The sequence below is a fragment of the Capricornis sumatraensis genome, chromosome 4, assembly GCF_032405125.1.
Source record: "Capricornis sumatraensis isolate serow.1 chromosome 4, serow.2, whole genome shotgun sequence".
Lineage (NCBI taxonomy): Eukaryota > Metazoa > Chordata > Mammalia > Artiodactyla > Bovidae > Capricornis > Capricornis sumatraensis.
The window spans coordinates 145,364,479-145,429,785 of NC_091072.1; the positions used below are offsets into that span (position 1 = coordinate 145,364,479).

The window sequence follows — 65,307 nt, forward strand, 5'->3', positions numbered from 1 at the left end:
AGAAAAACATTTATCTTGAACTTCAAGGGGGTTATGGGGCAGAAAATGGACCATCCTTTTTCCAGCTCAACCCCCCTGAGACGCTGACATCTGCCTTCAGGGTTGTCTGGTGAGCTTTTCTTACCGCTCACTTCCTCCATCCTGATAACCTAGATTGTCTGCTTCTAGCTGCCTCAGCTCCGTTCAGCTTCCATGTTGCCACCAGAACACCAGGGCTGAAACCAAGCTCTGCTCGTGCCCCTTCCTTCCCTACTCATTGATTGCCTTTAACGATTTTCCTTCACTTCCAGATTAATGTCCAAAGTACCACTTCATCCTCAGCTCTCAGGTTTCCCTTGCACTCAGTTGACTTCAGCACACTGATTCTTCATATGCTATCAGCACCATGGGCATTGCATGCTTACAGTTCCCTCTGCCCAGAATTACTTCCCATCTCCACCTGCTTGGTGAAACACCCTTCCTGTACTGGAAGGATGGCTCAAGTGCTGCTCATGGAATGTTACTTATCCTCTCAGTCAAAGATGATCTTCCTTATTATGGGGAGTTGCTATTGAAATTCTCTTAACTAGTTTGTAAGCTCTTGGGTATAAGGATTATGTCTTCATTTTTATCTACTCAGTACTTTGCATATGCCTTTCAAGGTAGTAGATACTCATTAAATACTCAATGGTGATTTTAGAGAAGTGTGACTAGAAATCAGTAAGTTGGGCTTTTTTTATGATTCACTCTCACTTTGGCTGTTACTAGCTACATGCCCTTAAGTGTTCCTTGAATGCTTTGTCATAGTTGCAGAAAGTCTCATTTGTATGCTCCAGAGTCAATTAATGTTAGGGCCCAAGAAAGTAGTGTTGAAGATGAATATTCCTTTAGTGCATAGACTCCATGGCCTGGGAAGAGGAAATCTGGATATCATGTAGCCCAGGGCTGTTGAATTTGGTGGCTTACTGTCTCAGTTATCACAGCTGGCTAAGATTACATTGCACTTCAGTTATGTTTGTCTCAGTTATCACAATTGGCTAAGGTTACTTTGTATTTCAGTTATGTTTAGCTTTTTCTCTAGCTTTTAAGAAAAATCATTTCTGTTATTGCTTTTTAACCATACATAAGGAAAATACATATGGCTTGTGACTAAAACTCATGAGCTCCCCATCAATTGCATATTCTCTTGAGAAAAAGGAAATAGAAAGGACTTCTCTGGTGATCCAGTGGTTAAGAATCTGCCTGCCAATGCAGGGGACGTGGGTTAAATCCTTGGTCTGGGAAGACCCGCACATGTCACTGGGCTACTAAGTCCATGCACCACAACTACTGAGCCCATGCTCTGCAACAAAGAAGCCACCACAATGAGAAGTCTGTTCACCCCAACTGGAGAGTATCCCCTACTCAGCTGCGACCAGAGAAAGCCTGTGTGCAGGAATGAAAACCCAGCATAGCCAAAAATAAGTAAATAACACATATATATAAAAGAAACAGGAAGAGAGTTACATTTACTTGCAAGTCCCTCAAGTCTGGTAGAGTTTTCATAGCAACCATGGTTGAAATCATGTGGAGTGGCACTTATTCCAGAATGAGAATTGTTATTTTCAGTCCCTTTTTGAAAATTATCAAGATATGGGGGTGATACGTCCTTTTTTAAAAAGCCCTAGTATACTAAAGACTACATCTGAGTCAGGATTAAAATAATTGTCCCTTGAGACAATGGTCTTCCCTAGGATCAGTGTCACCCCCTCTGTTAAATACAATAGTGCATTAAGACCCATTGTGAATGCTTTTGTTTGCTCCTTACACTAAAAATTTTAAAGTTTTTATTGAAATATAGTTGATTCCCCATATTGTGTTAGTTTCAGGTGTATGACAAAGAGAATCAGTTATACATATACATATATCTACTCTTAGATTCTTTCCCCATGTAGGTCATTACAGAGTATTGAGTCAAGTTCCCTGTGCTCTACGGTAGGTCCTTATTATCTATTTTATATTTAGTAGTGTGTATATGTTTATCCCTCCCTACCTTCCCCCGCTTATCGTAAGTTTTGTTTGCTTTTTAATTTTTTTTCTTACGTGTGTTCTTCCATGGCAACTCTTATAGGAAAAAAAGTCATTGAAGCGATTTCTGTAAATGCTTTATCTGGCTGCATAGCAGCATGGGACCACTAGAGGGCAGGGCTCTTCTAGGAACTGCTGCTCAGATTTCCCAGTAGCCAGCTGCTGCTACTGCTAAGTTGCTTCAGTCGTGTCTGTGAGACCCCATGGACGGCCGCCCACCAGGCTCCCCCGTCCCTGGGATTCTCCAGGCAAGAATACTAGAGTGGGTTGCCATTGCCTTCTCCGCCTAGGAGCCAGAGAGGCACTTAAAAGACATAAATGAAGACAATCAAGGGACATTTTAGTTAAAGAGTATAAACATATACCCAATACAAAGATTTTTGGGATTGTAGGAAAATAGCTGTTTGGGTAGGCAGAAAATGAAGAACAGAGTAATACTTTCTTCAAATTTTAATACTTAAATAAATCTTTTTTGTGCTTAGTTGCTCAGTTGTGTCCGACTCTTTGCGACCCCAGGGACTGTAGCCCACCAGGCTCCTCTGTCCGTGGGATTCTCCAGGCAAGAATACTGGAATATTCCCAACCTAGGAATCAAACCCAGGTCTCCTGCATTGCAGATGGATTCTTTACCATTTAAGACACCGGGCAAGTCCAAATAAGTCTTTGAATGGGGGATATATGTATTAATTTGGATGACCCTGCCCCCACCTTCGGCAGATGGAGTAGCCTGGCGGGGGCTACAGTCCATGGGGTTGCCAAGAGTCAGACACGACTGAGCAGCTAACACGTTTCTTTTCCCCCTCCTCAATCCCACCAAAATAGGTGAATAATGGGTAGTAAACAGTACTGGTAACAAATACGAACTTGAGACAGATTGCCTTGGCACAAAATTTTGTCTGCCACTTACTGGCTTTTTGACCTTCGACAAGTTAACTCTTGTTTGCCTCAGTTTTCTCATATGCAAAATGAGGATAATCATTCATACTTTATACAGTTGTCAGAATCTGTTCAGTTCAGTTCAGTCGCTCAGTTGTGTCCGACTCTTTGTGACCCTATGGACTGCAGCACGCCAGGGTTCCCTGTCCATTACCAACTCACGGAGCTTGCTCAAACTCATGTCTATCGTCGGTGATGCCATCCAACCATCTCATCCTCTGTGGTCCCCTTCTTCTCCTGCCTTCAATCTTTCCCAGCATCAGCGTCTCTTCTAATGAGTTGGCTCTTGGCATCAGGTGGCCAAAACATTGGAGAATCAGCTTCAGCATTAGTCCTTCCAATGTATATTCAGGACTGATTTCCTTTAGGACTGACTGGTTTGATCTGCTTGCAGACCAAGGGACTCTTAAGTGTCTTCTCCAACACCACGGTTCAAAAGAGTAAGTTAAAAACTTAAAGTACTTAGAACAAGGCCTGGTGTATGGTAAACTCTGTTACTGCTTCTGCTACTGCTACTTGGCTGGCTGCCGGGAGCCAGCACGGGAGATCCCACCCATGACAAGGTCATGCGGAGAGGCCTGATGGGCAAGGCGAGTTAGGCCTCAGGGGTTCCCCCTGAGTTTCCCTGAGCAACTGCCCGCCACCCCCCCCCCCAAAAAAAAAAAAAGAAAAACACCAGAATCTGCCTGCCTTATTGTACTGTGCTTTTCCACTCTTCTGACACTCTCTGGAAAAAGTTAACACAGGGCTTCAGTCTTCTGCATTTGAAAGGAATGTTTCAGTTCAAACCCCCTCTGATAACTCTCTAACTTGCCTAAGAGGTTCCTCCGGACTTTTACAGCTTGTGAATTGTTTACAGCCCCCCAACTGCGAGAGGCACAAAGCTTAAAACATCTTAAAGATACAGAGCCTTTTCTAAAGAGCTAAAAATCATATTGGTGACAGATTTCACTGTTGACTCAATGACTGCTGCCCGGCCTCCATATTCTTTATCTTTTAGGCACCTGGGAGGATATTAATCAATGTAATCGGGATGTGGAAAAAGGTATATAGTAGTTTTGATGTTAGCAACACTAGACTTTTTAGTTAATTACTTTTCTTTTGTTATAAATCACTGTACTCCTTTTACTTGTTATAAATTGCTGTATCTTTACTATGTAACTTTATTTAGTGCTTTCTGAGAGTGGCACCAGACTTTGAGAAGAACAACACAAATAAGTCTTCTGGTTGACAAAGCCTTATCAGAAAAGGGCCGTAAAATGTTAATTGGCCCTCTGGCCGGAAGATGATGTAAATCACCTAAGACTTGTGTATACAACTAGGTATGCAGAGAGAAAAGCCTGGTTTTGATAAGAGTCTGGGCTGCTAACGCTGCATAACTTTGTGTTACCCATTGATCACCATGTACTATCAACTGAACAATAAAGGATGGACCAGTTTCTCGGACTAGTCTCTCAACCTAGTTTCTTGGAAATCTGGCACCGCCCCCCCCCTCCCCCCGCCCCCGTGTCTGTTTCTCATTCTCCCTCCCTCTCCTTTTCTGGCTGAATTCCCATCTGGAACGAGGAGGCTCACCAAGTCTACTTACTTGTCCCGGCTTTTAAGTTCTGTGAGAGAGAGCCCAAGGTGGGGCACTCTCTGATATTCAAATGGACGCTGGTGGCCCAACGTAGATGGTGCAAATCTCTTGTTCTGAGATTTTATTGGCTTTCCCCTTAAACCAAGTTATTCCGCCTCTTTTCTCCACTAAATTTTCCTACTATACTATTTCTTCCTAATCTCTTTTTATATTTCTATATAAATAAGTTTTTCCTCGCCTATCCATCTCCCCTTCGAATCACCCTGGATCCACCAGGGCTGGGTCCCGGCAGCTGGCTCTTCTTTTAATTTATTTTTTATTGGAGTAGAGTTGCTTTATACTGTTGTGTCAATTTCTGCTGCACAGCAAAGTGAATCAACCATGCTGCTGCTGCTGCTGCTAAGTCGCTTCACTCATGTCCGACTCTGTGCGACCCCATAGACAACAGCCCACCAGGCTCCCCCGTCCCTGGGATTCTCCAGGCAAGAACACTGGAGTGGGTTGCCATTTCCTTCTCCAATGCATAAAAGTGAAAAGTGAAAGTGAAGTTGCTCAGTCGTGTCTGACTCCTATACATATACATATATTCCCTCTTTTCAGTTGGCTGGGTATTCTAATCCTGGCTATCAACATGTGCAATAAGATAGTAAGTATAAGGGCAAAATGATGAGAATTCCTTTCTTTTAAAAAAATTAATTAAAAATAGAACTGCCATACAACCTAGCAATCCCATTCCTGGGCATACACCCCAAGGAAACCAGAATTGAAAGAGACACGTGTACCCCAGTGTTCACTGCAACACTGTTTACAACAGTTAGGACATGGAAGCAACTTAGATGTCCATTGGCAGATGAATGGAAAAGAAAGTCATGGTACATATACACAATGGAATATTACTCAGCTATTAAAAAGAATGCATTTGAGTCAGTTCTAATGAGGTAGATGAAACTGGAGCCTATTATACAGGGTGAAATAAGCCAGAAAGAAAAACACCAATACAGTATATTAACATGTATATATGGAATTTAGAAAGATGGTAATGACAACCTTGTATGTGAGACAGCGAAAGAGACACAGATGTAAAGAACAGACTTTTGGACTCTGTGGGAGAAGGCAAGGGTGGGGTGATTTGAAAGAATAGCAATGAAATATGTGTATTACTATATGTGAAATAGATGACCAGTCCAAGTTCAATGCATGAATCAGGGCACTCAAAGCTGGTGCACTGGGACAAGCCAGAGGGATGGGATAGGGAGGGAGGTGGGAGGGGGGGTTCGGGATGGGGGACACGTACAACCATGCCTGAGTCATGTCAATGTATGGCAAAAGCCACCACAATATTGTAAAATAATTAGCCACCAATTAAAATAAATAAATTAATAAAAATTAATTTTATTGGCATTTATTTGACAGTTAATTAACTGTAAAGGTTTAGATGTAAAAAATGTTGATTTGATACATTTTTTTGCACTAGCTAGTGTTAGCTAATACTTCTATCATGTCATGTAGTTGTCATTTTTTTTTTTTTGTGGTGAGAACAATTAAGACCTAATCTGTTAGCAACTGTGAAGTTTATAATATTGTCTATACAGGCGTACCTCCTTTTATCACACTTGCAGATACTATGATTTTTATGAATTGAAGATTTATAGCATCCATTCATCTAGGAAGTCTATCAGTGCCATTTTTCAACCGCACTGTGATGATTTGCTCACTTGGTGTCTCTGTGTCATGTTTTGGTAATATTCACAATATTTTAAACTTTTTTGTCATTATTGTATTTGTTATAGCATCTGTGTGATATTACTGCTGTGACTCACTGTAGGCTCAGATGATAGTTAATATTTTTTTTAGCAATGAAGTATTCTAAAATTAAGGTGTGTATATTGTTTTTCAAGGTGTTTTTCACTAGAGTACAGTATAGTGTAGACATTGGGCTTCCCTGGTGGCTCAGTGGTAAAGAACCTGCCTACCAATGCAGAAAACATAAGAGACACAGTTTGATCCCTGGGTTGGGAAGATCCTTTGGAAGAGGGCATGGCAACCCACTCCAGTATTCTTGCCTGGAGAATCCCATGGATAGAGGAGCCTGGAGGGCTACAATCCATGGAGTTGCAAAGAGTCAGACATGACTGAAGTGACTTAGTACACATGTATAGTGTACATATAACTTCTATATGTATTGGGAAACCAAAAATTTTTGTAACTTTGTTGCAATATTCATTTATTCTGGTTATCTGGAACTGAAACTGGTTTCTGAAACTGGAACTGATTTCTCCAAGATATGCCCTTAATGATTGTGCTGGGCATTAGATTTCCAGAACTTAATTTATCTACTGATTGAAACTTTACACCTTTATTTATTTATTATTTTTTAATTTAATTTATTTTATTTTTTTAATTTTATTTTTACTTTATTTTAGTTTACAATACTGTATTGGTTTTGTCATACATTGACATGAATCCACCATGGGTGTACACGAGCTCCCAATCCTGAATCCCCCTCCCACCTCCCACCCCATATCATCTCTCTGGATCATCCCCGTGCACCAGCCCCAAGCATCCTGTATCCTGTATCGAACATAGACTGGCACTTCATTTCTTACATGATAGTATACATATTTCAATGCCATTCTCCCAAATCATCCCACCCTCTCCCTCTCCCTCAGAGTCCAAAAGTCCATTCTATACATCTGTGTCTCTTTGGCTATCTCGCATACAGGGTCATCATTACCATCTTTCTAAATTCCATATATATGTGTCAGTATACTGTATTGGTGTTTTTCTTTCTGGCTTACTTCACTCTGTATAATCGGCTCCAGTTTACACCTTTAAACTGCATCTCCCCAGTTCCTCCACCTGCTAGCTTCTGGTAACCACCAGTCTATTCTCTGTTTCTACAAGTTTGGCTTTTTTAGATTACATGTATAAGTGGTATCATGAAATACAGTATTACTCTTTCTCAAACTTTTCTCACCTAGCATAACGATTTCAAGTTCTATCCATGTTGTTACAAATGGCAGAATTTCCTTCTTTCTCATGGCCAAATAATATTATTTTGCATATGTATACCACATCTTCTTTATCTATTCACTGCAAATGGACTCTATGGTTGTTCCATATCTTGCTATTGTGAATAATGCTGCAATAAACAAGGGAGGGCAAATATCTATTCAACATCCTGTTTTCATTTCCTTTGGGTATATACCCAGAAGTAGAATTCCTGACTCATATGGTAGTTCTATTTTTAATCTTTTAAGGAACTTCCATACTGTTTTCCATAGTGACTATACCAATTTGCATTTCCACCAAGAGTGTGCAAGGAGTTCCCCTTGATCCACATCTCCCCAACATTTGTTATCTTTTATCTTTTGGATTTTGGCTATTCTAACAGATGTGCAGTGATATCTCCTTGTGGCTTTAATTTGCATTTCCCTGGTGATTAGTGATGTTGAACATTATTTCATGTATGTCTTAAGCATCACCCTTGCAGTCTGGGCCCCAACCCTAGGTATCAGAACAGCATGAAATGGAAGTGGTTTCTTTGTGGTTTTGAGTCATACTGAGTTAGTCAGTTGCTTGTGACTCTAAAAAAAAAAATCTGTTGGCCATCTGTATGTCTTTTTAGAAAAATGTCTATTTAGTGCTTCTATCCATTTTAACAAATCAAATTGTTTTTAGTGTTTTTGTGTGTTGTTTTTGTTATTGAGTTGTATGAATTCTTTAAATGTTTTGGATATTAACTTCTTGTCAGGTATATGGTTTGCAAATATTTTCTGCTCATCTGTAGGTTGTCTTTTCTTTTGTAGATTGTGTCTTTTGCTGTGCAGAAGCTTTTTAATTTGATATAGTCCCAACTTATTGATCTTTACTTCTGTTTCTTGTACTTTTGGTGTGATATCTGAAAAACAGTGGTCAAAACCAATGTTCAGAAACTTCCTCCCTGTGGTTTCTTCAAGGAGTTTCGTGATATCACATCTTATGTTTAAGTCTTTAATCTATTTCAAGTTAATTTTAGGGAGTGGTGTCAGAGGTCCAGTTTCATTTTCTGCATGTGATTATCGGTTTTCCTACTAAAGAGTTTTGTTGAAAAGACTGTCCTTTCCCATTTAGTGTTCTTGGCTCCCTTGTTAAATACAGGTTGACTGTAAATGCAGAAGTTTATTTCTGGAATCTCTACTTAGTTCCATTGTTCTATGTGTCTCTTTTTATGCCAGTACTATACTCTTTTAATTATGATAGCTTTGTAGTATAACTTGAAATTAGGAAATGTGATACCACTGGCTTTGTTTTTTTCCTCATGGTTGCTTTGGCTATTACTTTTTTGTGGTGTTTTGTAATTTTACACAAATATTCAGTTCAGTTCAGTCGCTCAGTCGTGTCTGACTCTTTGTGACCCCATGAATTGCAGCATGCCAGGCCTCCTTGTCCATCACCAACTCCCGGAGTTCACTCAGACTCACGTCCATCGAGTCAGTGATGCCATCCAGCCATCTCATCCTCTGTCGTCCCCTTCTCCTCCTGCCCCCAATCCCTCCCAGCATCAGAGTCTTTTCCAATGAGTTAACTCTTTGCATGAGGTAGCCAAAGTACTGGAGTTTCAGCTTTAGCATCATTCCTTCCAAAGAAATCCCAGGGCTGATCTCCTTCAGAATGGACAGATTGGATCTCCTTGCAGTCCAAGGGACTCTCAAGAGTCTTCTCCAACACCACAGCTCAAAAGTGTCAATTCTTCAGCACTCAGCCTTCTTCACAGTCCAACTCTCACATCCATAGATGACCACAGGCAAAACCATAGCCTTGACTAGACGGACCTTAGTCGGCAAAGTAATGTCTCTGCTTTTAAATATGCTATCTCGGTTGGTCATAACTTTCCTTCCGAGGAGTAAGCGTCTTTTAATTTCATGGCTGCAGTCACCATCTGCAGGGATTTTGGAGCCCCCCAAAATAGAGTCTGACACTGTTTCCACTGTTTCCCCATCTATTTCCCATGAAATGATGGGACCAGATGCCATGATCTTAGTTTTCTGAATGTTGAGCTTTAAGCCAACTTTTTCACTCTCCTCTTTCACTTTCATCAAGAGGCTTTTTAGTTCCTCTTCACTTTCTGCCATAAGGGTGGTGTCATCTGCATATCTGAGGTTATTGATATTTCTCCTGGCAATCTTGATTCCAGCTTGTACTTCTTCCAGCCCAGTGTTTCTCATGAGGTACTCTGCATATAAGTTTTTCTATTTCTGTGAAGAATGCCATTGGGATTTTGATAGAGGTTGTGTTGAATCTATAATTGGCTTGGGTAGTATGGATGTCTTAACGATATTAATTCTTCCAATCCATGAACACAAGATAGCTTTCAATTTTTGTGTGTGTCTTCAGTTTCTTTAATCAAAGTTGTAGTTTTTGGTATGTAGAAATTTCACCCCCTTAGTTGAATTTATTCCTAAGTATTTTATTGTTTTTGGAGTTATTGTGAATGGGATTTTTTATTTCTTTTTTGGTTGTTTTTATTGTTATATGGAAAGGAAACTGATTTTTATATGTTTATTTTATATCTTGCAACTTTACTGAAATAATTTATTAGTTCTAACAGTTTTTTTGGGTGGAGTTCTTAGGATTTTCCATATATAAGATCATATCGTCTGCAGAGAAAATTTTGCTTCTTCTTTTCTGATTTGAATGACTTTTATTTTCTTTTCTTGCCCAATTGCTCTGTCTAGGACTTCTAGTACTCTGTTGAGTAGAAATGGTGAGAGTGGGCCCCCTTGTCTTGTTCCTGATCTTAGAGGAAAAGCTTTCAACCTTTAATCATTGAGTAAGATGTTAGCTGTGGTCCTGTCATACATGACCTTTATCATGTTTAGGTATGTTCCTTCATACCCAATGTGTTGAGAGTTTTTATCCTGAAAGGATGTTGTAATTAGTCAAATGCTTTTCCTGTATCCATTGAGATAATCCTGGATTTTCACCTTTTATTTGATTAATGCAGTTTGTCACAGATAATAATTTGTATATGTTGAACCATCTTTTACCCTAGGGTTGAATCACACTTGATCATGGTGTTCAGACCTTTAAATGTGTTATTGAATTTGGCTTGCTAGTATTTTGTTGAGAATTTTGTATCTACATACATCAGTGACACTGGCATTTCCTTGTAGCGTCTCTATATACATCAGTGACGCTGGCATTTTCTTGTAGCATCCTCATCTTTGGTATCAAAGTAATGCTGGCCTTATAAAATGGGTTCTAGAGTGTTGCCTCCTCTTGAATTTTTGGGAAGAGTTTGAGAAGGATTGCTGCTAATTAAAAAAAAATGTTGGGTGGATATTTGGGAAACCATCTGGTTCGAGCCTTTTCTTTTTGGTAAGTTTATGATTACTGATTCAGTCTACTTATTTGTTACTGGTCTCTTCAGGTTTCCTGTTACTTCCTGTTTCAGTCATGGTAGGCTATGTGTTTCTAGGAATTTTTCTATTTTTCCAGGTTATTCAGTTTGTTGGTGTGCAGTTGTTTATAGTAGTCTCTCATGATCCTTTGCATTTCTGTATGATCAGTTGTAATGTCCCAAATTTCATTACTGATTTTATTTATTTGAGTCTTCCCTCTTCTTTTCTTAGTCAATTTTGTTTATGTTTTTGAAATACCGCCTCTTAGTTTTGTTGATCTTTCCTATGGTTTCTTTTTTTCACTCTGACTTTAGATATTTCATTTGTTCTACTAACTTTGGGCCTAATTTGTTTTTCTTTTTCCAGTTCCTTGAGGTATAAAGTGAGGTTGTTTATTTGAGATATTTCTTTTTACTTAATGTAGGCTTTTATCTATCACTATAAGCTTCCATTTTAGAACTGCTTTAGCAGCCTTGCATAGGTTTTGGTATGTTGTATTCCATTTTTTTTTTGTTTTGTTTGTTTGTTTCAAGATATTTTAAAAATTTCCTCTTAATTTCCTTGAGCTGTTGGCTGTTCAGGATTGTGTTGTTTAATTTCCATATATTTGTAAACTTTCTAGCTTTCCTTCTGGTCTTAATTTCTAGTTTCACTCTACTGTGGTTGGAGAAGATACTTGGCACAAGTTTAGTGTTCTTAAGTTTACTAAGATTGTGTTTTGATCTAACATTTGGCCTATTCTGAAGAATATTCTGTGCTTAAGAAGAACATGTATTCTGCTTTTTGGAAGACTGTTCTGTAGATGTCTGTTTTAGGTCCACTTGGTCTATAGTATGGTTGAAGTCAAACATATCCTTGTTGATTTTCATCTGGATAATTGATTCATTGTTGAAAATAAAGTATTGAAGTATCCTGCTGTTATTTATTGTCTATTTCTCCCTTCCAATCTGTCAGTATTTGCTTAATATATTTAGGTGCTCTGACATTGAATTGCGTATATATTTATGATTGTTATCTTTCTGATCATTATATAATGACCTTCTTTGCTTTTCACTACCATATTTGTCTCAACATCTTATTTTGCTGACATATGTATAGTTATCCCTACTATCTTTTGGTTTCCACTTGTATGGAGTATCTTTTTCCATCCCTTCACTTTTAACCTATGTGTGTTCTTGAAGCTGAGCTGAGTTTCTTGTAGAATATATATAGTTGAGTCTTGCTTTTTTTCAGCCACTCTGTCTTTTCACTGGAGAATTCAATCCATTTACATTTAAGGTAATTATTGACAGATAAGGATTTACTATGTCATCTTTCTAATTGTTTTTTGTGTTTTGTTGTTCCGTTGTTCCTTTCTTGCTGTCTTCCTTTGTGAATTGATGATTTTCTGTAGTGGTATATTTTGATTCCCTTCTCTTAATCTTTTGTGACTCTACCATAGGTTTATGCTTCAGGATTTTTACCCTGAAGCTTCTATAAAACATCATATCTTTCTCTTTCCTTCCTTCCTTCATTCCTTCTATCATGGTACTGTGGGCTGATAACAATTTAACTTTGATTGGATGCAAAAATTTCACCCTTTTATTCCCCCTTGTGTGTTCTTTCATGTCACTATTTACCTCTTTTTTGTGTGTACTGAGCTGCAGGTACCTGTGAAGTGGCTGGGGTCAGTTGCAGACACACATGTAGTGATGAGGACAGTGAACCTTGTGGTCTGAGGCCACAAGGGCAGCTGGTGAACTGCACCTGAATCCAGAAACCAGCTTAGATGGTTAAGGTCCAGTAGTGCTTATTAGGTCCGGAAGTTATTTGCTGGAGAAATTTATGAAAATTAGCTCTTTTTCTTCCTTTACTGTCTTTTGTACCCCCTTTCCTGTCTTTACTAAATGATTCAGTCTTAAATGAAGCATTAGGTGGGTAGAGCAGGGAGGGTGTTTGTTGAATGGTGGGATGGGGGAGGATAAAGTGGTCTGGTGCAGGCAGTCAGAGCTCACACAGGGTGAGCAGGGTGACTGTGCAGGGGGCTGGCTTGGCAGTGGTGTTGGAGCCCAAGATGGGTGAAGAGACCATCTCTGTAGGGGTGGGGAAACCGTTCTGACATCAGCCTGTGCAGGCTGAGGAGCGTGTCCACATGTGTCTGTGGCCTGGTATGGGGTGCCATAAGCAGCCTGGTCTGGGTACTAATGCCTGAGAGGTGAACAGGGCATCTGTGTAGCAGAGTGGGGGTTGGTGCAGGGGGCTCATGCAGTGACCAGGGCATCCTTGCGGGGAGGTGTCTGAGCCCAAGCAGAGGGAGGAAGGCGTCCATGCAAGTGTGGGTTTCAGAGGCTGTCCACATGATGGGAGCACAGCGTGGAGACTCAGAGCCCAGGCGGGGTGAGGAGAGCTTTCACACAGGAGGGTGACCTTGGACAGGGTGTCAGAGCCTGAGTGGGATGAGAACGGATTCCACGTTAGGGTCAGGGCACTGGTTTCAGGAATCAGAGTCCAGGCAGAGTAAGGAGGACTGTGCTGTGGAAGGCGGCAGACCTGGGCAGGGTGAGGAGAAACGGCTGTGGGGATTGGCTGCCTCAGTGCAGGACTCCCGTGCAGAACGGAGGTGGTGTCTGCAGTAGGGCCTGGATGGAGAAAGGAGCCCAGTGGAGGAGAGAAGGGCATCTTAGTTAAGGAAGGAGGGGCAGCCAAGGTAGAAAATGGGTTAAATCTAGGAAATTAATGCCTTTGAACTGTGGTGTTGGAGAAAACTCTTGAGACTCCCTTGGATGGCAAGGAGATCAAACCAGTCAATTGTAATGGAAATCAACCCTGAATATTCATTGGAAGGACTGATGCTGAAGCTGAAGCTCCAATACTTTGGCCACCTTATACATAGAGCCGACTCACTGGAGAAGACCCCGATGCTGGGAAAAGATTGAAGGCAGGAGGAGAAGGAGGTGACAGAAAATGAAATGGTTGGATGGCATCACTGAATTAATGGACATGAATTTGAGCACATTCCAAGAGATGGTGAAGGATGGGGAAGCCTGGCATGTTGCAGTCTATGGGGTCGCAAAGAGTTGGACAAGACTTAGTGACTGAACAACAACATTGATCAAATAAGTAAGTAAGGAGAATGGAAGCAGTTTTCTTACTGTCACAGAGGGAGTTAGAGATGCAGAAAGAGGAAAAGATAGAATGAACTCTGTGTAAGATTGGGATTAGAGACGTTAGTGTGAACTCATGGTTTTCAATATATTTAGACATAAAATAAATACAGAGGTAAATGCTTGTGGTGTGTGTGTGTAGGTGTGTGTGTGTTATGCAGGGGAGAGAGGGATTAGGTGGGGAGACTAAAAGAAGGTGAATCAGTGGAGTTCCCTGGTAGTCCAGTGGTTAAGAGTCTGTACTTCACTGCTGGGCCCTTGTGGGGGAACTAAAATCCTGTAAGCTGGGTGGGTCACCAAAAACTGGAAAAAGAAAAAAAATAAAATGGAGACTCATTTGGGGAGAGCTGAATCTTGGGTGTGAGCTGGGAGCATGTCTGCAAAAAGATTCTGCATGAAGGATTTAATTTTGGGGGTGCTTTCCTCTTGGCTTATATGTAGTGCTTAGTTCCTCCTCTAAACTGTGAATCCATTAAACTATCCTAATTTGTTAGAGGCTCGTGTATACCTATAAGCCTTTTGTTGTGGTGTACTGGGGATGAAAGAGAGAAGGACATCCTTCTCTAGCATCCAGTAGAGAGCTGCTCTCAGGAGCTGCTGGGGGCACTTGAGCAGAATGCATGCGGAGGCATGATGGACTTAATCAAGAACAGGGTTGAGCAGAGAACACAGGAGAGCAACTTCTGAAGGCACATAGTCTACACTTTGACTTCCCACTGCATTAGAGGACTCTGACTTTTGGAAGTGGAGAGTCTGGCAAGAAAGTTGTTCTGTCAATTAGAATGTAGTCCCCAGAGTTGCCTGATTAACCCCAGAAGATGAGGAGAATGCAAACATGAATGAGTTTATACTCAGGTTGGTGGGTCTATAAATGATTTTGTTTGCAGGTAGATGCTCACAAATGCTTTAATTTCATCCTTTCTGGTAAGTTCACTGTTCTCAGGGAGAATGTCTCTGCTTTGTTCCCCTTTTCCTTTCCTTCCTATTTCTCTCCCCTACCCTTTGACTTCCTACTTCTATCGCTATTTGCTAGCGTGATGTTTAAAGGTATGATTAACATTGCGCCTGTTTTGGGGTTTGGGCCCCTGAGGTTTTTAATTTTCATGAAATTCCTCTCAAGGTTTTTGTTTGTTTGTTTGTCTAGAGTCTCTGTTCTCAGCTAGTTGTGTGACAGGATGTATGAGAAGTTACCACCATGCTTGAGTTTCATTTTAAGTGGTTTTAAGGAAGAGACGGACAGGATTCTTTGACAAGAACAGAAGATCTCAGCATGACTTCAGAGGTCACTTACGCTGAAGTGAAGTTTAATAAACCCAAGTCCTCAGGCACCAAATCAGAGCCTCCTGCAGGTAAGACTCGCTTTCCAGTGGTCAGAGTGAATGATGGGATGAAGGGTGAAGAGAAAATACTATAAATAAAGCCTAGGGAATGTTGGTTGCTGGTTCTCTGGCCATGGTTGGGAAATACAGGATTCTCAGATCAAGTTGCCTGAAAAGCATTAAGGGATGGTACAGGTATGCCATGATAAAACTGAGGTGTGAGAAATCCACTATGGACCTGAGTTAAGGAGAATGGTAATGAAGCTGAGAAGTTCTTGTGTGCTTTCTGAGGTGAACTAAGACTGCAGTGTAGACAGTGGGTTCAGGTCTTGAAATCATCAGTCCAGATGCAGGGGCTAATGATGAATTGGTGGGTTTTGTTTCTCGATTAGTCACAGGAGAAGAGTTTGAGTGCAGAGTGTTGGAGTGTGTTGGTTTGTATCAGACTAACATGGAACAAACCACTGCAGACGAAAGCCTAGAAAGTCTTATACAGAAACTCTCATGTTTTGAGGGCGGTTGCTCTGCGATCAGAAAATCCATTGCACACTGTATCTGAGATGGATTCAGTGAGGTTTGGAAGTAAATAAAAGGTAATTTCAGTAGCATGTATGATATCTCAGATACAGAAGAAAAGAGGAAAAAAACCGTGGAGACTATGAGAAGCTGTGAGAGGGAAGTTATGATTGCTTATGTTTTCCAAAATTCTGTGGAAACATGGAAATGCTCAGGAAACTGTTTTTCTCCCCTTAGAAAATTTATAGAGACTTCCCTGGTGGTCCAGGAGTTAAGTCTCTGTACTCCCAATGCGCAAGTTCAATCCCTGGTCAGGGAACTAAGATTCCTCATGCTGCCAGGCACAGCCAAAATAAATAAATACTTGATAACCTTTAAAAAATAAATACAAATTAAAAAATTTGTATAACTTTGTTATTATATGCTGCAATGTTTATTATAGAAAAAATTAAAAACCAGAGATACACACAAATTTATTTATTTTTAAAATTTTTATTAGTTTAGTTGTTTTACAGTGTTCTGTTTCTGCTGTACAGCAAAGTGAATCAGTTACACATGTACATATATCCATTCTTTTAGATTCTTTTCCCATATAGATCATTACAGAGTATTGAGCAGAGTTCCCTGTGCTGCACAATGTGTTCTCATTAGTTATCTATTTTATACCTAGTAGAGTGTATATGTCAATTCCAATCTCTGAATTCATTCCACCTCCCTTTTCCCCTGCCTTGGTGTCTGTCTGTACATCTGTTCTCTACATCAGTGTGTCTATTTCTGCTTTGCAAATAGATTCATCTGTACCATTCTTCTAGATTTCACATATATGCATTAATATATGATACTCGTTTTTCTCTTTCTGACTTATTTCACTCTGTTTGACAGTCTCTAGGTCCACACACAAATTTAAATTGCTGTATTTATTCTTACTATCTAGAGATAACTATAATTTACATTTTGTGTACACCCTTCCAAATATAAATATGCATCAATGTGCATATGTGTTTTTCCAAAATCACTGCAGATGGTGACTGCAGCCATGAAATTAAAAGACGCTTACTCCTTGGAAGAAAAGTTATGATCAACCTAGATAGCATATTCAAAAGCAGAGACATTACTTCACCGACTAAGGTCCGTCTAGTCAAGGCTATGGTTTTTCCAGTGGTCATGTATGGATGTGAGAGCTGGACTGTGAAGAAGGCTGAGTGCCAAAGAATTGATGCTTTTGAACTGTGGTGTTGGAGAAGACTCTTGAGAGTCCCTTGGACAGCAAGGAGATCCAACCAGTCCATTCTGAAGGAGATCAGCCCTGCGTGTTCTTTGGAAGGAATGATGCTAAAGCTGAAACTCCAGTACTTTGGCCACCTCATGTGAAGAGTTGACTCATTGGAAAAGACTTTGATGCTGGGAGGGATTGGGGGCAGGAGGAGAAGGGGACAACCGAGGATGAGATGGCTGGATGGCATCACCGACTCGATGGACGTGAATCTGAGTGAACTCTGGGAGTTGGTGATGGACAGGGAGGCCTGGTGTGCTGTGATTCATGGGGTCGCAAAGAGTCGGACATGACTGAGCAACTGAACTGAACTGAACTGAACTGCTACATTATTGCAGGTTTTACCCCCACTTAGCAATATATTATAACTTTGAGAAAATAATTCTTTTTTTCAATTGAGAGATGACTGACAAAATTATATTAGTTTCAGATATATAAGCACAATGGTTTGATTTTTATGTATTTTGCAAAATGATCACCACAATGTCTAATTAACATCTGTCACCATACATAGTTTCACAGTTTTTTTCCTTGTGATGAAGCCTTTTTAAGATGTACTCTTTAGTTCAGTTCAGTTCAGTCGCTCAGTCGTGTCTGACTCTTTGTGACCCCATGAATCACAGAACACCAGGCCTCCCTGTCCATCACCAACTCCCGGAGTTTACTCAAACTCATGTCCATCGAGTTGGTGGTGCCATCCAGCCTTCTCATCCTCTGTCGTTACCTTCTCCTCCTGCCCCCAATCCCTCCCAGCACCAGAGTCTTTTCCAATGAGTCAACTCTTCTCATGAGGTGGCCAAAGTATTAGAGTTTCAGCTTTAGCATCAGTCCTTCCAATGAACACGCAGGGCTAATCTCCTTTAGGATGAACTGGTTGGATCTCCTTGCAGTCCAAGGGACTCTCAAGAGCCTTCTCCAACACCACAGCTCAAAAGCATCAATTCTTTGCCACTCAGCTTTCTTCACAGTCCAACTTTCACATCCATACATGACCACTGGAAAAACCATAGCCTTGACTAGACGGACCTATGTTGGCAAACTAATGTCTCTGCTTTTGATTATGCTATCTAGGTTGGTCATAATTTTCCTTCCAAGGAGTAAGCGTCTTTTAATTTCACAGCTGCAATCACCATCTGCAGTGATTTTGGAGCTCCCCAAAATAAAGTCTGACACTGTTTCCACTGTTTCCCCATCTATTTGCCATGAAGTGATGGGACCAGATGCCATGATCTTAGTTTTCTGAATGTTGAGCTTTAAGCCAACTTTTTCACTTAGCAACCTTCAAATATGCAGTATTTTATATATGTGTATTATAATCTATAGTATTTTTAATTATAGTCATTATACTGTACCTTATGACCCAGGGCTTATTTATTTTGTAACTGGAAGTTTGTACCTCTTGACCCCCTTCACCCATTTTGCTGACCTCATCATCCCTCACCTCCGGCAACCACCATTCTGTTCTCTGTATCTATGAGTTATTATTATCTTTTAAAGATTATACACATAAGTGAGATCATATGGTATTTGTCTTTCTCTTTCTTACTTATTTCACTTAGGATAATGCCCTCAAGGTCCATCCTGAAGACAAGATTTCCTTATTTTTTCTAGGTGAATACCCATTCCATACAGTTGTCACATTTTCTTTATCCATTCACCCATCAATGGACACCTGATAAACTAATTCTCAACTATGAAATGATGACTAAAAATGTCTCATTTTTTAACACAACATTGTAACTCAACTATACCTCCATAAAAAATAAAGTTAAAGAGCAGTCTGGCTGAGTAATATTCCACTGTGTATATGTACCACAACTTCTCCATCCATTCATGGACATCTGGATTGCTTCCATGTCCTAGCTATTGTCAATAGTGCCGTGATGAACAATGTTTACACTGTGTTTACAACACAGTGTTGTAAAGCAATCATTCTACAATTAAAAATAAATTAATAAATTTAATAAAACAGTGTGATTTTATTTTAAGGATGTGACGAGGGACAGTTATAAAGAGTTATCTGCTATGGCATTATGTAAAGTAGTTAAAGTTAGAAATAATCTGGAAGATTATTTAAATATATAATGAAATACTATGCAACCACAATACAGTGGGTAAAAGAAGAAAATATGGTGATATAGTGTACAAGAGAATAGTAGGTCAGAACCCAATATGTATGGTATGTCAGTCATGTGGCAAAATGTGCATGCATGTATATACACTAAAGAAATTGCCGGAAGAATGTATACCAAAATATTACCAGTTATCCCCAATGGGTTTCCCTGGTGGCTCAGACAGTAAAGAATCTGCCTTCAGTGCAGGAGACCCAGGTTTTATCCTGGGTCAGGAAGATCTCTTGGAGAAGGGAATGGCTACCCACTCCAGTATTTTTGCCTGGAGAATTCCATGGACAGAGAAGCCTGGCAGGATACAGCCCATGGGGTTGCAAAGAGTTGGACACGACTGAGTGACTAACACTTTCACTTTCATCCTCAATGGTAGGAATTCGTGCTTTTATGTATTTTCTAGCGTTTCTACAATTAATATTACTATTTCCTTTGTAGCTTCATATTTGAAATAATGTCATGTAATAGTAATAGTGTATTATATAAGAAAAGGGAGAGGAGGAAGAGAAGGGGCAAGAGGAAGTCAAGGTCAGACTTTATTATTCATGATAATAATAATTTGATTAATTTGATTCCTTCTTCAGCTCCCAAAGAGACCAACCTTCACCAAAGTGGCCATAGTTTTTCCAAGCTACTTCTTACATCATTGCTGATACTTCTGCTACTATTGGCAATCTCATTTTTGATTGCTTTTATCTGTAAGTATCCAGATGGATCTATAAGAAATGTCTGCCTGACATGAAGAGATGGCATCAAATAAACGGATAAACTATGAGTTTATTCAGAAATCTGGGAAAGAAGTCTTCTCTGGGGGAAGACATATATAGTGGGAATTCATTGTGAGCTTGGTTCTTTATTTGCATTGTCACTCTTTTATAGAAATAGTGGCATTCCCTCTCTTTAGAGAAGTTGAAAGAAGAGTATATGTGTGTACACATTTCTGTTTTGCAGAATGAAATCTATAGGGCACCATTTCTACACTAGACAGTTGTTTACATGAGACCAAATCTGTATTTTCTTAATAGTGTTTATAAGGCTATGCCTGTTGAGGACATAGACACATATTTTGGGATGAGCAGATGGACAGGAAGGAAATGGGAAGAAATCTCCCAGGAAAATATTCTACTGAATTTTCATCTTAATTATTTTTGTCTTTCTCAAGACTGCATGAGCTCTTAAAATCCAGTTGACAAATAGGTAGATATCTGCCTATCAAGAATTCATCAAGTTTTTAAAAATCATAAAACTAGTATAAGTTTGGGTAGATACTTTGTTCATTCATCTGGTCATCCAATAAGCAACAGTGGCCATCTAGTTTATGTCAGGCACTGTGCCAGATAGAGACAGCAGAGTTGTAGCCCTTGGTTTTGAGAAGTTCAGAGGATGATGGCAACTGGTTGAATGAACCAGTGTTTATAACAATGTCTGGTAAATGTTCTGTGAGTAAGAAGCACAGGAAGCTGAGATAGGCTTCCTGGAGAAGATGACATCTATACCTGTGTGGACCAAGTATGACAGATGTGGGAGAGCTTGAAAAAATTTGGAAAAATGTGTTAAATGACTGTGACATATGGTGCTAAGTGAACTTGTGAGGTTGCAGATGGGAGAAACAAGCAGGGTTCAGATCATGAAAAGTGTCCTGTACAATTCTAAACAGCAGATTTCCTCCTGCCCCCTTGCAGATTATTTTATCAATTATCTTCTGTTATTTAATAAATCAGTCTAAAACTTGGTAGATTAAAACAAACTGTTTTCAGCTCATGATTCTGTGGTTTGTCAATTTGAACTGGGCTCAGCTAAGCCGTTTCATTGGTCCTGGCTAAAGTTATTCATGCATACATAGTCAAGTACCAGCTGCAGGTAACTCAGTTTCTGAGGAAGAGGATGTAAACTGGAATGATGTGGACAAATTGGTTCCACTTCTTTATAATTCATCAGGCGAGCTTGAGCTTGTTGATATGGCAACATGTAGGCTGGCAGAGTGAGAGCAGCTGTGAGCAAAGCCTCTTGAAGCCTTAGCTTGAAACAATCCTAAAGGAAATCAGCCCTGAATATTCACTGGAAGGACTCATGCTGAACCTGAAGCTCCAATACTTTGCCCATGATGCGAAGAACTGGCTCATTGGAAAAGACTCTGATGCTGGGAAAGATTGAAGGCAAAAGGAGAAGATGGCAGAGGATAATATGGTTAGGTAGCATCACTGACTCAATGGACATAAATTTGAGCAAACTCCAGGAGACAGTGAAGGACAGGGGAGCCTGGCGTGCTGCAGTCCATGGGATCACAAAGGGTCAGACATGACTTAGCAACTAAACAACAACAGACAGAGTTGCTTTTGTACATTTTGTTGGCTGAAGGAAGTCTTAGAGTCAGTCCAGTTTCAAGTGGTGAATAAATAGACCCCACTTGTTGACTGGAAAAACTACGAAGTTATATTGCAAAGGGACGTGTGGGTACAGGGAGAGTTGAAAACTGTGGGCCATTTTTGCAATGTGTCACAGTCATGGAGAACCATTACGGAATTTTAAGCAAGGAAGTGATATAACTAAATTTGATTTATAGGAATACGCTTTTGGTGGAGATGTGTAAAATGGATATATGAGGAGAGAATAGAAAGCAAAGAGAATAATCAGAAAGACAGTTCATTGTCCAATTGAGAAATAGTGAGAATCTGATTTAAGGTAGTGAAGAAGGAGAAGGGGAATACCTTTGAATGATAATGAGGAGATAGAATCAAGGAGGTGGGGGCTTGATGAATATTTAGATCTGTGTGTTGGCCTGCTGAGGAATAAGGACCAATTGGGAAGTTATTCTATTTAACATGGATAACCAACAGGGACAGTACTGTAGAGGACAGGAACTCTGCTTAATATTCTGTAATAAACTAAATGAGAAAAGAATTTGAAAAAGAATAGATATGTGCCTGTATAACTGAGTCACTGTATCTCTGAAAGTAGCATAACATTGTTAAGCAACTCTACACCAATATAAAATAAAAATCTTAAAAAAATTGCATTTTATCTAGACATCTGTTTTATCTGACAGTATAGCTACTCTAGCCTCCTTTACTTTCATTTGGTGTTTAAGTTTGAAGTTAATTTCTTATAAGCATAGAATTGAGCATATATTTGAGTCTTGTTTCTCTATTTAGACAACTTCTTTCTTTTAATTAAAATGTTCATACTATTAGAAAAAAGAATGAAGCTATAATGCTACCAGGAAAACAAATGATTTTATTCTCTTTTTCAGTTTTTTTTCAAAAATGTTCTTATGTTCATAAAGAAGAAAAGGCTGCACGAGAACTCACTCACACAGAATTGGGATGTGTGAAAGAAAATTCGACCCCAGAAGGTAAAAATCAATGTGCCTATGATTCAGTTATTGACAGTATTGTGTTCTAGGTCAGTATTTCCAATAAGTGAATTATACTAAGAAGTTGAGTCTTATGAACATTTTAAGTTTTGAGTATACAAATATTTAGGGCCTAAAATTTTTATAATATGCACATCTTTAATTCATTTGTGCAAGGAAATAGTCTTAATTATGAAAAAGATTACATTGCTTTTCGGTTTCTTGTCTTTGCTTCTTTCTGAACTTTCTGTGCATACTTGTTCTTTTACTCACATACCAGTTAAAAACTTATTCGGTCAAGAGAGATTTAATTCATATATGTTTTAAGAAATCATATTGTATGTACATAAAACATTTTTGGGAGAATACATAAAATACTCTGCTTAAAAAATTTCCTTTTTTTTTAAAATCCCAAATCTAAACTCTGTTAGCAGTTCTATGGTTTTGCTTCACTTTTTAATGGCCTGTTGTTAGATACATACAGTTTAAGGATTGTTTTGGTTTCTTGGGGGGTTTCCCTGCTAGTTCAGTGGTACAGAGTTTGCCTGCCAGTACAAGAGATTTGGGCTTGATCCCTGGTTCAGGAAGATCCCCTGGAGAGGGAAATGGCAAACCCATTCCAGTATTCTTGCCTGGAGAACCCCATGGATGGAGGAGCCTGGCGTGCTACAGTCCACGCTGCTGCAAAGAGCCACGACTTCGTGACTGAACAACAACCACAGCAATAACATGGCTTCTTGGAGAACTGAACAAGAAAAAATTCCCTTTCTCCTTATTCTATATCCATCTTAACTCTGAAATCTTTCCTTGCTCTGAAGTATATATACTGATATATACTATATTTATCTGCTGATATATATATGTAGTTACTTCCTGCTTTGTGTGGTCTAGTGTTAGTATGGTACACTTTTATCCATTTTTTAAAAGATGAAATATTAGTATGTTTCATGGTCTTTTTTTTTTCATTTGAGATATCTTTCCACTTATCAAATTATTTCTAATTGAAAAACTGGTTCTGCCTGGTAATGGGGAGGGGATGGATCTGGCTGTTCTCCTGATACAACCCAGAGATACAGCCCATCTCAAGTTTGTGTTCATAACAAGCTCCTGGTAGATGGCACTGCTCTCTGGAAATTATGAATGGAAGCAACAAATCATGATAGCATGTGTTTCACCAACAGAAATCACAGTCATTTACAGATTACGTTGCAGTTGCAGGCATCTTGTAATTTTTTTTTTTTTAAACTAATTTTTATTGCATTATAGTTGCTTTAAAATGTTAGTTAGCTTCTACTGCTTAGCAAAATGAATCAGCCATACATACATAAATACTCCACCTTCTTGGGTTTCTCTCTCATTTATAACACCAGAGTACATTAAGTAGAGTCCCCTGTGCTGTGCAGTAGGTTCTTATTAGGTATCTATTTTATACATAGGTCAATAGTGTTGGGGCTTTCCTGGTGGCTCAGTGGTAAAGCGTCCGCCTGCCACTGCAGGAGCCTGTAGAACAGCAGTTCAATCAATGACAACAACAACCTTGTGGAACTCCAGGGTGTGAAACTCAAGGAAGTGTTGGCGCCTCTACATTGCCTGGCTCACCCTGGACTTTTGCTCTCTTAGAGTTGTCCACACTGTGCTTCCAGCAATTCCACAATTACAGTTCTGGTTTCTCTACCCTGGGACTGGCTCCCAAAGAGGTTTCTGCTCCAATATGCTGCGATTTTCCATATTGCCTTTGTGTCTCTCCAGATCTGGGAGTGATGGTTTGCTCTGTGTATGAAAAGTTGCTGGTTTCCAGTTTGTTCAGCTTTTCACTTGTTAGAATAACTTGCTCAGTTGAGTAATTCCCATTATTCTATATTTTAATTCATTGATTTCTCTGTCTTCTTTATTCTGCTGTTGAGCCCATCTACTGTGCTTTTAATTTGATTATTATGTTTTCCAACTGTTGCACTTGATTCTCTTTTATATCTTTAATTTGTTTGCTGAATTATCTATTTCTTTGCTGAGGCCTCCTATTTTTTCGTATTGTTCAAACATTTGTACTTACTTGTTGAAGCATCTTTCCATGGCTTTTAAAAAATCTTTGCTGGATAACTTCAGTATTTCTTTTATCTTGGTATTGGCATATATATATATATATATATATATATATATGTATTTTTAAAGCTAATTTTTGAGAACTTTGTGGTTCTTGGTATGATAAGTAATTTTCCATTGAAACCTGGGTATTTCTGTGTTATGTTCCGAGGATTTTCTTTAAACTTCTGTTTTAGCTGATTTTTCCGGATACCACGCAGGCAAAAGAAAGGGGGTCCTACCTTTTTACTGTCTGATGTAGGCAGACTTGACCTCCTTGACACCTGACAAGAGTCCTGTTTTCCATGTAGTCTCCTCTGGTCCTTAATTTTTTATAATTTATACACTTTAAAAATTACTTTTATTATATTGCACTAATATAGCCTTCTTCTCAATACAGGGAAAGACTGGAGCTGCTGCCCAAAGAGTTGGGGGCCATTTAGTTCTAACTGCTATTTTATTTCTAATGGAGCTAATTTTTGGAATGATAGTGAGAAGGAATGCTTAAGAATGAACGCTCACCTGCTGGTGATCAACACCAAAGCTGAGCAGGTATTACTAATTTCTAATTGATAATAGAGTCAAGAGTGTTGCCTGGTTTTTTAACATCGCTCTTAGTTCAGAAGGAGATTTTTATTGTCTTAGAATATTGATGCTGTGTCTAAAGGCTTAAGAAAATAAATAGAAAAGGCTAAGATTTTACATTCCATGCCTTTTTCCTTCTTCTATAAAACTAACCTCTGCCCCAAATAAATTGTGGCATTGAAAATATACTACATAGGGGTTAAGTGGAAGGCTGAAAATATTTCAGCTTGAAATATGATTTCTTTTATTTCAAATAATAAATATTATTACTTATCATTGTTGAAATATAAAACACATAAATGTTTTATAAATTATTAACTATATAACAGGGAAGGGGAATTAAGTCCAACTGGGAAATGAAGTTCAATCATGAAGAGTCACAATCAATGATCAGAAATGACCGCTAACCATCTGGCGTTGCTAAAAGGAAAATTGTTTAATTTGCAAAATTTTTCTCATGTACAACTTTGAAGAATACCCTTTTTTAGAGAAGAAATGAAGGGAAGTGAGTCTGAGATGAGAATTCATTATGATTGTGAATAGAAATTGCCTCCATATGTATCAAACATGGCTATGTTCTGAATGTTTGTGTTCTGTTGCCCCAATCTGTATGTTGAAATTCTAACCTCCAGAGATGATCGTATTAGGAAGTATGGATTTGGGGAGCTGCATAGGTCATGAGGGTGAAGCCTCTGTGGATGGGATTAATGTTTTTAAAAAAGAGATCCTACAGAGCAACTCCTCCTCCTACATGCGTGAATGCACACAATGAGAAAACAGGAATCATTATCTTACCATGTGGTACGCTGACCTGGAATTTCTAGCTTTCAGAACTGTGAGAAACAAATTTCTGTCACTTATAAGCAATTCAGCCTGAACAGACTAAGACCAGCCTCAGGCTCACAAGTGATATCTTTGATTCTATTCTGCTCTGCCAGAAAAAAACCAAGGCTCCTCTGCAGGGCCCCCATGTGCTTCATTATGAATTTACTTTTTCTTTTCTCTGTAAAGCCTATGGAACTCAATTCAATCTGACTGTTCTAAAGGCTATAACTCCTTTCTTTTATTCCTTTAGGATTTCATCACCCAGAAACTGGAAACTCGCTATGCTTATTATATGGGCCTGTCAGACAAGACATTGCCAATGGGAGAAAGACACTGGCAATGGGTTGATCAGACACCATACAACGAAAATGCCACGTGAGTACAGAATTCAATAAAGAAACCCAGGTTCTCCATTCTACAGGAATTTTAGGGTGTTCCATTGATCAGCTATTAAAATATAAAATAGCTCATGCTATAAACTTGAAACTTACACAACATTGTAAATCAACTATGCTTTGAAAAAAGAAAATACTCACATTCTTTTAATTCTTAGGCACTAGGTTAAATAATTTTCCTTATTACCTCACTCATCAAATAATGCTGAGGCATACATTATTATTATTCTCACTATAGAGATGAAGAAACTGAGTTTAAAGAGATTAGATAACTCAGTGGTTATCTAGCAGTGGTTACAATGGTCCTCAAGCCCAGGTCTGTTTGACATCAGAACTTGTGCTTTCAACCGCTACTATTTTTACCTCTAAATATAACAGAAATGTATGTCAATTAAGATCGTGACCAATTATCAAGTATTTAATATCTCTCATACAGAAAATAAGTTAAATTCTGATAGTCTTATATCTATGCAGTTCTTTTGAAACTCTTAAGTATTTTAGTACATTTTAGTACCTTACCACTTTTGATCCTCATATCACTGTGTGAAACATACAGAGATATTAATCTAGTCCCTATGAATCTGTGAAATTAAATTCCTTGTCCAAGGTAACAGGGATAGTAGCAGATTCAGAGATTTTAGCTAGCTCATCAGACTCCAAAAGCAGTGCATAAAAAAGTGAAGCATACTACATTGACACCTGAAACCAGTATGAATTCTTTTGCATCTTTTAAGAGAGTCTGTGGATTAACAATTTCCTGGTAACAGGACATAAGATAGACAAACAGAAGATAGCCTCTGGAATGTCTGCTGGGAGGGTGCTTAATGCAATAAGATGACACAGTGCTGGGTGATGTAAGAACAGTTTTCAAGGGAAATATCAGAGATACAGAGGAAGAAAAACTCCATGAGAAGTGGGAAAGAATGATTTGGGCATATTTGACTTTGATTTTCATGCCTAGCCATCTCCCTTACTGTCTCTTTTCAAAGCACTGCTTAAAGAAACGTTCTCATCCTTTCTCCCCCCCTTTCTGGTGCTCAGATTCTGGCATCGAGGTGAACCCAACAATCCTAATGAGCATTGTGTTATGCTAAATGCTGTTTCAAAAAAATGGGGCTGGAATGATAGTCCTTGTAATGAGCGTCACAAGTTTATTTGCAAGATGATGAAGATCTACTTGTAAAATGGAACATTCTCCATGACCATGAGGTTGAATCGGTATCCTATATCATAGAGATAGCTAATATATTCTTGTTATTCATATGTCTTGTTTAAGGATCTTAATAGAATTTTCCAGAAGGTTGTGCACACATTCATTCATTTATTCATTCATGAAATTTAAAGGGAGCAAAATTTGCCACTCCCAAATGTCTTTTTGGCATGTGTATTATTTCGAGCTGAAAATATTAGTCAGTGCTAGAACTTTACTTTCTATCTTTTTATAAATGTCCTTCATAGCCTATTTTCTTTCATCTTCCTTTGAGTACCAGCAATTATTTGTGTATTATGATTTTATGTAAGATTTGTGTCTAAAGAGTGAGATTAAAATGAAGAAGTATCCAGGTGTGTACCAATTAACAGAATTGTGAAAATAATAAACAGCTGTTTTAAACCACTAACTTTTGGGGTGGCTTGTTCTTCACCAATATGCAACTTAAACACTTTCAAAACAGTTTTGAGCTAAGATTTGCAAAATAATGTAACATATCATAGCACACTGTTTTCTCTAAAAATAATAGTAGTAATTGAAAAGTGAGAGTAGATTAATTTTACTATTAGTGAATAAAATGCAAAATTAAAATGTTTATTTTTTATATCATTTTAAACCCTTATTCTTATATAGTAGGCATATTGTATGATATCATAGGTATGTAATTCTTATATAAATAAATGTTCAATATGAAGTGTTTATATACTAAATTTTGTTAAGAATGTGTAATAAAAATTGCTCTGAGATCACTATTCTAGAAAATCAATCTTAAAATTCTTTTTAAAAAAAGTTATTTATGTATCTTTGGCTGCACCGAGTCTTTGTTGCAGTGCGTGGGCATTCTCTAGTTGAGACCAGCAGAGGCTACTCTGTGTTGTTGTGCACAGGCTTCTCATTGTGGTGCTTTCTCTTGTTGCAAAGCCTGAGTTCTAGGGTGCTCGGGCTTCAGTAGTTGCAGCATGTGGGCTCAGAAGTTGTGGTGCATGGGATTTTATTTTCCCTGTGGCACGTGGGATCTTCCCAGACCAGGGATCAAACCCGTGTTCCCTGCATTGGCAGAAGGATTCTTATCCACTGTACCACCAGGGAAGTCCTTAAAATTCTTGATTAAAATTTAGGTAAATATTTTCTGAGGTTAAAAAAAGATAGGTTACAAATGAACTTATTTATGAAAGAAATACAGTCACAGATGTAGAAAACAAAAGTATGGACATTTAGAGGGAAAAGGAGGGTGGGATGAATTGGGAGACTGGGATTGACATATGCATACTACTAAATATAAAATAGATAATAAGGACCTAGCATATAATACAAGGAACTCTACTCAATACCCTGTAATGACCTATATGGGAAAATAATCAAAAAAAGAGTGGATATGTGTATATATATAACTGATTCACTTTGCTGTATACCAGAAATTAACACAGTGTTCTAAATCAGTTACTCCAATAAAAACTAATTTAAAAAAGAGATAGACTACATCCAGAACTATTTGAACACTGTGTTTATGTGTTGGTTTATCTGGTAGATGTATTTAAGTCTGTAAGTGAAATATGTCTTAGAATTTTAGCCTCTATATTCATCTTTCTAGTTGCTTTAAAAACAACATATAAACAAAAAAAAGTCTACCAACACTTTAAGCTTTTTTGTCACTTATAAATGGAAGAGGATGCAGAAACTCTGAAATGTCCAGTACTGGGAAAAATACTTTTGTCCTTTGGAATTAAAATTATCAACCTGGATATCTTCTCTGAAGGTGGAAATCTGCTGACACTTGATGACCCTTTATCGTCTGTTAAGTGTTAATTTTGCTTAGGTGATCTTAACACTGCAACATCAATTAATCAATCTGTCTTTACCAATATAGAAATCATCAATGTTTAATTTATATACAGTAAAAAGCTAACATTTTCAGAGTACAGTAGAATAATTTTGACAAAGGTGTGCAAACCTGTAGCCATCATGTCAATCAATATAAAGGACCTTTCCATCATTGTGGAATATTTCCTTGTGTCTCTATGCCAGAAAAACAGTGATCTGATTTCTATCAACGGTGGATCATTTGATAAAGAATTTGCGATGAGAGAGATCCAGGCTCCTCTGTCCATGAAATTCTCCAGGCAAGAATACTGGAGTGGGAAGTCATTCCCTTCTCCAGGGGATCTTCCTGACTCAAGGATCGAACCTGGGTCTCTGACATTGCAGACATGGGTTCACAAAGAGTCAGACACAACTGAGTGACTACCACTTTCATTTTCACACATATTTGTTTTGCCAGCTCTAAAATTTCATAAAGGAGCAATAATAAAGTATGCTGTTTTGTTTCTACCTCCCTTTGCTCAGTGTTTGTGATATTCATCCATATTTTGTATTTTTTCAGTTCTACATTCAATTTTACTGTTGAGTCATATTCCATTGTATGTAATATATCATGATGTTATCCTTTCTTCTTTTAAAGATAATTGATCCTTTCTAGGTTTTAGATATTATGAATAAAGCTGCTATAAACATTCATTTATATGACTTTTGTGGTCATGTGTTTTTGTCTTCCATATGTAGCTAGGAATGTAATGTATTAACCATTCAGTTCAGTTCAGTTCAGTTGCTCAGTCGTGTCTGACTCTTTGCCACCCCATGAATCGCAGCACACCAGGCCTCCCTGTCGATCACCAACTCCCGAGTTCACTCAGACTCACGTCCATCGAGTCAGTGATGCCGTTCAGCCATCTCATCCTCTGTCGTCCCCTTCTCCTCCTGCTCCCAATCCCTCCCAGCATCAGAGTCTTTTCCAAAGAGTCAACTCTTCCCATGAGGTGGCCAAAGCATTGGAGTTTCAGCTTTAACATCAGTCCTTCCAAAGAACACCCAGACTGATCTCCTTTAGGATGGACTGGTTGGATCTCCTTGCAGTCCAAGGGACTCTCAAGAGCCTTCTCCAACACCACACCTCAAAAACATCAATTTTTCGGTGCTCAGCTTTCTTCACAGTCCAACTCTCACATCCATACATGACCACAGGAAAAACTATAGCCTTGACTAGACTAATCTTTGTTGGCAAAGTAACGTCTCTGCTTTTGAATATGCTATCTAGGTTGGTCATAACTTTTCTTTCAAGGAGCAGGCATCTTTTAATTTCATGGCTGCAGTCACCATCTGCAGTAATTTTGAAGCCCCTCCAAAATAAAGTCTGTGACTGTTTCCATTGTTTCCCCATCTATTTGCCATGAAGTGATGGAACCAGATGCCGTGATCTTAGTTTTCTGAATGTTGAGCTCTAAGCCAACTTGTTCACTCTCCTCTACGCTTTCATCAAGAGGATCTTTAGTTTCTTTTTGCTTTCTGCCATAGGGGTGGGGTGTCATCTGCTTATCTGAGGTTATTGATATTTCTCCTGGCAATATTCATTCCAGCTTGTCCTTCAACCAGCCTGGCATTTCACATGATGTACTCTGCATATAAGTTAAATAAGCAGGTTAACAATATATAGACTTGATGTATTCCTTTCCCAATTTGGAACCAGTCTGTTCCATGTCCACTTCTAACCGTTGCTTCTTGACCTGCATACATATTTCTCAGGTGCAGATCAGGTGATCTGGCATTCCCATCTCTTGAAGAATTTTCCACTGTTTGTTGTGATCCATACAGTCAAAGGCTTTGGCATAGTCAATAAAGAAGAAGTAGATATTTTTCTGGAAATCTCTTACTTTTTCAATGATCCAACAGATGTTAGCTCCAACAGTTTTATCTACCTACCTATCAAAGGGCATCATGGTTGTTTCCAGTTTTTGACAACTGTGAATAAAGCTGCTGTAAACATTCACACAGACTTGGATTGATCCCTGGGTTGGGAAGATCCTCCGGAAAAGGAAATGGCAGCCCACTCCAGTATTCTTGCCTGGGAAATTTCATGGACAGAGGAATCTGGCGGGCTACAGTCCATGGGATCCCAAAAGAGTCGAGTATGGCTCAGGGACTAAAGAACAATAACAAAGCACTCATGTGCGGATTTTTGTGTGAACATGCTTTCAGCTCATTTAGGTAAATATCTAAGAGCACAGCTGCTGGATTTTATGTTAAGATTATGCATGGCTTTGTAAGAAACTGCCAGATTGTCTTCCAAAGAGACTACCTCATTTTGCAGACAGTAAAGAATCTGCCTGCATTACAGGCAAACTGACCTGGATTCGATCCCTGGGTTGGGGAGATCGCCTGTAGAGGGGAATGGCAATCTGCTCCAATATTCTTGCCCAGAGAATTTCATGGACAGGGGAGCCTGGTGGGCTACAGTCCATAGGATCTCAAAAGAGTCAGACGTGACTTAGTGACTAAACAACAACAACCAAAATGCAATTTGCAAGTTGAGTTCAGGCCACTGTTGTCAGTGAATAGACATGATCACTATCCTGAAATGCATGCAGGGGCGTGTTAAAGTGCACGTCTAACAAAGATGTTTATAAGAATGCTAATTGTAAGCTGCTTTGAGAAGTGTTATAGCAACGAATAGAAGTGACCCACGTTCTATAATGCATGTAGTTATGTGGGCTTTTCCCATAACATTCCTTAGTTATTCTTTTAACGTCTGTGTGGGTCATTCATGATAACTCCTTTTATAACTTCTTTTTCACTTCTAATTTTGGTAATTTATGCCTTCTCCCATTCTTTTCTTCATTAACTGGCTAGGAGATTATCAATTTTGTTGATTTTAAAAATAATTTTGTTGATATTTTTAAAGAAAAATCTTTTGGTTTCCTTGTCTTTATTGTTTTGCTGTTTTCAATTTCATTAATTTCTACTCTCACTTTTATTATTTATTTTTCTTCTACTTACTTTGGATTTAATTTTCTCTGTTGTTATAGTTGTCTAAGGTGGAAGCTTAAGTTACTGATTTTAGGTCTTTCATCTTTTCTGATATAGGGCTTCAATGGTATAAAATTTTCCTCTAGGCATTTCCTTTGCTGTAGCCCATAAATTTTGATACATTTCATTTCATGTAATTAAAATTTAAAAAACTGGGGGGAATTCCCTGGTGATTCAGTGGTTAGGATTTGGCTCTTTCACTGCTGTAGGCCTGGTTTGATCCCTGGTGGGGGAATTAAAACCCTGAAAGCCCTGTGGCATGGCTAAAAAAAAAAATTCTTCTCTGACTCTTGTGTCTTTTAGAGGTATGTTGTTTAATCTCCAAGTATTTTGGGATTTTCCAGTTTTTCTTCTATTACTGACTTTTAGTTTAATACCACTGTGGGCTGAAAACAGACATTGTATAATTCCTATTATTTTAAATTTGTTAAGGTGTATTTTATGGACCAGAATGTGGCCTATCTTTGTAGTATTCTACGTGAGTTGGGGACAAATGTGTATTTTGTCATTTTGGATAAGATATTCTATGAATGTCAATCAGATCCAATGCTGATTGACAGTGCATCTTTTAAAATGAGAGTTTTTATTTTTGCTGGATATATACCCAGGAGTGGAATTACTGGATCATATGGTTCTACTCTTAGTTTTTTAGAGAATGTCCATACTGTTTTTCATAGTGGCTGTACCAATTTACATTTCACCAACCATGTATGGAGTTCCCTTTTCTCCACGTTTGAGGAGAATATTCTTTTTCTGGATGATGAAATGATTTCATCCTTGGGTTTATGTTTCTTCATCGCTGGGGGAACTGAAAACAGATGGTGACATTTTATAATCACTTCTCCCATTATGACTTGTTGCATCCCAAACTAATTGGGTGGGGGGAGAATTTTGTGGGTTTTTCATCTTAGTCTCAATGTCTATTTTCATTATTATTGATAACTATCCTGTTACTTAAAAAGTCCTGCTGAGTTGGGACTTCCCTGGTGGTCCAGTGGTTAAGACTCCGAGCTCCCAGTGAGGAGGTATGGCTTTAATTCTTGGTCTGGGAGTAAAGATCCCACATGCTGCATGGCACAGTCAGAAAAACAAACAAACAAATCCTGCTGAGTTCAATAGTCATACATCCGTGGTAGTTTTGATTTTTGTTTCTTGTATTTGTGGTTGCTCAATTGAGATTGTGGAGATATATGTAATGTTAACAGAAAACTCTACATTCTGGAAACAGTATGTGAGGAAGGATCCCTAAGCCCTTGAATAATAACAAGATATTAATAAAGCTCACCCTTGATGTTATACCACTTCAAGCTCCTCCTTACTTAATCAAGGAGATTGTAATATATTAATAAAGGTTCTTCAGTCTTGGTCTTGATGTAATAAGAATGCTTTATCACATTTACAGATAGATTCCAGTCTCTTCCACTTTGCATTATATTCCTAAACAATGTCCATGATTCTTTATGTAATTTATTATATTAACCCTTATTATCTAAGTCATATCTATTCAGTCAGACTTTTGCTCAGTTCCTAGGATACTATTAAACACATGGGTTAAGTCTTACGTAAAACTCAATGTAAAAATTGGCTTGTTTTTAGTTGCTAAATGATGTCTGACTCTTTTGCGACCCCATGAACTGTAGCCTACCAGGCTCCTCTGCCCATGGGATTTCCCAGGCTAGAATACTGACTGGAGTGGGTTGCCATTTCCTTTTCAAGGGATCTGCCTTACCCAGGATTATACCCAAGTCTTCTGCATTAGCAGGCAGATTCTTTACCACTCGGCCACAAGGAAAGCCCCGCTAAATTGGCTAAGGACCACTGAATTAATTATCTCTTACAAATAATTTTTTTAAAGATTCCTACTCTGTTCTGAGTAGGAATCAGAGAGAGACACTTTCTGTCAGAAAGTGAACAAATGATGTGAGTATTCTTGTTGAAGTTCTCATGGACAGTTTAGGCTAGGTTTCTCAGTTTCTCTTTCATTTTACCCACTATTTAAAAATCACTGGAATCTATAGTCCAAACCGCGACTTCTTCTTTCAAGGTGCCCTTTATATTGGATGTCTCTTAGTCACATCAGAGTGTTCAGCAGTTCATCTCTGAGCTCTGACTTCTTTGAATGAAGCCAGAGCTCTGGGTACCATCTTCAGAGAGAGAGAGAGAAAGAGGCTCTTGGACCTCCTGAGCACAGGGAGCTCACAGAATGGTGCGGGAAGGTAAGTATTCCTTTTCTCCTTTCAAGAAAGGAAGGTATAAGTGTGTGATGAAGTGATGAGTCATCTGGAAAGAAGAGATAGACAACAGACAAATGGATGGGAAAGCGATTGGACCACATTGTGGAGTCATGGAAGACTCAAAGAATGATTTCTCAGAGGCCAGACTCACTTGAAAGTGTAAGAAACCACATGCCACAGAGGTTTATGAGAAGTAAGAGACAGAAAAGATATTTTGAGAAAGATGGGGAAATCAACAGATGATTATAATATTAAGAAGAAAGAAGAAGGAAATGGAAATTACCTTTGGCTGAGAATGAGTTTTACCTGGATTGTTTAAGACCTGAGAGCTGCTGCTAAGTTGCTTTAGTCACGTCCGACTCTTTGTGACCCCATGGACGGTAGCCCACCAGACTCCTCTGTCCATGGAGTTTCCCAGGCAAGAATACTCAAGTGGGTTGCCATTTTTTCTCCAGGGGATCTTTGTGACCCAAGGATTGGACCCGTGTCTCATATCTCCTGCATTGGCAGGCGGGTTCTTCACCACTAGCTCCACCTTTGAGAGCCACTACCTGGTTATTAAATCTTGAGGGTGTTTCTAAGCTCTCTCTATTTTTAAAAAGATACTTATTTACTTACTTGGCTGTGTTAGGTCTTAGTTGAGGCATGTGGGTTCAGTTGCCCCACAGCATGTGGGATCTTATCTCTGTGACCAGAGGTGGAACCTGTGCCTCCTGCATTGCAAGGCGGATCCTTAGCCACCGGATCGCCAGGGGAGTCCCCTAAGTTCTCTTCTTATTTAAGTCTTTTAATTACTCTGAGATTCTTCATCTGATGTCTTCATTGCTCTAAGCTTCTTAGGGTTTCTTGCTTCCTGGAACTCCTGGTAACTACATCTGTCTTGCTGACTTGACAGGGAACGCAGAATCCTGCTTCCGAGTGAGGCTCTGGTGTATTGCGGTACTTGGCTTAGCCCTCCTCAGTGCATGCTTCATTGTGAGCTGTGTGGGTAAGTTCATCATTGAGGGGTTATGTCCCTTGATCCCTTCCCCATCAAGTTCAATGTAGACCCTCTAGGCAGTGATCCTCAACCTTTTTGGCACCAGGCACCCACTTTGTGGAAGACAATTTTCCCACAAACTAGGGGTTAGGATGGGGAATGGTTTCAGGATGATTCAAACACATTACACTTATTGTGAGCTTTATTTCTGTCATTATTATTATATCAGCTCCACCTCAGATCATCAGGTATTAGATCCCAGAGGTTGGGGACCCCTTCCCTAGAATTGTTCTCCTTCATGCATTAATATGTTAGCTCCTACTTGGAATGCCATGCTTTTTCTTCATTTTCCTCTCCCCTCCTCCTCCCTTTTCTCTGCTTCCTCCATGTTTTGATAACTGGTTCTTCTTCCAGACTTATTTTGCCTGGTTTTACTAGCATTTACCCAATCATGACTTCACCTAGATTGTATGTTGCTTGTTGCCATCCTCGAGGACTCCATCTTCACTCCTGGGTTCACTGTGATCACGTGTCATAAAGCCCTCTAGTGACAGGACAGCCATAACTGCCTTTATGATCATAATACTTTAGATTAGGGTCTTTGGTTTTCATGTGGGAGTCTTTCCCACTAGGAAAGGAAAAAGTTTTCAAGTGGAATATTGGAACTAGAAGAGAATAAAGTATTTCTTTCCTGTTCCCTTTGCTTCCAGTTAAATAGTTCAAGTTCATTTTGTGAGAAGTCTTTAAGGCCTTTTTGCTCTTTAACCCACAGTTTAGTTCTCTATTCACTGACAAGGTGGTTAAAAATAGTTATTGAATAATCTGAGGGAGTGAAACTGACTTCCTATGTCAAATGGGCCATATTTGAAGCTCCTTCTGACATGCAAATCAATCTTATAGTCTTCATTAAAGCACAAAGAATTATCACCAGGATTAGAATTTGCTTTACTTAACAGGGTCAAGTGCAAGAGAGAAAGGGGTTTAAGGGTAGTTATTTCAGTAATCAAGAGGAAGCAGGTATTTAGAACTCTGAGACATAGGCTAAGAGAGAGGTAGTAACGTTTGACAGGACAGGGTTTCAATAACAGAAGGACGAGAAGGATATGAGTGAAGAATCAAATCAGGACCTGAAAGAGAACAGGTCTTACTCAATGTGCACACCCTGAACATAAAAGTTTGTATTCATTTGAGACATTTAAAATGACTCTAAAAGTTTAAAGGCTCCCCTTGGTTGTTATTTATCCTCTATGTTTAAGTGTAGCTACCAGCAGTCAGTATTAAAAAAAATACTGGAATAAACTGCAAACTTACTTCAGGATTATTAATATGAAGGAGAGCTACCATAAGACCCTGCAACCCCACTCCTGGGTATATATCTGAAGCAAAACATGATCCAAAGGATACATGTACCCCAATGTTCATTGCAGCATTGTTTACAATAGCTAAGACATGGAACAACCTGGATGTCCATCAACAGGTGAATGAATAAAAAAGATGTGGTACATGTATGCAATGGAATATTACTCAGCCATTAAAAAATGAAATAATGCCACTTGCAGGAAGATGGATAGACCTAGATATTGTTGTACGAGTGAAGTAAATCAGACAGAAAAGGAGAAGTATCATATGACATCCCTTATATATGGAATCTAAAAAAAAAAAAAGATACAAATGAACTTACTTGCAAAACAGAAAAGACTCACAGACTTAGAGAATGAACTTATAGTTGCTGGGTCAGGGGGTGGGGAAAGTATGGAGGAAAGAAATAGTTAGGGGGTTATGGATGGACATGTATATACTGCTATATTTAAAATGGATAACCAGCAAGGAACCTACTGTATAGAACATGGAACTCTGCTCAATGTTATGTGGCAGCCTCGATGGGAGGGCAGTTTGGGGGAGAATGGATACATGTATATGTACGGCTGAGTCCCTTTACTGTCCACATGAAACTATCACAACGTTGTTAATCGGCTATACACGAATATAAAATAAAGAGTTAAAAAAATTTGAAAAGAAGCAGATAGCCAGTGAATGAACAGTGTCTATTGATTATTGTGATCATCACAGCTCTAGGTGATCAACTGGTATAGAAAACAGAATCTCAACTACTGAGAACATATGGTATAATAGCACAGGAAACCCTATTTAATGCTCAGGGGTGACTTGAATGGGAAGAAAGGCCAAAAGGGAGAGGATATATGTAGATGTATGGCTCATTCACTTTGCTGGACAGTAGACTAATACAGTTTTGTAAAGCAACCATACTCTTATAAAAATTAATTAAAAAAAAAAAAAAGAAAACAGAACCTCTGCCCTAGATCATAAGTAAAAGTAAGTAAAGTCACTCAGTTGTGTCTGACTCTTTGTGACCCCGTGGACTGCAGCCCACCAGGCTCCTCAGTCCATGGGATTTTCCAGTCAAGAATACTGGAGTGGGTTGCCATTTCCTTCTCCAGGGGATCTTCCCTACCCAGGGATCGAACCCGGGTCTCCCGCATTGGAGGCAGACGCTTTAACCTCTGAGCCACCAGGGAAGCTGTAGAACGTAGAGCTTAAATTTTAATGGGGGAAAGAGTGAAAAATAAGTGTGTAGGCATAAAAACAAACATGATAATGCATACAAGCAAGCATTAAACAATTTTTTTTCAGTTGGAGTATAAATGGCAACCTACTCCAGTATTCTTGCCTGGATAATTCCATGGACAGAGGAGCCTGGTGGGCTATAGTCCAGGGGGTCTCAAAGAGTCGGACACAACTGAGTGACTAACACACAACACGTAATTGCATTAGTTTCTGCTGTGCAACAGTGTGAATCAGCCATATGGATACATATATCCTCTCCCTCTTATGCCTCTCTTCCACGCCCCCATCCCAGCCCTCCAGGTCATCACAGAGCACCCAGCTGAGCTCCCCGTGCTATATGGCAGCTTCTCACTAGCTATTCATTTCACACGTGGTAGTGTGGATAAGTCAATGCTACTCCCTCAATTCGTCCTACCCTCCCCTTCTCACCCTGTGTCCACAAGTCGTTCTCTACATCCAGGTCTCTGTTCCTGCCCTGCAAATAGGTTCATCAGTACATTTTCCCTAGATTCCATATACAATCAGCATGGTCTTTATTGAGCTGGCTTAGAAAGAAGAGAGTGGCGGCAGTTGCAGGTAAGCCAGCGTGGCACAGATTTAGAGCATAAGGCTCAATAGTGAAAGAATGGAAGGATACTAATCCTTCTTCTCCTTTTACAGTGACTTATTATTTTACACATGGCAACACTGGCAAAAGGCTGTCTGAACTGCACACACATCATTCAAATCTAACCTGCTTCAGTGAAGGGACAAGGGTGACAGGTAAGGTGTTGCAATGTTTAACTAGACTACCCCGTTTCTCAGAGAGAGGTCAGGGTTGAGTTCAAGATTGGTTTATTCTATTAAAAAAAAAAATTAATTTGCTGCAGGCTTCCCTGGTTGCTCAGATGGTAAAGAATCTGGTGAAATGTGGGAGACCTGGGTTCGATCCCTGGGTTGGGAAAGATCCCCTGGAAGAGAGCATGGCAACCTATTCCAGTATTCTTGCCTGGAGAATCCCCATGGACAGAGGCTTCTGGTGGGCTACAGTCCATGGGGTTGCAAGGAGTCGGCCATGACTGAGCGATTAAGCACAGCACAGCATGCAAAGTTGCTGCATAGATATAATTAATGTATATCTAAACTTCATTGTTCATATCAGGTTCTAGACTTGCCTTCAAAAAATGCCTCCTCCAGCCTTGTTGACCTCAATATGTGCTACCAACATACCCTCGTAATTTGCTGAAGCCCACCCTGGAAATTATTCCTAACAGTTCATATTTCACATTACCCTCACCCTCTACCAAATGGATAAAATCTTTTTGATATCTAAAATGCCCAATTAATAATGCCCATATCGAGGCTCAGGGGAGTTCAGTGGTTAAAAAGTCCACGCACCAAGCAGTAGATGTGGGTTTGATCTCTGATCCGGGAAGATCTCACATGCTGTGAAGCAACTAAGCTCCTGCACTACAACTACTGAGCCTGTGCTCTAGAGCTCAGGAGTGGCAACTGCTGAGCCCACATGCCACAACTACTGAAGCCTGTGTGCCCTGGAGCCTGCGCTTGGCAACAAGAGAAGCCACTGCGATGAGAGGCATATGCACTGCAGATAGAGAGTAGCCTCCGCTCGTCACAACTAGAGAAAAGCCCACACACAGCAAAAAAAGACCCAGCACAGCCAAAAATAAATGAATAAAAATAATGCCCATATCCATTCCAAGAATCAGCTTTATTACAGTTAACTTGGAGCTCAGAACATAGCTCAGGATGGCGTTACCACGTCCTTTCCAGATCCCTGGACAGTGATACCATAGAAATGAATATTGATTCCACAAGAGTCTTAGGCAGGCAAAGCTTTTTTTTTAAAGTAGACAGCTTATACACAAGAGGGAAGGCAGGGAGAAAAATGCCAGCTCCCCAAGTAATAGGGGGTGAGTTGCTTTTATAACAATAAGGAGAGTTTGTCCCATGATCACTGATAATTTCCAACAATTGTCAAACATTAAAAAAAATATTTTAGCATTTTGGCTGTGCTGATTATTCATTGAGGCACATAGGCTCTAAACAGCACAGGCTCTGTGGTTTCAGCAGCACATAGTTACCAAGAATCTGCCTGTAATGCAGGAGACACTGGAGACACGGTTCGATCCCTGGGGCAGGGGGTGGGGGGAAAGATCCCCTGGAGGAGGAAATGGCAACCTACTCAAATATTCTTGCCTGAAAAATCCCAAGGACAGAGGAATGTGGGGTCATCAGTTCATGGGGTCGCAGGAGTTAGGCACAACTGAGCGGCTAAGCACAGCACATGTGGGATCTCAGTTTCCTAATGAGGGGTTAAACCCAAATCCCCTGCATTGTAAGGAGAATTCTTAACCACTGGCCCACCAGGAAAGTTCATCAAACTTTTAAAATCAGTGGCAGATGGGTCCATGATGACTGTCGGGAACAGAAAGAGCTTGTGTGAAGGAAAAGGAATGCATGACAATTTTCTGCAAGAAAGGACAGAAACAGATAAGGTTAAACTATTTAGTTGAGCTTCTTGTGGCAACTAGGTATACTCGTTAGCACAGCAGAGATAAAGTCAATCTTTTATTCCTGCAAGTGTGTTTTTGTTTTGCTGCTCTTTTTCAACCCTGTCTCTGGGACTCAAGCTCCTATTTAGCTTCCAAGGGCTGTTTTGTGCAAGGCTGTTCCCTGGTCCTTTCAAAATGGCTATATTGCTGTCTTCCTGTCTCAGTGAGACTGCCCCTACTCTAAACAATAACCTTGGTAACTTAGCGTATGGAGAATTGAAAGTAAGTGAAAGTGTTAGTTGCTCAGTCGTGTACTGTATGTAGCCCACCAGGCTTCTCTGTCCATGGGATTCTCCAGGCAAGAATACTGGAGTGGGTAGCCATCCCTTTCTCCAGGGGATCTTCCTGACCCAGGGGTCAAACCCGGGTCTCCCAATCACATTGCAGGTGGATTCTTTACCAGCTGAAAATCTTTACCATCTGAGCTACAGAGAGAACTGGTTGAGTTCAATTCAGAATCAACACTGGTCTGACTCACAAAAGCCCAAGAAAGGCAAACTGCATGTTTGCAGTGGTCATTATGACTTGCCTCCTTCCAAATAATGAGACCCAAATAGACATTAGACTCCTGCTATTTCAGGAACTAAATATTTCCTCCTCTGCTTTTATGAAGAAACTTATGAAAGGTAACAAGAGGGCAGAGGTTTCTTTGTATTTCTGTGAGATGTTGAAAATTCCCCCATTTTTTTGGTATTTGGCAAGAATGTAGTGCATGGGGATGTTGAGGAGTAATTTTCCTTACTCTCCCTGACCTATGGTTTTGTTGTCACACTGAGTTTTATGTTTTGTCAAACAGCTGTAGAGCTGGCCCTTCTGGGGTGGAAAACATAAGTCTATCAGGATTGTCTTCTTCCTCCTGACTTCTGGAGACACTCCAACAATAACTACTGAAATTTTAAAGAATACTTTTCTGGAAGTCTTTGTCTTCAGAATACTCTGAATTGAACAAAACAGATGGATATTAATTAAATTAACTCCACATTCATCTGACATAAGAGACTTCAAATTCACTCTCTAAATCTATCCAACTTAATGTTATGGCCACTCAGGATGATCAACACAACCAATTTAAGTTACAGATAAGCTTATGGGATGAAATTATGTTCTGTAATACCATATCATCAAATAAAGTGGCCAATTTTTAAACAATAACTTTTCAAATTATTACAACAATGAAAAGGAAAAATGAAAGTTCAAACACAAAATTACCATTTGATTGAAGTTAAAACCTAATTGAAATCCATATTGTATCTTTCCCATTTTTTCCCCCACCCAGTCCTGGTGTTGAAATGTTCAGAGGCATGGGTAAAGTCAGAGTTTTTGCAGTGGACCTGTGCTCTGCCTAGGCCTGTCCTCTTTTTTCTTTTCTTTTTTAAAAAGACTTATTTATTTTATTTTTCGACTGTGGTGGGTCTTCGTTGCTGCATGTGGGCTTTCTCTAGTTGCATTGCATGGGCTCCTCACTGCGGTGGCTTCTTTTGCTGTGCAGCACAGTCTCTTGGCGTGCAGGCTTCAGTATTAATAGTTGCAGCACACAGGCTCAGTAGTTGTGGCACATAAACTTAGTGGTTCCACAGCATGTGCAGTCTTCCTGGACCAGGGATCAGACCGGTGTCCTTTCCATTGCAAGGCAGTCCTAACGACTGGACCACCAGGGAAGCCCGACCTGTCACATTTAAACTGTTCTGCTTGCCAAGCCCCTAAAAGTATTTTGAAAAGCAGTTATTATATCTAGAGGGGTAATATATTCATATTCTGTGGAACACTGGGCTTTAAGTGTAATGAATTTCTTGCATTCTAAACATCACAAATGTATTTTAAATATTGATGTTACTACTAATAAAACAAAATCCTATTGGAAGTTAGATGAATGGGACTTGAAAAATGCAATCAGACAGTATCTACTTGGTTAACATTATTACTAGAATGGGAGAGAATTCAACATCAATTCTACTCCTGTTTTTCACTTTAGCAACACAAACTTTAGATAAGCCTTACTTACCTAAATAAGTAGATAGGCATAGAATGTGCTTTGTTAGGATGTCAGTCAATTTTTTGCAAATTTTCAGAATTATTTGCCAGAAATCATACAGTGTTCTAGTACCAAAAATTATTTGTGGTGGTCTGCTGAGAATTTGATTAGGTTATTTTTCAATGTTGTTGGGTGTTAAGAATAATAAATGGAATAATTTGCAAAGTCTTGCTATTTTTCAGTCAGTAGTCATTTGCTTTCTCAATTTCTGGAAAGTACACCAAAAATGTTTAAGAAGTCTTATCAAATGACTATTAATTACATGGCAACCCACTCCAGTACTCTTGCCTGGAAAATCCCATGGACAGAGGAGCCTGGTAGGCTGCAGTCCATGGGGTTGCGAAGAGTCGGACATGACTGAAGTGACTTAGCAGCAGCAGTTCAATACTTACAAAGCATTTTAATCAGTCCATTATTCTCAGAACAGTTAGGAAATTGAAGTATATTAAAATCAATATGCCATTTTGACAAATTCTTCTACTCATCACATTTTTCAGTATTTTTGTCAACCTTGGAACTGGAGATTTGTATCTAACGTGAAAAATGTTTGCAATGTATAATTAATTGGCAAAAGCAATCCCTGCTATCAAAACAGTCAGTCAAATTAGACTTAAAATTAAAATAATCTGTTAAGGCACATTTTGAGAAGTCTTATGAAAAGACAATTTTTAATGATGATCAGAATATATAATTGAGACAGATTTCTAAAGGAGGCCAATATTAAAATGATATTCATGTAGTCTATTTTATTCACTTTATAATATTATAAAATGAATTATAAGCCTTTAAATGTTTCCTCATTACTTAATATGTAATAATTTGGCCATAATTTAAAAAACCACAAATAGAATAGAGCTACATATAACAATATGGATGAATTTTAGCATTATGGAATGAGGAATTAAGCCCAAGAAGACTGCATATAATACCTTTAAGAAAGTTCAAAACCTAACAAAGTTATATTATTTAGATATACATATACATGGGCTAAAATTTTATATATATATATACATATAAAAGACATCAGTGAATAGTTTTAAAGTTAGTTGCAGATATTTTAATCTAAGGAGAGTGACAAACTGGTGCTTTGAAGGAGAAAGGGGAGAACTATTTGTTTATAGTCTTAAGTGCTTGCTACTGTGTAAAAGTTAGTACTAGGTAATATTTATGAGCAATTATTACATCTTAAGAATTCTTTAAAGTGCTTTGTATATATTATGTGATTAACTCTCACCTTGAGTTTGGTATTATTATTTCCATTTTAAGGATTAAAAAAATGAGGTGCAAGGAGGTTATGGAATTTGCTCAAGGACATATATAATAAATGGTAGAGACAGAATTCTAATGATAAATAATTATAATTCCCACAATCATCCTGAGAATAATTATCATTATTAAAATGTTAAAAATTTGAGGCTCTGTGGCTTGCCCAAGATTATTAAGCAGAACTGGAATTCCAGACTCACTTATGTTGATCATTTGAAACTCTGAAAGAATTTGGTGCTTCTAATGTATAAAGAATATGAACAATAGGAAAAAAAATATTGATAGTGACTTTTTTTGGCAAAAAAAAATCCAGAAAAATTTTGCGGGCAAACCTTAGTAAATATTGAGGGCTTAATGTTGAATAATGTTTATTTACAAGCAATTCTATGGTGTCAAATTATATAATTTAGAGAACTGAAAGAAAATACATGAATTAAGAAACCTATCTTTGAAAAAGGACTACAGATCATCAGAATTTTATATGTATAGAACATGCCCCTTTAAGCTTATTAGTCTCATCTTAGACTTACCCTTTCCTTTCATGCAACGCAGAAAAGACCTGGGGATGTTGCCCAGGTACCTGGAAGCCGTTCGGTTCCAGCTGCTACTTTATTTCTTCTGAAGAGAATTTCTGGGCTAAGAGTGAGCAGAACTGCGTTGGGATGGGAGCTCACTTGGTGGTGATCAACACAGAAACAGAGCAGGTACTTTGGTTTTCTTTATTTTTCATTAAACTTTTTAAAAAACTGAGGAAAGAGAATAACAAAATTTACCACCTTAACTCTTTTAAGTGTACAGTTTAGTAGTGCTAACTATATTCACATTATTGTATTTGTAATGTCTTATTGTTTTTCGGTCGCTCAGTCATGTCTCACTTTTTGCGACCCCATGGACTGCAGCATGGCAGGCTTCCCTGTCTTTCACCATCTCCTGGAGTTTGCTCAAACTCATGTCCATTGAGTCAGTGATGCCATCCAACCATCTCATCCTCTGTCATCCCCTTCTCCTCCAGCCTTCGATCTTTCCCAGCACCAGAGTCCTTTCTTAGAAGAGTCAGCTCTTCGCATCAGGTGGCCAAAGTATCAGAGCTAATGTCTTATGGAAAAACCCAAATGAACTTTTTGACTAACTCAATGACAAGATTTAACAAATTTTTCATCTTGCCAAACTGAACTCTATCCCCAATGGACAGTGACAACCCATTTTCCCCTCCCTCTAGTCCCTGGAAACCACCCTTTTAATTTCTGTATTTATGAGTTTGACAATTAATACTTAATAGATACCTCATACAAGTTGCATCATATAGTATTTTGTATTTTTGTGATTTTTGTGACTGCCTTATTTCGCTTAGTATAACATCTTCAAAATTTATCTATTTTGTAGCATGTGACAGGATTTTTCTCCTTTGTAAGTCTGAATATATTCCACTCTATGTATAAAACATGTATCACTTATCCATTCACATGTTTATGGACGTTTGGGATGCTCCATCACCTGGCTCTCCTGAACAATGCTGCAATAAACACAGATGATCTTTGAAATTTTGCTTTCAATTATCTGCATATATATTCAGAAGTGGGATTGCTGGATCATATAGTAATCCTAATTTGAATTTTCGAGGAACTACTATTCTGTTTTATATAGTGGCTACACTATTTATAGTCCCACAAAGAGTACACAAAGGTTCCAATTTCTCCATTTTATTGACAACACATTATTTTCTTTGTCTTTATTCCAGTAGTGGCCATCCTAATGGGTGTGAAATTATATTTTATCGTGACTTGATTTCCTTTTCTTTAATGATTAGCAGTATCAAGCGTCTTTTCATACATTTGTTGAGCATTTGCATGCCTTCTTTGGAGAAATGTGTATTCAAGTACTCTCCCTATTCTAAAAACTGAGATGTCTGTGGGGGTTTTTTGTCGAGCTATAGGAGTTTTATATATTCTAGATATCAATTCCTTATCAGATATATGATTTTCGAATATTTTCCCCCGTTTCACAGGTTGCCTTTACACTCTGTTGATTATCTCCTTTGATGCTCATAAGTTTTAGAGTTTGATGTAGTTGTTAGTTTATTTTTTCTTTGTTGCCTGTGATTTTGGTGTCATAGCTAAAAAATTGCCAAATCCAGTGTCATAGAACATTTCTGTTGTGTTTTCTTTCACAATTTTTATAGTTATGGGTCTTATATTTAGGTCTTCCATTTTGAATTCTTTTTTTAAATGCAGTGTAAGGTAATGGTCCAAATTCATTTTTTGCTACCCCTGCTCCGTTTTAGCTTCATTTGTGTGGAATATCTTTTTCCATTTGTTCACTTTCAGTCTGTGTGTGTCCTTAAGACTGAAGTGAGTCTCACTGGAGTTTGTTTTTTTAATCCAGTTAACTACTCTATGGTCTATCGCTTCTTGTAGATAATCTCTGCAATTTTAATTATCATCTCATCTGTGGGTTACCAGTCTGGGTGTATGGATCTTGACTCCTCTGTGTCTGTGACCCATCTACCAGTCATTTTGTTGTTAAGTTGTAGACGATCTTTCAACTAGCCTGCAGGTCATTCTCATTGCCAGCTGCTTTATAAATAGTTGTAATCCTGGTGTGCTGTGAAAGGAGGGAACTCGGGGTCTTTCTACTCTCTATCTTGGCTCCTCTTGGTCAAAACTAATAATAATTTCAGAAATTAATCACACACTAGAGTTAAAATTTAGTTAGAACTCCTTTATGTTTAACTTTTGCAAGTATTGAAATCTGTTTCCTAGAGAAGAACTGCTCAGGAAAGTAGACAAACAAATTTGAATTTTGATGACCCAAATGTAATTTTACTGATAAACAATGATAAATAAGATGACACACACACATTTGTAAAATTTATTAAACATTTAAAGCACAGAAACTGATCTGTACATTGAAAAAGAATTGTCTCTTGGTGAAGAATAAATCGTCTGAGATGGGAACTCAGAGAACAGAGCTTTCTTCCTCTGGGATAGTGCTGGTGTTTTTAGCCGTCACTCTTGTTCAGTGTGTTGCCATGACACTGTTCCTCAAACCTGCATTTTCTTTTCTCCAGAGCTAGAGATAACCCTTACTTGATCCAACCTGGAAATTTCAGCCTGTGACTCTTTTTCTTCACATAGGATTTCATTATCCAGCAGCTGAATAAAACATTTTCGTATTTTCTGGGACTCTCAGACCCACAAGGGAATGGCAACTGGCAATGGATTGATCAGACTCCTTACAAGGAAAATGTCAGGTGAGTGCAGACTCAGATGAATGAATCCTAGTGTCTTGTTTACCCAAAGAAAATTAGAGAAATTTTGTTAGCAGCAACTATTAATGCTAATACTAATGGCTATAACTTTGAAAACAAGAGTCTAGCAATCATTAAGTTCTTACTAAGTGTGTGCATTATCTTACCTAAATTTCATAAAAACTTCTTTTTCAGAGCTCATTTTACTGATAAGAAATAGAATAAATTGCCCAAGTTCAATAAATTAGTAAGATGAGAAAGTAGTCTCAACTCTATTTAAGTCCAAAGATGGTGCTCTTAACTGTTACTTTTGCTGCTCCTAAACAATTCAGTTAAGTATTTCTCCAATTAATAAGACATAAATGTCTGAAGCAGTATTATGTTCAAATTCTAATAGGAAAACTATATAATAATACTATTTGTTTGTGGCTTTAAAAAACCCTGAATTTAATTATACATTATTATACAACCTTGTGAGCTATTTGGGGAACTTGTGGTGATTCCTATCTTTGTAGATGAAGAATTTAATTACTTCCTTAAAGTCAAATGAGTCAGCAGCAGTACCAGGTCTTTTAATTTAAAAAATAATGTCCTGTCCCTTCTGTCCCATCCTACCACAGATTGTATGCCAGATTCAAGCATTCTGATACTCACTTTGTGTAGCTCCATGAGAACAGAGAGATTTAGGAATATGATAAGAGTGCATAAGTGAGAGAGGTCAGGATAAGTGCCCTGTATAGGAGAGGAAGTGAAGGTCAGATTTTAAAACATTAAATCTTGCCTTGTTTCATAAAAACTTATTTTCCAGGAGAATTTTAGATTAGCAAGAGCAAAAGTATGTGTCTGCACATGTGGTTTTATTTTTAAGACCTTTTTTTTTGATGTGGACCATTTTTAAAGTCTTTATTGAATTTGTTACAATACTGCTTATATTTTGGTTTTTTGGTCTCAAGGCATGTGGGATCTTAGCTTCTTGACCAGGGATCAAACCTGCGCCCTCTACACTGGGAGGCAAAGTATTAACCACTGAACCATCAGGGAAGCCACCTGCATGTGAGGTTTTTGAGGATGGCTATATGAAGAAAAGGAGTTATCACTGGGATGTTTCTTCATCCTGAACCCCAATTTTTTCAACCCTAACCCTAAGTACTTTCTAATCAATCACTCAGCATTCACTGAAGTGTTTTTACCCTTTGTTTCTCCTTAGATTTTGGCACCAAAATGAACCCAACTTTTCTGCAGAGGAATGTGCCTCAGTTGTTTTCTGGGATGGGAGAGGATGGGGCTGGAACGATGTTTTCTGTGATTCTAAAAGGAAATCAATATGTGAGATGAAGAAGATTTACCTATGAGTGGAACTTTGTTCACTAACATCTTTAAAATTTAGACCCATTGTAAAATTATAATTTCCTTTTGTAACTTACAATAATTCTCATCATATCAGGTCATGGGGATATTCCAATGCCTTTCTCTCTTCAGTTCGTCCTCTTCTATTGACCTCTTTTCCACTAATTTTAGGATGAACTTTCCTTAATTTTTTTTTGTTTAGTTTGTTATTCATTCTTTTCTTCTCTTTTTTCATACTTCTTTTCAACATTCTTTGTTCCAGATATTGTACTATTTTGTCTATTAAAAGGCTTTGTTGTTGTTTAGTTGCTAAATTGTGTCTGGCTCTTTTGTGACCCCATTGACTGTAGCCTGCCAGGCTCCTTTATCCATGGGATTTCCCAGGCAAGGATACAGAGTGGGTTGCCATTTCCTTCTCCAGGGGATCTTCCAGATCTAGGACTGAACCCATATCTTTTGCACTGGCAGGCAGATTCTTTATGAACTTGTGTTTATCAAAACCCTTTATAGTGTTTTTAAATTAAAAATTTTTGAAAACTGAGCTGGGAGAAGATATTTCAATTACTTTTAAGGAGCACAGTATTAATACCAAGAACCTTAAACAACTGTCATGAAATAATTAGAAAGGCAAAAATTGGGAAAAATAAGTAAAAAGCACTTCATGGAAGAGGAAGTACATAACCTAATAAGCTGTATGTTTAGAGATGCTCAGCTTTACTCATAACTTGAGAACTGCAAGTCAAGATCATAGTAATATAATATTTCATACCCATTTTAATGGCAAAAATGAATAAATAGGTAATACCACGTGTTGGAGATGTAGATAAATGAGATCTCTTACACTTTACTGATTTGAATTTATATTGGTAAAACCACATTGGGAAGTACATATATCTACATTTTTCATTTATAAACATCATCCAACAAATGCTGTATTAAGAGAAATCTAGGGTCTATGAAATGTGGTTATTAAAATGAAGAGTTGTTCATGGGGATAACTTTAATCAACGTGTGCCTGCTTAGTCACAAAGTCATGTCTGACATGTGACTCCATGGACTGTAGCCCGCCAGGTTCCACTGTCCAGGGGATTTTCCAGGCAAGAATACTGGATGAGTTGCCATTGCTTCTCTAGGGGGTCTTCTGACCCAGGGATCAAACCCACGTCTCTTACATTGGCAGACAAGTTCGTTACCTCTGAGCCACCAACTTTAATCAGTATGCTTGCATTGTTTAGGCACATATATGGTAAAAGTGAAAACAAATCAAGGGTTTGATAATCAAAGCTCAATATAATGGTGACATTTGCATGGTAAGCAGGAGGCAGGATTGGCGGGAGCACATAGACATGTTATAAAGTTCTAGCTTTTATATTGGCTAATGATATTCATATAATAAACATCAAACACAACAAAAGAAAACAAGAATGTCAAGAGGCTAGTATACTAGAAATCTCAAATTATAATTAAAATTTTTTGTGCACCCAAAGTTTAAATATAAAAAATGATTGGAGACTAAATTAATGAGAGTTGGGGATTCTTTCTTTCTTTCTTTCTTTTTTTTTTTAGTAAATACAGTGTGATATATTTATAAATGAGAATAACAACAATAGAAACCATGAACAGTATTTCAGAAGTTGAAAACAGTGACACTAGCAGCACTCAATACACAGCATTTTACTTTTCTTCACATTTGGAACTTTTTTTAAAATTATATAAAGATGAGAATATAGTATACTGCTAAGTCACTTCAATCGTGTCTGACTCTGTGTAACCCCATAGACGGCAGCCCACCAAGCTCGCCTGTCCCCAGTATTCTCCAGGCAAGAACACTGGAGTGGGTTGCCATTTCCTTCTCCAATGCATGAAAGTGAAAAGTGAAAGTGAAGTTGCTCAGTTGTGTCTGACTCTTAGCAACCCCATGGACTGCAGTCCACCAGACTCCATCCATGGGATTTTCCAGGCAAGAGTACTGGAGTAGGGTGCCATTGCCTTCTCTGGAATATAGTATATAGTATGTTAATACTAGTATATAGTATATTAATTAATATATAGTATATTATTATTTTAATTAATAGTGTATCAATTAGTATTTTATTAATAGTATGCCAATTAATTAGTATTTTAATTAATATAAAGTGTGTTAATACTTTAATAAATGACAAAAAGATGAGACAAACATGTGCATTTAGAGAACTGCATGTCAGTCCTGTCAGATCCCTGCAGAGGGAATTCCCAGCACGACCTCATTCGAATGCAAGGACACAGAGCAGTCCTTGTTTGGATGCACACGTTCATCCAGCTTGTCCAGCATGGTCAGCATTCCGTTTCTTGCTGGTTTCTTTCTACCATGAAAGTTCATGTCCAGTTGTCTCCTTCTTAATGCAGACACGCACCTTCCTCATCCACTGGCCATTGAAGGAGGATTAAGGCCAAGCAGGTGGCTGTGATAAATTCAACCCATTCTTCTGGGGACAGGGGGTAGTTTCCTGGTGGCCCTCTTCCTTCATCATATCTGGAATTGGATGAGCTTCCATAACCTCATCTCTTTTTCACATCTTGCTGAAGCAGAGTTCTGAAAAACAAAACCACAAACTCAGCTATTCTGCAGAAGAAACCTGTGATAAAATATAATATTCATTGGGATTGACTCTTGCTGTCCAACGCTTGTCCATTTGAGATATCCATTGCCTATTCAAAGCAGTGGTGGGGCCTGGCCCCTTTCAGCTTCTATATCTCTCTGAGTTGGCGATTCTTGAATGATGTCCTTGAGGTCAAGGTCATACTGCAGTAACGGTGATCCCAGGGTCTGCAGCATCCAGAGAGTTTTGCCTCCATGCCAACCTCATCACGATTTTCTCTTCTTTTTGAAGTCTTTATTGAATTTTTAATGATATTGTTTGTTTTATGTTTTGACTTTTTGACCATGGGAACTTTGCATCCTGAACAGGGATCAAACCTGCACTTCCTGCATTGGAAGGGACCACCAAGGAAGTCTCATCACAATTTTCTTTTCACCCATAAGGGTCTGGTGGCTGGACACAGGAATACTCAGTCTAGCCACAACTGCATCTGGAAATTCACAATTTATGACCTTTATTATCAATAGAAAGTTAGCTCCTGCTTCATTTTTACTCCCAAGTCTCACACACTATTGAATTTAATTGGTGTTTACAAATTTGCATCAAGAAAATAAAAGGGAGTCTGGAAAATGTCATTCATAACTTTCCAGTCTCCGAAGCAATGGTAGCTATGATGAAGGAGGTGGGAGTGGATACTGAGGGCTGAGGGACTGGATCTAACATAGTTGGAATACAGCATTCTTTAAATACGTTGTCAGGTTTGCTCTAAGCATTTCTATCTGTAAGTGGGAAGACCCATAGTTTTTATGTGTGCGTGTGCTCTGCGAGTTTGTAATCAGTTTATGTCTACTTTGTAGAATGAGTCAGAATGCTCTTCTTCCCTTTCTATTTTCTGAACCATTTGATTAAATTTACCTGTATTATAGTGTCTTTGTATGTTTGGAATGTTGTAACAGAACACTGGACACTGGGTAGCTTATAAACGACAGAAAATGTATTTCTCAGTTCTGAAGCTGGGAAGCCTAAGTCAAGGCATCAGCATGATCATGTGTTGGTGACATCCCTCATCCTGTCTCTTCCCAGGATGGAAGGGAAAGTCTAGGGGTTTCCTGGAACTTCTTTTATAAGGCACGAGTCCCATTCTTTTTTTTTTTTTTTAAATGAGTCCCATTCTCGATGGCCCCATCCTCATGATCTAAGTGCCCCCCAAAGGCCCCACAACCTAATACCACCATCTTTGGACATTAGGATTTCAACACGTAAATTTTTGAGGGACACAAACATTCAGACCATAGCATATAGGTGTATATATACTTCTTAGAAATTTGGTTAAATTTGCCCACGAAGTTCTCAGAACTCTTGTCTATTTAAGAGGATTTCTTTGATCATGTTTTCCCTTTCCTCTATGATTCTGAGGCTTAGGATTTCTAATTCTTCTTAGTCATTTCCAATAATTTTTATCTTTTAGAAAACCATCCATTTTGTATTAATTTTTAATTTGTCATTTTGTTTAATTTGCTAGCACAGCTCACAGAAATCATGGAAGCAGTTTACTTACTAGTGTGTGCATGCGTGCTTAGCCACTTAGTGGTATCTGACTCTGCCACCCCATGGACTGTAGCCCACCAGACTTCTCTGCCCATGAAGTTCTCCAGACAAAAATACTGGGGTGGGTTGCCATTTCTTCCTCCAGAGGGCCTTCCTGGAATCCAGCTCAAGTCTCCTGCATCTCCTGGATGGGTAGGCAGATTCTTTACCACTGAGCCACCTGGGAAGCCTCTTACTTTCTAGATTCCTAGTTTATTACAAAGGATATTAAAAGAGAAGAGTTAGCAGCCAGATGAAGACATACATAGAATGAGGTCTGGAAGTTTCCTGAGCACAGGAACTGCTGTCGCCATGAAGTTTGGGAGGATGCCTTACTGTCCTGGCACATGGAAGTATTCTTCTTCACTGACCTGGAAGCTCTCTGAACCCTGTCCTTTTGGGGTTTTCTGGGGCTTCATGTATCAATAGAATGACTGATTATCAGTCATTGGTGATTAATTCGACCTCCAATCCTTTTCCCTTCCCTGGAGGATGGGGAGTGGGGCTGTAAGTTTCAGCACTCCAATTATATGGTTGGTCCCCTTGTTAATCAGCCTCTATCCATAGGTTATATAGGGACATTCCAAAAGTTATTTCGTTAGCATAAACTCATTGAAAAGGTTTTAAAATTTTCTTTTAAATTGTCTTTTGTAAGCTTTTTATTTTGTATTGGAGTATGGCTGATTAACAACGATGTAATAATTTCAGGTGAATTGTTAAGGGACTCGACGACACATATACATTAAAAAAAAATAATAAAAGACACCCATTTTACCTTTATTGCTCTGAGCTACATTAGAAACCAAGGACAAAAAACAAGTGTAACGAAAGATGTTTCTATTGCTCTAATCACTCAGGAAATTATAAGCACTTTGGGTGTGAGTCACGAATGAAGGTTGAGGACCAAGTATATCAATATATCTTATTATGTACATCTTGTTATAAATTATTGTATCATATCTCACAAAAAAGTTTTCATGTATATAAGGTTCTCTGAAAATTATCTAATATTTAATACTGTATTAAACTTTTTAATGGGTATGTTCATACACAAATGTCGCAGAATAGGAATTATGTTATTTTTCTTCATTGTGAGGAAAATGCTGTAATGTGAGAAAAAGCAGCCTGTGTAAATTGAGCCTGGATTGACTTGGACTCAAGGTCTCTGGCAAAAAGAGGCAAGAGCCTACAGAGGGCTGAACAACCAGGGAAAGGACTGTGAAGTTAGAGCATACATTTCATCTGGATTTTGAAGAAATTTGAATAATTAAAAATATTTATTTATTTGGCTGTGCTAAGTCTTAGTTGTGGCACGCGGGATCTTTGATCTTTGTTGCATAGTGTGGTTCTTTAGTTGCAGCATAAAGAGTCAAATTCTCTGACCAGGGAACAAATCTAGGCCCTCTACACTGGGAGCTCAGAGTCTGAGCCAATGGACCACAAAGGAAGTCCCAAATTTAAGTAATTTTTGTTATGACACATGCAGATTCTAGAATTTTTTTCTCCCCTTTAATAAAAAATTAACCTTTAACAATACTACTTCTTTTGAGATTAATTTCACATCTAAAGTTTCCTAGTCTTTCAGAGTAAAACGACTAAGGTTTAGCTTCTCTGAATAAATCCAGAGTTCCTGGGTAAATCTTCACGGAAACAGACCTAAGAGATTCCACATGCCTCACTACAAGGATACATACTAGTGTTTCTAGAAGAATAACTTCAAAGTGGAAGTGAGGTTGTATTTTCTTTTTATAATAGTTCCAGATAGGAGAGTTGAAGTAAAAAAACCAAGAATGGGAATTTAGGAATTGATGTTGATTTCACGAGTGATGTTCTATAAAGTAAGTGCCCAAGAAAGTGAAAGAATTGTGAAGCTAGATGATTTTAGGACTAAAATAGAAGTCATATACAATAATAGGCTAAGGAAGCATTAGAAATTAGAAATTAGAAAGATAACTCAGATTTATGAGCAATTGGGAAGATAAGAGAAACATGCAGCATGATTCAAGATGGTATCTAAGATTTTCTATTTTGGGAGACATTAAAGATTTCTCATCACTTTGCCTTGTTATTTCTCAGATGATTTAAAATATCTGTTTTCTGATGTGATGATAAAAAATCAGATAAAAGTGAGAGAGAGCAACCCAACCTGCCTCCTTATGTGAATTTGGAACATTTGGTTTAGATAACCTGAAATTTTCTGGAATATTAAAAAAAAAAAACCAACCTCAGATGTTAGTGTAATCCAAAAAAAACAACAACAAAAAAGCATCATCACAAAAGTTAGCTCCATTTTAGTTTTTCAAGGTCAAGTGATAGAGAAGGAAGGGTTTAAGAATATGTATTTCATTGATCAAGGGGAAGTGGATTAGAAAATCCATATTTGACTAAGAAATACAGAAAAATCAGACTGAGTTGAGTACCCACATATTAAAAAAAAAAAGAATGAAAAGAGGGATGAAATGAAGTGAGGAATTGAAAGATCTGTGCCTGTGTTTTCCAAAAAACAAAGAGATAGTTTTTATTGTAAGAAATTTAGGATATCTCAAAGCATTAAAAATTTCCCTTTTCGGTTATATTATCTCTTATGATTCTTTGTAGTTAGTAGTAGTCAGGAAACTTCAGAAACTCTCAAAAGGAGGAAGTTAGTATTAAATGGCTGGAATCATGATGGCAAATTGTATTCTTAAGGCATGTGAATGAGAGTGCATGTGGGAGAACAGGGGTGAAATGATCTGTGAGGGGGTGGTTGTGTTCTGGTGGTTTGTAAGAACATGACTCTCTGTAGTTTAACAAAGACATAACAACAGTATAAAGGAACAAACCCCGTTCCTCTTTCTCAGTGACTCTTCAAAAGTCTGCCTAATGGAAAAATTTTATATGCCTTGCTTGTGAAATATAATCCTACTGAAATACATACTTTTGCTAGGACTAATCAAACTTTCTGTTCTAATGTTTAAATTTCTGTTCAACTGAATCTTCCTGATTTCCAAATTAGTAGGTCTTGCTGTCTCATTTGGAGATCTTTTTTCAAAAATTTATTTTAAATTTAATTTTTATTTATATTGTGGCAGCTTCCCTGATAGCTCAGTTGGTAAAGAATTCACCTGTGATGAAGGAGACCCCAGTTTGATTCCTGGGTCAGGAAGATCCACTGGAGAAGGGATAGGCTATCCACTCCAGTATTGTAGTATAGTTGACTTACCCAGGGATTGAACTTGCATCTTCTACAGGTCTCCTGCATTGCAGGCTGATTCTTTACCACTGAGCCACTGGGGGAATGGCTGGAGATACCCTGGAGTAGGAAATGGAAACCCACTCCAGTATGCTTGCCTGGAAATCCCATGGGCAGAGGAGACTGGCAGGCTACAGTCCATGAAGATCACAAGAATCAGATACTATAAGAGTCAGTGACTAAACCACATAGTTGGTGTATAATATTTTGTTATAAAGTTTTAAGTGTGCTGCAAAGCAATTTAGTTATACATATACATATAGTCACTATTTTTAGATTCTGTTCCCATGTAGATTATTACAGAATATTGAGTAAAGTTCCCTTATTTGAAGATCTTAAAGAAGCATTTCAAGCTTAACATGTTGAATGCCCTAGATTTTACTAAAAACTGCTTTTTCTAGTGCTTCCATTTCAGTAAATGGCTTCAATCAGCATGTAAACAGGTGCTCAAATCATAAATCAAAGAATCATTCTCAACAACTTTCCTTGCTTTAACTTCCTGTTTTCTGCTGGTCTCTGCCTATTGATAGCAATGTTATTGGCTAGAAATGCTTAGGGACATTCACCTGGGGCCGTGGCAAGTCCCTATAGACTTCTCCCCTTTCAGAAGTAGTGCTGTGGCTGGACTGACCTTTGGGATTTTTATAATTGTAAGATACCCTTCCCTAGTGGCTCAGATGGTAAAGAATCTGCCTGCAATGCAGGAGACCTGAGTTTGACCCCTTGGTTGATCCCTGGGTCGGGAAGATACCCTGAAAAAGGGAATGGATACCCACTCCAGTATTCTTGCCTGGAGAATTCCATTAACAGGCAGGCTACAGTCCACAGGAATAAATCTAACAAGGAGGTAAAAGACCTGTACTCAGAAAACTGTAAGATAACTGTACTCAGAAAGCTGATGAAAGAAATTGAAGGTGACACAAGCAGATGCAAAGATATGCTGTGATCATAAATTGGAAGAATAGCCATTGTTAAAATGACCATTATACCCAGGGCAACCTACAGATTGAATACAATCCCTATTGAAATGCCAATGATATTTTTCATAAAACTAGCACAAATAGTTCAAAAATTGGTATGGAAGCACAAAAGACTCTGAATAGCCAAAACAATCTTGAGAAAGAAGGGTGGTATAAATCTCCCTGATTTCAAACTATATTAAAAAAACTATAGTAATCAAAAGAGTAGATATTGGCATAAAAACAGACACAGAAATCAATGGAAAAGAACAGAAAGCCCAGAAATGAACCCATACTTACAAGGTCAGTTAATCTAAACAAAAGAGGCAATAGCATATAATGGGAAAAGACAGTCTCTTTAGTAAATGTTGGGAAAACTGGATCACTATATGCAAAATAATCAAACTGAACTACTTTCTCACACCATGTGCAGTTCAGTTCAGTCGCTCAGTCATGTCTGACTGTTTGTGACCCCATGGACTGCAGCACACCGGGCCTCCCTGTTCATCACCAACTCCCGGAGTTTACTCAAACTCATGTCCACTGAGTCCATGATGCCATCCAACCATCTCACCCTCTGTCGTTCCCTTCTCCTCCCACCTTCAATCTTTCCCAACATCAGGGTCTTTCCAAATGAGTCAGTTCTTCGAATCAGGTGGCCAAAGTATTGGAGTTTCAGTTTCAGCCTCAGTCCTTCCAATGAACACCCAGGACTGAATTCCTTTAGGATGGACAGATTGGATCTCCTTGCTGTCCAAGGGACTCTCAAGAGTCTTCTTCAATACCACAGTTCAAAAGCATCGATTCTTCAGCACTCAGCTTTCTTTATAGTCCAACTCTCACATCCATACATGACCACTGGAAAAACCATAGCCTTGACTAGATGGACCTTTGTTGGCAAAGTAATGTCTCTGCTTTATAATAAGCTGTCTATGTTGGTCATAACTTTTCTTCCAAGGAGCAAGCATCTTTTAATTTCATGACTGCAGTCACCATCTGAAGTGATTTTGGAGCCCTCCAAAATTAAGTCTGTCACTGTTTCCATTGTTTCCCCATCTATTTGCAATGAAGTGATGGGACTAGATGCCGTGATCTTAGTTTTCTGAATGTTGAGTTTTAAGCCAACTTTTTCACTCTCCTCTTTCACTTTCATCAAGAGTTATTAGTTATATTATATATTATATAATATATATTATATTCTTATATTCTATATATAATATATAATATATATATAGAATTATATTCTTATATATATTCTTATATTCTTTAGTTATTCTTCACTTTCTACCATAAGGGTGGTGTCATCTGCATATCTGAGGCTACTGATATTTTTCCTGGCAATCTGGATTCCAGCTTGTGCTTCCTCCAGTCCAGCATTTCTCATGATATACTCTGCATATAAGTTAAATAAACAGGGTGACAATATACAGCCTTGACGTATTCCTTTCCCTATTTGGAACCAGTCTGTTGTTCCATGTCCAGTTCTAACTGTATCCTGACCTGCATACAGATTTCTCAATAGGCAGGCAGGTGGTCTGGTATTCCCAGCTCTTGAAGAATTTTCCACAGTTTGCTGTGATCCACATAGTCAAAGGCTTTGGCATAGTCAATAAAGCAGAATTAGATGTTTTTCTGGAACTCTTTTGCTTTTTTGATGACCCAACAGATGTTGGAAGTTTGATCTCTGGTTCTTCTGCCTTTCCTAAATCTAGTTTGTACATCTGGAAGTTCATGATTCATGTACTGTTGAACCCTGGCTTGGAGAATTTTGAGCATTACTTTGCTAGCATGTGAGATGATTGTAATTGCGTGCTAGTTTGAGCATTTTTATGGCAGAAAGCAAAGAAGAACTAGAGAGCCTCTTGATATTACTTTGCCAACAAAGGTCCATCTAGTCAAGACTATGGTTTTTCCAGTAGTCATGTATGGATATGAGAGTTGGACTATAAAGAAAGCTGAGCACTGAAGAATTTATGGTTTTGAACTGAGGTATTGGAGAAGACTCTTGAAAGTCCTTTGGGCTGCAAGGAGATCCAACCAGTCCATCCTAAAGGAATTCAGTCCTGGGTGTTCATTGGAAGGACTGAGGCTGAACCTGAAACTCCAATACTTTGGCCATCTGATGTGAAGAGCTGACTCATTTGAAAAGACCCTGATGTTGGGAAAGACTGAAGGTGGGAGGAGAAGGGAACGACAGAGGATGAGATGGTTGGATAGTATCACAGACTCAGTGGACATGACTTTGAGTAGACTCCGTGAGTTGATGATGAACAGGGAGGCCTGGTGTGCTGCAGTCCATGGGGTCACAGAGTCAGACACGACTGAGTGATTGAACTGAACTTGAGCATCCTTAGGCATTGCCTTTCTTTGAGATTGGAGTGAAAACTGACCTTTTCCAGCCCTGTGGCCACTGCTGAGTTTTCCAAATTTGCTGGCGTATTGAGTGCAGCAATATGTACAAAACATCATGTACAAAAAATAAACTCAAAATGTGGACCAAAGGCTTAAATGTAAGATCTGACACCATAAAACTCCTCGAGGAAAACATAGGCAATATGCTCTTTGATATTGGTTGACACTATATTTTTGTATGTCTTTTTAAGCAAGGAAAACAAAAATAGGCAATGAGAATATATCAAACAAAAAAGCGTTTTTATGGTGAAGGAAACTATCAACAAGATAAAAAGGCAGAAATCTGGAAAATTTTTATCTGATAAAGGATTAAAATACAAAATATACACATAAGTCATGAAACTCAACATTGAAGAAACCAACTTGAAAAATAAGCAGAGGACCTAAATAGATATTTTTTAAAGAAGATACACAGATGGCTAATAGACACATGAAAAGATACTCAATATCACTAATCACCGTGGAAATGTAAACAACCTGGAAGGGTGGGATGGGGAGGGAGGTGGGAGGGAGGTTCAAGTGGGAGGGGACATTCAAGTGGGAGGGGACATAGGTAAACCTATGGCTGATTCATGCTGATGTTTGGTAGAAACAAACACAATACTGTAAAGCAATTATCCTTTAATTAGAAAGATGCAATTACAAAAAAACCCCACAAGATATCACCTCTAGTTTACTCTGGACCGTCTGACTCTGAGAAACCTATTGCCATAGATCAGTGTGTTCTTTACTTGCTCCATCGAAAGCGGAAGCTGTAGGTCCCCACTGAATCACTGGATTGCTGCTGTGGTTTTCATTCTGTTTGTCCATGCTGGTTTCATCACCACTGTAGTGGGCATGCATTGTTTCTTTTCCTTCCTCTTGCAGACTCTTTTTTGAGTGTGGTCCAGTCATGATTTCCATGCTAGATACAGTCTTACTTCCTGTGAGGCTATGTTTTTAATTTTTCTGTCAGTTGCTGTTAACCAGTGGCTTTTTACATGATGAAATGTCCTTCTTTTCTCAGAGGGCTATAATTCAGTAGTTAGCAGTATGGGCTTCGTGCTGTATCACCTAGATCTGAATGCTAGCGTACTCTCTGTGGGAGCTCTGGCAAGTTTCTAACTTTTCAAAGACATGGGTATGTTATCTGTAATGGTGGGAAGATAATAGTACATACTTTGTTTTGTGAAGATCATGGAAGTTAATTTCTGTTCAGTACTTAGGATAATCCCTGATCTAATCAATTAATGTGAACTATCACTGCTTTCAGTTCAGTTCAGTTCAGTTGCTCAGTTGTGTCCGACTCTTTGTGATCCCATAGAGGCATTTTAAAATAATGTTCCAAGGTTGTTACAGATGGCATGAGCTGTACTCATATTCTCCTAGGTGCCTTGCTTGGGTTACTTATATCAACTTTTTTTTTTTGGCCAAAAGACTTAAAAAAATCTTTTTCCACAAACTCTCTGTAGCAGTCTAAATCTTTGTGTGTGTGTTTTAAATAAAGCATTTTGCTGTTTGATGAATCCCTGAAGTATTTTCAACTTTAGAAACTGTTGATATAGTCTAGCTTCTTCATTAATGTGGAGGGCACATTTTTAAAATTTATTTTTTAATTGAAAGATAATTGCTTTACAGAATTTTGTTGTTTTCTGTCAAATCTCAACATGAATCACCCATAGGTATACATATATCCCCTCCCTTTTGAACCTCCCTCCCATCTCCCTCCCCAGCTCATGCCTCTAGGTTGATATGGAACCCCTGTTTGACCTGAGCCATACAGGAAATTCCCATTGGCTATCTATTTCACATATGGTAATGTAAGCTTCCATGTTACTCTCTCCATACATCTCACCCTCTCCTCCCCTCTCCCCATGTCTATGAGTCTGTTCTCTATGTCTGTTTCTCCACTGCTGCCCTGCAAATAAATTCTTCAGAAACATTTTCCTAGATTCTGTATATATGTGTTAGTATACAATATTTATCTTTCTCTTTCTGACTTACTTCACTCTGTATATTAGGCTCTAGGTTCATCCACTTCGTTAGAATTGACTCAAATGCATTCCCTTTTATGGCTGAGTAATATTCCATTGTGTATATGCACCTCTACTTTATCCATTCATCTGTTGATGGACGTCTAGGTTACTTCCATGTTCTAGCTATTGTAAATAGTACTGCAATGAACAATGGGATACATGTGCCCTTTTCAATTTTGTTTTCCTTAGGGTATATGCCTAGGATTGGGATTGCTGGGTCATATGGTGGTGTTATTCCTAGTTTTTTAAGGAATCTCCATACTGTCTTCCATAGTGGCTGCATCAATTCATATTCCCACCAACAGGGACATATGGTTTTGAGCTGCTATAACTAGTCTGTAAGACAAGCCAAATTTGCTTCATTCCCTTGTTTATAATGGCTATCTTCTTCAAAACAGAGTCTTGAGTAAGATGCTTTTGTTTAAATTTTCCAAACGAATACGAATCCTACTTGGAAGCTGATTTTAAAATACCTTATACTTTCTTTGCTTAATTGACCACCACTGAAATGGAGTTTGTTAGTCTGTAATGAATATCTGTTGTCCTCCTTTAAATGATATACATTTATACCACTTTTTCAATCTGTGAGAAGTCTAATTCTTCTTTCCTGAAGATGTGCAGAGCGCCCAGTGACTTGAGCATGCCATCAACCTGCTACTTTGAAATTTTATAGCATTGATTCAATTCATGAATTTTAAACATGAGTCTTGGTTGGCTTTTTACTTCCAAATCGCTTGAGTGATCCTGCATTTTGGTCTCATTTGCATGATTTCAGTTTAAGAACATTTGTGCAAAAGAAACTGTTTTCCTGCACAGTAATAACAACAAAGATGGTGACCGCTTATACAACACAACTTACACTGGCATGGCCCATGATAGTTTTCAAAGTTCCTTGAAATAACTTGCTTAATTTTATTTTCATGGTCCCTCATTGAGAAAGGGGAAAAGAAAGGCCAGAACTGTCCTTAGGGATAAAGTCCAAGTTTTGACATACACTGTCAGGACTGTTGGTGTGTCAGACACACTAAACAAAAGATTTGGTTAATTAATCAGAGAAAACCTTTAAGACTGTCTTAGGAATCAGCCTACAGAGCACCCGTACTTGTCAGCCACTCCTCTCTTCAGCCTTTTCCAGTTTTTATTTGCCAGCGTCAACATCCTACAGACTCAGTATTTCTCAGCTTCTGAGATGACTTGAGAAATCATAAAGGACACCAGCTTCTCTGATTTGTAGGGTTGAAATCAATTTTGCTGCAAAAAAGCCTGATATCTACAGTATAAGTCACTTGCAATGTCTATGACTTTTAAAAAATCTTTATCTTATGATCATAATACCCTTTCTAATATACCTATTTTTCATCCATTTAATGATTAGGTTTCTGACTCAGGCTTTGTGCCCATGATTCTGGCTCTGGTTTCTTGCTGAATTTTGGACCCTGTGCTGAAAACTATTCAACTGACCCACAGTCCTATCCTTTCTAGGGCTTCCCAGGTAGTGCTAATGGTAAAGAACCCATCTGTCAGTGCAGGAGATGCAGGAGACATGAGTTTGATCTCTGGGTCAGGAAGATCCCTTGGAGGAGTGCATGGCAACCCACTCCAGTATTCATGCCTGGAGAATCTCATGAACAGAGGAGTGGCAGGCTACGGTCCACAGTGTTGCAGAGTCAGACATGACTGAAGTGATCTGTACTTGTACCTAGCCTTTTTTCAAGCCATTCCTTTCGCAGTTCTCTGTACCTACACACATGTGTTATCAAGGCCTTCAGTGCTATTGTCTGATTTCAAGCCTGACCAAGGTGTGAACATTCTCCTGCTGAATCATGACTCCAGATTTTGTTTTCCTACGAGATTAACAATATGTCAACCATGGTCCTACCCATTTTGATTTTTTTTTTTTTCATGTTTGCTTGATATGCAGGAGTCACTCAGCTTGTTTCTAGATTTCTTTCAGAGGGAGTTATTGTATGTGTAGCTGCAGATTTGGTGTGTCCATGGAAGGAAGTGTGTTCAGGAGTCTCTTATAACACTGTCTTGAACCAGAATCTGATAGCTGTTTTATTCTTTAATTTCACTCATGACATCAGTCTATTTTGATCTTGTACTTTTCACATCTTTTTCTTTTTTTGCAACCAGACATTTCTTCCAGAAATATCATACATATACTACTATCTTACTGGCTAAATGCTACGTAACTCACTGACTTCATCTGTCAGCATTATTCCAAAGCCATGTATTTCTTATATTTTCAAAGTCTGTCATTTGATGTTAGGGTCTTATCTTCTAGAGTATAAAGGAGTCTTTCTTGTTAGCTCTTTTGCTTAGCATGTTTGACTAATTTGTAACTTTGTAGCACATTAGGAGTTCTCTTTCTATTTTTTAATTTTTAGACCTACCCCACGGGTATGTGGGATCTTAGTTCTCATACCAAGGATTGAAACTGTGCCCCCTGCAATGGAAGCCTGGAGTCCTAACCAGGCTTACTTACTGCCATGGAAATCCCCTATTCAGTTACTTTGTATGAACTCCTGGCTTCTTTTCCTGCTTGGTTTTTCAGATGTAGCAACTACTGCACATTGGTTGTTCCTGCTTTTGCTCCAGAAATTTTCCTCCAGAATTACTTGTCTTACCATTTCTGTATCTATTATTTAGTTCTACAAAACAGAACAAGGAAATACCTATGCTTGGAAATGCATATACTCTTACTGAAAGAAGAAAAGACAGATATTAATGTACATATCATAATAATACATTTGTTTTCCAAAGTCAGTTAAAAATAAACAAGGCTTGAGGGGAAGGAATAGTTAGGGAGTTTGGGATAGATATGTACACATTGCTATATTTAAAGTGGACAACCACCAAGGATCTACTGTACAGTACGGGAAACTCTGCTTAATGTTATATGGCAGCCTGGTTGGGAGGGGAGTTCGGGGGAGAGTGGATACATGTATATGTGTGGCTGAGTCCCTTTGCTGTTCATTTGAAACTATTACAAGATGTTTGCTAACTGGCTATAACCCAATACAAAGTAAAAAGTTTAAAAATAAGCAAGTCTTATAATATATATTCACATTTTATATTGGAAATATAAATTGCTTCCTTTTGTATCATTGCTGCTGCTGCTGCTGGAAATATAAATTGCTTCCTTTTGTATCATTATAAATTCATAACTTTTTATACATTCAAATATTTCTAATTTCTCCTCATAATATAAATTATATATATATAACTATTTTAATATCTATTTATCTATCCTTGTTATTTATTAACTTAAGGATAATAAATCCTTATTACCAAATTCAGAATTAAATGAAGAAAGTAGGGAAAACCACTAGGCCATTCAGGTATGACCTAAATCAAATCCCTTATGATTATACAGTGAAAGTGAGAAATAGATTCAAAGGATTAGATATGATAAAGTGCCTGAAGAACTATGGACGGAGGTTCATAACATTGTACAGGAGGCAGTGATCAAGACCATACCCCAGGAAAAAAAAAATGCAAAAAGGCAAATCATTGTTTGAGGACACCTTACAAGTAGCTGAGAAAAGAAGAGAGGCAAAAGGCAAAGGAGAAAAGGAAAGGTATAACCATCTGAATGCAGAGTTCCAAAGAATAGCAAGGAGAGATAAGAAAGCCTTCCTAAGTGAACA

At 38.4% G+C, this 65,307-nt stretch overlaps 2 protein-coding genes, 1 non-coding gene and 1 pseudogene across 4 annotated transcripts; 2 read left to right on the plus strand and 2 right to left on the minus strand.

Annotated features, from left to right (window-relative positions):
* The first annotated feature begins 15,141 nt into the window (after positions 1-15,141).
* On the plus strand, positions 15,142-28,166 carry CLEC4A (C-type lectin domain family 4 member A). Of its 2 annotated transcripts, XM_068970989.1 has the most exons (6): positions 15,142-15,436; positions 19,906-20,019; positions 22,572-22,673; positions 25,153-25,304; positions 26,413-26,537; positions 27,599-28,166. In XM_068970989.1, the coding sequence occupies exons 1-6, from the start codon at positions 15,358-15,360 to the stop codon at positions 27,738-27,740; spliced, it is 714 nt and encodes a 237-aa protein (XP_068827090.1). In that variant the 5' UTR covers positions 15,142-15,357; the 3' UTR covers positions 27,741-28,166. The 2 variants fall into 2 exon arrangements, with proteins under 2 accessions (XP_068827090.1, XP_068827091.1); XM_068970990.1 differs by lacking the exons at positions 19,906-20,019; positions 22,572-22,673.
* A 6,545-nt stretch (positions 28,167-34,711) lies between these two features.
* On the plus strand, positions 34,712-49,017 carry CLEC6A (C-type lectin domain containing 6A). Its single transcript, XM_068971020.1, has 6 exons — positions 34,712-34,840; positions 35,754-35,846; positions 39,084-39,185; positions 44,829-44,980; positions 47,411-47,526; positions 48,731-49,017. Exons 1-6 carry the CDS (start codon positions 34,828-34,830, stop codon positions 48,873-48,875), a joined length of 621 nt encoding a protein of 206 aa, XP_068827121.1. The 5' UTR covers positions 34,712-34,827; the 3' UTR covers positions 48,876-49,017.
* On the minus strand, positions 38,303-38,374 carry TRNAW-CCA (transfer RNA tryptophan (anticodon CCA)). The gene has a single exon. It is a non-coding gene; the product is annotated as a tRNA-Trp (tRNA).
* Positions 49,018-51,079: 2,062 nt separating the features above from the next.
* Positions 51,080-51,555, minus strand: LOC138078773 (selenoprotein K pseudogene; annotated as a pseudogene).
* Between the last annotated feature and the right edge of the window lie 13,752 nt (positions 51,556-65,307).

What these genes read in the sequence shown, in the direction of transcription:
- CLEC6A (XM_068971020.1), top strand. An exon ending in CTTCATTGTGAGCTGTGTGG is followed by an intron (nt 35,847 to 39,083) that starts GTAAGTTCATCA and finishes CTCCTTTTACAG; the next exon opens with TGACTTATTATTTTACACAT. An exon ending in TCAACACAGAAACAGAGCAG is followed by an intron (nt 44,981 to 47,410) that starts GTACTTTGGTTT and finishes TTCTTCACATAG; the next exon opens with GATTTCATTATCCAGCAGCT.
- CLEC4A (XM_068970989.1), top strand. Translation starts at nt 15,358, where the DNA reads ATGACTTCAGAGGTCACTTACGCTGAAGTGAAGTTTAATAAACCCAAG. An exon ending in CAAATCAGAGCCTCCTGCAG is followed by an intron (nt 15,437 to 19,905) that starts GTAAGACTCGCT and finishes TTCCTTCTTCAG; the next exon opens with CTCCCAAAGAGACCAACCTT. An exon ending in TCAACACCAAAGCTGAGCAG is followed by an intron (nt 25,305 to 26,412) that starts GTATTACTAATT and finishes TTATTCCTTTAG; the next exon opens with GATTTCATCACCCAGAAACT.